At 52.5% G+C, this 70,122-nt stretch overlaps 1 protein-coding gene and 1 long non-coding RNA gene across 2 annotated transcripts; one reads left to right on the top strand and one right to left on the bottom strand.

Moving 5' to 3' along the window:
* Positions 1-32,085: 32,085 nt before the first annotated feature.
* On the bottom strand, positions 32,086-38,055 carry LOC124246960 (uncharacterized). The gene is made up of 3 exons (XR_006890639.1): positions 37,919-38,055; positions 35,051-35,227; positions 32,086-34,533 (listed from the first exon to the last, which is right to left on the bottom strand). It is a non-coding gene; the product is annotated as an uncharacterized LOC124246960 (long non-coding RNA).
* Positions 38,056-38,341: 286 nt separating this feature from the next.
* ITGA3 (integrin subunit alpha 3) lies at positions 38,342-66,659 on the top strand. The gene is made up of 26 exons (XM_046675802.1): positions 38,342-38,974; positions 46,091-46,218; positions 46,544-46,623; positions 48,445-48,694; positions 50,416-50,502; positions 50,880-51,087; positions 51,552-51,748; positions 53,455-53,543; positions 53,658-53,794; positions 53,956-54,042; positions 55,001-55,068; positions 55,139-55,275; positions 55,872-56,021; positions 56,113-56,210; positions 56,542-56,689; positions 56,951-57,019; positions 57,606-57,685; positions 57,796-57,873; positions 58,409-58,511; positions 58,669-58,851; positions 59,050-59,172; positions 59,911-60,024; positions 60,870-60,968; positions 63,892-64,017; positions 64,381-64,523; positions 65,276-66,659. Exons 1-25 carry the CDS (start codon positions 38,769-38,771, stop codon positions 64,489-64,491), a joined length of 3,156 nt encoding a protein of 1,051 aa, XP_046531758.1. The 5' UTR covers positions 38,342-38,768; the 3' UTR covers positions 64,492-64,523; positions 65,276-66,659.
* The last annotated feature ends 3,463 nt before the right edge of the window (positions 66,660-70,122 follow it).

The raw sequence follows: 70,122 nt of genomic DNA, 5'->3' as shown, positions 1-70,122 counted from the left end.
GCCTCAGAGGGGCCCGTCAGGCCAGCAGGACTGGAGCCACCAGCTGCTGGGCGGGCACCTGCTGGCTCAGGGTAGTGGGGTTGCCGGAGGATGCAATGGGACCAGTGCCACCCACTGCACCTTGCCTGGGCCAACAAGATGAGCAGGTGTCAGCCTGGCCAGATCCTGCCCCGGGGTGGAGGGGTGATGCAGGCCAGAATGTCAAGAGCCTCTGGGAGGCTGGCAGTGCTGGCCGATGACCAGGTCACAGTCCATTGCTCACCCTCTCCTGGCAGGAGAAAAGGCACCCTGTTGAAGCAAGCTGTTCCCTGGAGCCCGAGTATCATGCCAGCTGAGCACGGCCACAGCCACTGGGCTCACAGAGCGCTGGGTCTGAGGGGAGGAACTGGGAAGGAGGCTGGAACCACAGGGTGAGCCGGGAGCATTTGCTTTCCCCGTTGCCTGGGGAACTGACGCCATCTAGTGGTCAATGTAAGGAGGCCAGAGTCCAGCTCCACTGGGGAGACCTGGGAAGTGGGCCAAGTGCAGGGGCGGGGCCATCATACCCAGAAGGAATATTATCTGTATTATTTTAGGAGCCCTATCAGCACTAAATATTCACTTTTCATCATCACTTACTCTGCAGCTACCATCTCTTCCTCCTCCCACCCATCCTTGTCCAGCCAGTGGCTCCTTCCCTTAGGTTTCTCATTTGTAAATCAGAAAGTGGATTATTAGCTGGCCTCTGAGGTCCCTTCAAGCTCTGATGTTCTGTGATTCTAAATTCTAGGACTCTGGTCCCTCGAGGGGGACTCCCCTCTACCTTCTTGCCAGCTCTCTTGGAGACAAATCCCGGGTGTCCAGCACTTTGCAGCCTGGACAGCTTCTGCAGTCCTTCATCCATCCAAAAAATCTTTCCTGAGCCTCTCCTATACTAGGTGCTTGGGATGGAGTGATGAACAAGACAGGCAGCATGCCTTCCACCATGGAGCCCGGGGTCCAGTGGGGAAGTGGACACCTAAGCAGCCTGTTTCACTATGGTGTGATGTGTATTAGGATGGGGCAGCACATGCTGCTGTGACAGCCCAAGGAGGCCTGGACCCATCACAGAAGCAGGAGGATATCTGAGCCGAGGCCTGAAGGATGTGTGGGTCTTGGCCAGGAAAGGCAGGGATGAGGGGAAGGAGGGGGTTCCCAGCTGTGGCTCATAGGACTGCCTGGGGCAAAGCACTGGGGGAGGGGTGGCTAAGGGTAAAGAAGGAGTGGAGTCTGGGTGGGACCCAGAACACAGAGCCCCTGGAACCCCAAAGCAGGAGAATGAACTTTATCTAGAGGCTATAGGGAACCCCTGAAAGATTTTAATCAGGGGAGAGATGTGAGTGGATTTTCATTCTAGAAGGGTCCCTCTGGCTGCTGTGTGGGGATGAATCAGAGTGGACAAGATTGGAGGCTGGGAGGCTACTGAAGAAGTCCAAGCAAGAGAGGAATTGGGTCTGGGTTGAGAAGAGTCAGCGAGGGTGGAGAGAAGTGAGTGGACTTGAGAGATAGTAAGGAGGTCGGAGTGATAGCATTTGGGAATAGATTGGATGTGAGTGATAAGGAAAGGAGCCCAGTGGGGAAATACCCCCAAGCTTCTGACTTGGGCAACTGAGTGGGAAGTTGAGACTATTCTCTGAGAGAGAAAGAACACCAGGGAGAGGGGGCACTTGATGGGGAAGAGGATGCGTCCTGTTTTGTTTTGTTTTAATTTTTCATTGGAGTATAACATATGGGCAGAAAAGTGCGTAAATCATAATCAATGAATTTGCACAAGCCAAACACAGCTGTGTAACTAGCACCCAGGTGAGAAGCAGGTTGAGAAACAACATCACCAGCACTGAGAAGCCCCCTCATCCTCCCTTCCAGTTACTACTCCCCAAGGGTGAGCACTGTCTTAACTCCTCGCACCACTGTGCAGTTTTGGATATTGTTGACTTTTAAATACGTGGAAGTATACGGGGTGTGCATATGTTCAGCTTTAGAAGATGCCACCGAATAGTTCTCCAAAGTGGTTGTGCCATTGGCTCCATTTTGATCATGTCAAATTTGAGTGTCTTTGAGACATCTAGGAGGAGCTGTCCAGCAGGCAATTGCTACATGGATCTGAAAAGTCAATAAAGAAGCTGGAATTGGAGACGTAAATTGGGGATATTGGCATCTTGTGTTAAGTGAAGCCACAGGTGTGGGTAAGATGGTTCAAGAAGAGAGGGAGAGAAGAGAGGGCCAACGAGGGCCCCAGGGCAACACCTGTGAGACCCGGGTCAGAGAGGTGTGAGGCAATGCAGAGGGAGGTGGCCCTGAGGTGAGGGGGGCTGGGAGAGCATTTCAAGGAGGAGGGAGCGGTCAACGAGGTCAAATCCTGCTGTGGACGTGTGGTCCGCAAAGGATGAGAACTGAGATATGCCCCCTGGATGACGTCTCAGTGCTATCAGGAAGAGCAGGTTTGGTGGAGGGGAAGCTGAAAGGCTGTTTACAGCCACTGAGGGGTGAGTGGGAGGGGAGGAAATGGAAGGACAAGTGCAGGCAATTCTGTCCTGAAGTTTGGCTATGAAAGGCAGTAGGGAGCAGAGAGGGCGGTAGCTGGAGGGTATCTGGCATATTGAGAGGGGTGTGTGTGTTTTAAAAGAGAGCAAGGCTGTTTGATGTCAATTCTAGCAGCCAGTAGAGAGGTGTTAATCAGGAGTGCCATTCCTGAGTAGGTGGGAGGGGAAGAATCTGGAACTCTGCCCAAGGGGTTAACCTTACAGCAGATTCTCTCATCCGCTGAGTCAAGAGGGAAGATGAACCGATAAGAGCTGGCTTTCACTGAGCACTCACTATGTGCCCTGCACAGTGGGAAACATTCTGCACATATGTTCCTTCACTCCCCGGCCCCCACCCTATGGGGTGGGCATCTCATTTCCAGCTTTTGACAGCAGGGGAAACTGAAGCACAGAGAGGATAAGTAAGTGGTGGATTCAAGATTTAATCCCAGGCAGTCTGACCCTTAACTTCTATGGGGTGGGCAGGTATGTTTGCAGGTTTGGGGTCAGAAGGTAATTTGACACCATTAGGTACAGGACACGTGGGTGTTTGCTCTTCCAGTGTCTGTACTTTTCTGGATGTTTGAAACATTTCAGAGTAAAAAGAATTTTTCAGGTATTTGGGGGTTAGTATGAGTGTGTATGGGAAGTAGATGTGAAGTGAATAGCTGGGGGGAGAGGAAGTAATGGGACCAGAGGTTTAAGGAGAGTGGAGAAAGGTGAGCAAGTCTAAAGGGTAGCTGTTGCCGTGGGAACCAGGAAGAACACTGACCAGGGGACATGGAAGAATTTCTGTGGTGGGAGCCCATGAGGTTCTAGGGACCCCAAGAGGCGTGGTGGGGGCCTCCTTGGTGGTGGGCTGCCCTCCAGCCGGGCTCAGCAGCAGGCTTCGGGCAGAGAGTTGGGTTGACCAGGTTGGAGTTTGGCTTGGCAAGCAAGAGAGGAGCAGACACTAGCGAGAGTTGCTCAAGTGGCTTCTAGAGGAATCTAAGTTGAGCAAGGAAAGACTTGAAGAGTGGAGTGATTGGCAGAGAAGTAGAGAAGAAGGCCAGGCTGGAGGTCCCCATAAGGCCAGAGGGAAGGATAAGGGGATCCTGGAGGGAGTGCTTTTGGGGTCAGAGAGTGGGAATTTGAAATTTATTCAAACTGCAGGAAACCAAATAAAAAGAGAAAGTCTTGAATGAAGCTAGAGAGGGGAAAAATACCTTCTTTACAGAGGAACAAATATAAGAATTACATGAAGCTTCTCAGAAACCATGCAAGCAAGAACAGAGTGGAGAGAAATCTTTAACAGTTTGAAAGGAAAAACAAACCCAACACAGAATTCTGTATTCAGTGAAATTATCCTTCAAAAGTGAATATAAATAAGTAAAGACTTTGTCAGAAAAACAAAAACTGAGACAAGTTGTTGCCAGTAGACCTGGCTTGGAGGAAATGTTAAAATAAACTCTTCAGACAGAAGGAAAATGATAAAGATCAAAATCTCAGTTCTATATGAAAAGAGAAGCATCAGAGAAGGAATAAATGAAAGGAAATAAGATATTTTCTTTTTCTTATTCTTAATTGATCTAATAGAAAACTGTTCATATAATAATAGCCATAATGTATTGGGTGATTATAGCTTATGGACCAGTGAAATGAATTACAGCAAAGTTATAAGGGATGGAAGGAAGGAACAGAGAATGCTCTGTTATGAGGTACTTGTCCGAGCTGTGAAGCAGAATAGTGTTATTTAAAAACGGACTTAGACCAGTTTAAATGTATATCATAGACTAGGGCAACCACTAAAAGCATTTTTAAAGAAGTATAATTGATATGCTAAGAGAGAAGAGAGAACAGAATCATAAAATGTTCAACTAAAGCCAGAGAAGGTAGAAAAAGAGGGATGGGTTTTAAAAAAAAAGAAAAAAGAATAAAGACAAGTAAAATAAATAGAAAACAGCCACAGATATGGTAGATGTCAATTCAGCTGTATCAATAATCATTTAAATGTTAATGGTATAAATACACCAATTAAAAGACAGAGACTGACAGAGTGGATAAAAAACAAATCAAAACTCAACTGTATGTTGTCTACAAGAAACCCACTTTAAGTATAAAGATACAATAGATTAAAAGTAAAGGAATGGGGGCCAGCCCAGTGGCATAGCGGTTAAGTGCACACATTCCACTTTAGCAGCCCGGGGTTTGCTGGTTTGGATTCTGGGTGCGGACACAGCACCTCTTGGCAAGCCATCCTGTGGTAGGCATCCCACATATAAAGTAGAGGAAGATGGGCATGGATGTTAGCTCAGGGCCAGCCTTCCTCAGCAAAACGAAGGAGGAAGATTGGCAGCAGATGTTAGCTCAGGGCTAATCTTCCTTGAAAAAAAAAAGAGGTAAAGCAATGGAGAAAGATATACTATACTAACACTAATCAAAAGAAAGCTGGAATCACTATATTAATTTCAGACAAAACAGACTTCAGAACAAGGAAAATTATCAGGGATAAAGAAGGACAGTATATAATGATAAAGGGGTTAATTCTCCAGGAAGACACAACAATCCTTGATGTGTGTGCACCTAACAAGAGTGTCAAAATATGTGAAGCAAAAAATAATTGAACTACAAGGAGAAATAGACAAATCTACTATTATAGTTGGAGACACACCTCCCATTAGTAATTGAGTTTGAATTAGTAATAGGTTTGAATTACTAATGGGTTTGAAGAGCAGGAAGGAGGCCATTGTGGCTGGAGAGAGAGTGAGGGAGAATGTCAGAGATGAAGTCAGAAAGGTGATGTGGCAGGGGTTAGGGGACTATCTGGGCCTTACAGGGTATCACAAGGACTTTGCATTTTACTCTAAGTGGGATGAGGAGGGATTGCAGAATTTTGAGCAGAGGAGTGACATAGTCTAACTTGTTTTTCATTAGAATGTGCCTCAGTTTGGATTTTTCCAAGTTTACCCTGCTTGGAGTTCTTTGAGCTTCTTGGATGTGTGGATTCGTGTCTTTCATCAAATTTGGGACATTTTTGGCTGTTGTTTGTTCAAATATTCTTTCTGTCCCCTTCTCCTCCTGGGACTTCCATAATGCCTATGTTGGTATTTTTGATGGTGTCCCACAGGTCTCTTAGGCTCTGTTCATTTTTCTTTGTTTTTTTCTTTCTGTCCTTCAAGCTGGATAATTTCAACTGACGTTCATTCATGGACTCTTCTGCTTGCTTAAATCTACTGTTGAACCCCTCTAGTGAATTTTTCATTTCAGGTATTGTCCTCAGCTCCAGAATTTCTATTTGGTTCTGTTGTATAATTTCTATCTCTATTGATATTTTCTATTTGTTCAGACATCATTCTCTTGGTTTCCTTTAGTTCTTTGTCCGTTCTTTAGCTCTTTGGGCATATTTTTAAAACAGTTCATTTAAAGTCTTTTTCTGCTAAGTCCAATGTCTATACTTCCTTAGGGATGGTATCTGTCAATTTCTTTTCCTGTGAATGGTGGCCATATTTTTGGTTTCTTTATATGCCTTGTAATTTTTGGGTTGAAAACTAGACATTTTGAATTTTATAATGTGGTGACTCTGGAAATCAGATTTTTCCTCTTCCCCAGGGTTTGCTGTTGTTGCTTGCTGAGGGATGTGGTTATCCATTTTTTTACTGACTTTTCCAAAGTGTTTTTGCCAAGACCATACTCCTTGTCCTGTGTGGTCACTGAGGCTTCTGCTCTAATATCTCAGTGACCAGTCAGTGGCCTGATCTTAAATGTCAAAATTCAGCAGCTCCTTTCTTCATTATGCATTCCTCTGGTAGCTGTAACTTTTTAATTAGATTTCAGAGTTCAAAAAAAGTTGATTCTGTCAATTGCCAGCTTAATGATTGTTCAGTGAAAAAGCTGAATTTTTTTTTTTGAGGAAGATTAGCCCTGAGGTAGCTACTGCCGATCCTCCTCTTTTTGCTGAGGAAGCCTGGCCCTGAGCTAACATCTGTGCCCATCTTCCTCTACTTTATATGGGGGATGCCTACCACAGCATGGTGTGCCAAGCAGTGCCATGTCTGCACCTGGCATCTGAACCAGCAAACCCTGGGCCACCAAGAAGCGGAATGTGCAAACTTAACTGCTGCACCACCGGGCCGGCCCATGAAAAAGCTGATTCTTGGAGCATCCAATTCAACCATTTGCCATGATGTCATCCCTGACTTTTTTTGAAGCTCACTCTCTTCAAGATATATTAAGTAAAAAAATCAAGATGGAGAGAAATGTGTATGGTATGTTACCAGTCATCTAAAAAGGGGGATATATTTGCTTATAAACAGTGAAAGGGTAAGCCACAGAATTTAAAAAGAATAGTTACCCAGTACACATCAATTCCTAATGAATATAGATACAAAAATCTTTATCAAAATATTAGCAAATAGAATTCAGCATTACATAAAAACAATTATATACCATGACCAGGTGGGATGTATTCCAAGGATATAAGGATGATTAAATATTTGAAAATCAATGTAGTCCACCATATTAATAGGCTAAAGGATGAAAATCACATGATCATATCAATTGATGCAGAAAAAGGCATCTGACAAAATTCAATAGATTCATGATAAAAATTCTCAGCAAACTAGGAGTAGAGGAATTTCCTCAACTCGATAAAGAGCTTCTACCAAAAATCTGCGGCTGACATCATACTTAATGGTGAAAGACTGCATATCTTATCCTTAAGATCAGGAACAAAGCAAGGAGGTGCCCTCCATCACTGCCACTCGATGTAATGCTGGAAGTCCTAGCCAGCTCAGCAAGGCAAGAAAAGGAATTGAAAATAAGCACAGATCAGAAGGGAAGAAATCAAGCTGTTCTTATACTTCTAGATGCTAGCAATGAGCACATGGAAACTGAAATTTAAAAGTACCGTTTATAATTGCTCAAGAAAAAAAGAAATACTTAACCTGTAAATCTAACAAACATGTACAGGGCCGCTGACGTTGTCAGCTGTGATACGGGGTACACACTCATGGAGCATCATCATGGCGGCACCTGAGCGACAGCACCTAAGTGTGCAACATAAGTGACTTGTAATTTGAGTGTTACCAGCCCTTGACATGGCCTGTGGATCGGGAGGGAAATAGTCTAATCTTTTAACATTGTGAATATTGTGACCATGTTTTCTACGAGTTCAGATCATGAAAAGGAGAATGATTATAATACAATACCAATGGCATCACAGGGGGGAAAAGGCTAAATGACTGTGTTATTTGAATGACAGATGGAAGGATATATAACGACTGGATTGGGGAGGTCAATAACCAAAACAGCGGACTGCATGATGTGCAGAAAAGAATGTGGGCACCTTGAAGAAGGGGCTCTGAAGAATAGGTAGAATCTCACAAATTCAGGATAAGCTAGGCAAGCACTTCTAAATCAATCAAAAGTTTTTCATCATCCAAAAAGACACCAATCCTCAGTTAAAAATAGTGCCTGCTGGATTAGCCAGGGCCTACCGCACGAATGAGCACACATTCTCATTATTCCCTCAATTGCTTTATGAACCTGAGGGAAGATACAGTCCCTGATTCAGACTTACAACTAAAATGTCCTATGGTCGAACAAAAGGGGAAGTTTTGATAACACCTGTCTTGGCCCCTGATAGGGCTGATTTGGTCAATCTTAGCAACGATTGTACTTTCTACAATATATCACATTTGAATCCAGGCAACAAAAAGATTTTCCCCGGGCTGGCCTGGTGGCATAGCAGTTAAGTTCGCACGTTCCACTTCTCGGCGGCCCGGGGTTCGCTGGTTTGGACCCCAGGTGTGGACATGGCACTGCCTGGCATGCCATGCTGTGGCAGGCGTCCCACATATAGAGTGGAGGAAGATGGGCATGGATGTGAGCTCAGGGCCAGTCTTCCTCAGCAAAGAGGAGGATTTGTGGCAGAAGTTAGCTCAGGGCTAATCTTCCTCAAAAAAAAAAAAAAAGAAAGAAAGACAGAAAAGAAAAGATCTTACCTGCTAAATGGCCTGCACATCCTGTGCACACTGCTGCTGAAAGGAGTACGACTTACTTATCAGTGGTACTGAAGCTTTTGTAATGAATGTTTTTAGTCACTTTCAGTTTCCTCAAAGTGTGCAGAAGCACTTAATGAGATTATGGACTTGACAGAAATGGAAGGAGATCCTCCTTAGACAGGTGCCTACAAGACGGCTATCAGTGTTGCTGTCCATGGCAGAGATGTAAGAACGCTGACCTGCTGTGAAATCATATTTAAAGGGTGAGATAAAAAGAACATCCTTCTCTAATTTGGAAGTACGTTAGAGATGAGAATGGAGAAGGGGATTACAGTAAAACAGAAACTTACACGTTATTTCTCCGAAACTGTTTGATGATCTTTGGAGAGGCCATAAGGAACCTAGAAAAGGATGGAGTGCCTGCATCTAAGTTGTTCAATGTCATGTGTAGGCTGTGAAAAAAACTCATACAGCAAAAAAAAAGGCGTATTTTGGAAATAAGACTGCTTCAGAACTCAAGGAAAAAAATATCATCAGAAAAGCACAGCCAAGTTAAACAAGACTTCCTTAATTTCCTTACTAAAACTATAATTTATTTGACATCTGCATTGGTCTGGGTTCCCCAGAGAAACAGAATCAATGGGAGATTAGCTAGATAGACAGATATAGATAGATATGGATATCTATAAATTTCTACCTGTATGTATTTATTACAAGGAATTGGCTTACGTGGTTACAGAGGTTGAAAAATCCCAATATCTGTAGCCAGCAAGCTGAAGGAAGACCCAAGAGAGCTGATGGTATAGTTCCAGTCTGATATTCAGGCCTCCAAAGGATTGGATGAGGCCCGCCCCCCGCACTGGGGAGGGCGATCGCTTTGCTCAGTCTACAGCTCCAGATGTTAATCTCCTTCAGAAACAGCCTCACAGACACATCCAGAATAATGTTTAACTGAATATCTGGGCACCTCATGACCCAATCCAGCTGATACATAAAATTAACCATCACAGAATCCAACTTCAATTTCACACGTTCAAATCACCTCTGTGCTTGAAAACCATTTCTCTGAGAACGTCAAACTTCTGATGACATCCGAGTATTTAAAACTGATGAACGTTTTAGACATGGATAGTCTGTGTGATGAATGTATAGATGCAAAGGACCCGACGGATAGACAGCTGGTCTACCAAAGCAAGCTGGTAGGTACAACATAGATGGACATTTTTGAAGAGCTGTAAACTAATGTCCACAAGTCTGAAAACCTGCTGTTGCCAGTAAGTAAAATCCTAAGTATTCCATGCTCAAATATTTCCGCGGAGAGGACATTTGGTTCAATGTCACTGCATTGGGCATGAAGAATCAGTGGGCTTGATAAGGGCAGACGCTAGGTGAAAGTGAATTTTACCTTTGACTGGCTGCAGTTTCACAGCGACGTAAAAGGAGAGAAAGCTGTCTGAAATAAAGGCCACAGGCACTTCAGAGGGTGGCACTGGAACAGAAAACAGAACGAGCCCAATTATCCTACCACGTCACAGGACAGAAAGGAACACGTCATTGCTCTTTTTAAAAATTAAATATGGGTAGTACCTGTTTAATTTGTCCTATTATATTTATGTTCTTTTAAAAAGTCTTACATTTATGTATCTAAGAATACACAATAATACAGTCCACAAATTTAAATATCAATAAAGAGTTTTAAAGAGTTAAAATAAATTTATAAAATTATATCAGAGGACAAAAAGAGATGTTATCAAAATGTTATGATTTTTATCACGCATTATTTGTTTAATTGGTCCTACCATCAATTAGTACTAATTGCCTCTTTTAACTAATCCTATTGTTTTCTTTGTTTAGATAACAGCATTTATGGACCAGAAAAGTAAATAATAAAGAATAACATATACTTTCAAATAAATACCTATTTTCATATTTTTATGTTAGTCATAAAACGTATATATATATATATATATTTTTTTTTTTTAGGAAGATCAGCCCTGAGCTAACCACTGCCAATCCTCCTCTTTTTGCTGAGGAAGACTGGCCCTGAGCTCACATCCGTGCCCATCTTCCTCTGCTTTGTACGGAGGACGCCCATCACAGCATGGCTTTTCGCCAAGCGGTGCTATGTCCGCACCCGGGATCCGAACTGGTGAACCCCAGGCCACTGAGAAGCGGAACGTGCGGACTTAACCGCTGCTCCACTGGGCCGGCCCCTAAAATGTGTATATATTATCTATGATATTATTGTTTTTATTTCTTGTCCAATATGGCTGTTTCCCAGGTTGGCCCTCCCAAAAGTGGGTCCCGGCAGGTGAGGGGATTTGCTGCCTTCTGAAAGCCAGGGCCTGGGCAGAGCTCACCTCACAGATCTCAAAAGATGTCACCCGGTCCTCTCTGTCTGCTTTCCATGGTCCCCCCTCCCCAGACTGCACTTCCGTTGTGCTCACTCAGCAATCCCAGCCAGGAAGGCGCTTCCTGGACACATTCCTGGATTGACTCTCAGCAGGTGCCCTTGGGTCTCTAGCCCATCCCTGAACCACTTGCTGTGTCCAAAAGGAGTGGGTCCTAGGTCCTGCGCTCACCCCAGAGTGGGAAGGAGGCTGAAGGGAGCCAGCTCCCTCTCACACAAGCTGAGAGGGTGGAGAAGTGGTTCCCTAAAGGGAAACCGAGGGGTTCTTACCAGAAGAGGGAATAGATGCTGTGCAGGCAGAAGCATCCTCAGCTGCCCATTACTCTGTCGGCAGGGAGCCAAAGTGCTTTCCGCTACATTGTTTTGGGCCAGATCCCTGGAGCCAAACAAACACGCATCCATTTCATCACTTACCATATGATATTGAGATGGTCTATCCATGTGGCTCTCTCACTGACTGGACGGCGAGTTTCACAAGGACAAAGACCACGTCTGACTCCTGCTGGGTCCCCAGCGCCTCGCACTCAGCCAGGTGCATAATAGGTGCCTTGGGTCCTGCCCTGGGTCCTGCTCTGGCTTCTGTTCTCAGCTCACAGTTCACACATTCCTTGCACCATCTCTTCCACTCCTACAGCCTTCAAATCTCGGGCTCCGGCATGGACCCTTCCCCCGAGTCCAGAGCTGGGCATCCTCCTGTCTTCTGGACGCTCTCACTTGGATGCCCCACAGGCGGCTCCAACTCCCTCTGTTGGAAACTGAACTTGCCATCTTCATCCCTAAGCATTCTCCTCCACTGCTCCCCTTCTAGCAATGGCACCATCAGTTACTCCATTTACTATGCTCTCTGCCGCAATCAGTCGATCCCCAAGTGTTATTGATCCCACCTCCCAAATACCTTCAATCCCCCACCCTCCCCATCCCACTGCCCCACCCTGCCCAGGCCTCAGTGTCCCTCCCCAGGCCTCAGCATCCCTCCCAGGCCTCAGCATCCCTCCCCTGATGCTGATGATGCAACAGGTGCCCCGCACCAGGCCTCCCTCGGCTTGCCCCTCCTCAGTGCTCCAGCTCTCAGCCCTTCGGTGCTTCTCTCTCACCGTCAAGCCCGCAGCAACAGCACTTCGGCCCTGCAGGCTCTGGTCCTGCTGCTCTGCCCATGCTCCGGGGCTCCAGCCCTGCCAGGAGCCGTGCGTTCCTCGGGGGCCTGCCTTGGAGAACACCACTCTCCTAGTGTCTACCCTCCATCTTCAAGTGCTAAATCCTTCTTATCCTTGAAGACCAAGCTTACCTCCAAGAAGCCCTCCATGATACACAGCCCAGTCACCCAGCTGAGAGCCCCGCCTCTGGGCTCCTGTGGCTCTGTGCTTTTGTCTTCCCTCCCTTGCAGCACCTTGTACTCATTCATTCCTCTTCTCAGTGGTGCCCTTGATTGCGTGTCTACTATCGTACTTGATGGCAATTTGGCATCCTGGGGTAAAGCCTCTGTGCTTAGACAGATGGTCTCTCTACTTGCCAGTCTCTCCCTCTGGACTGGGAGTGTCAAGAGGGTGGGCATGCTGTCCCTGATCTCCGTGACTTTAGCCACAGGGCTGGCCCTTCATAGGTGCTCCTCAATTGTGAAACGAATGACTCAGCAGACCAGCCACAGCAGAGGTGGGCAAACTTTGTAAAGGGCCAGATAGAAAATATTTAGCCTTTGCAGGCCGTGTGGTCTCTGATACAACAAGAAAGCAGCTGTGGATAACATGTAAAATAATTTACTTACAAAATCAGGTGGTTGGCTGGCTGTAGCTGTGGACTGTAGTTTACCAGCTCCTGAACTACAGGAACGAACTTCCCCCAGCACTCAGGGACAACTGCCACCCTCGCTTTCATCCCCAGAGAGACCTGCTCCTGCTTTCGGTTCTGACCAGTCTCCCTTCTCAGCCCAGGCCCCATGGCCCTTCCTCCGCCCTCCAGTCTCACGCTCCCACCCCATTCCCAGGACGCTCTCCATGCCTCGACTCCCCCTTTAGGCTCACAGCTACCATGGATCAGAATCCAGCCTCTTTCATCCCAGCCACGGGGACTCCTCATCACTTCCCAGCCCTTTGGGCCAAGAAACAATAAGAACTTACTAGGAATAGCACTTCCTTAGCAGATCAGAAGCACTTTAGTTTGCAAAACACACTTACCCACATTATTCTACCCGTGTCTGCCCTGCCTCTCTGTAGCTGGGCTCCCTGAGGCCTTTTCCCTAGAGGCTCGGCCCTCCTGGTCCCTGCCCTGGCAGATCCGCCAGGTGTCAATCAGCAGCTTTGGTGCCCTGGAAGATGGACACTTGGAGGAGGTTAATTGCCTCCCCAGAAAACCGGAGAGTGGTGGGTAGAACAAGCATGGGGGGTTTTGTTTCATGATAGGAAGTGGGGAAGAGAGAAGATGATAGCCAAGGTGTTTGCCGCTGCCCAGCCCCAAGGCCAGGGTTTGCGCTCCTGTGGTTAGGCAGGTGGTAGAGCCACTCAGGTGAGAGATTTTGAGCCTCTGAGCCAGGCACAGCTGCTGTGGGGCCCACGTGTCTGAACTGAGCACTGCTCTGGCACCCCGGGCACTGGTGGGGATCACTGGGAGACAGCACCGTGTGAAGGACACTGGCGTACGATGGCCCTTGGCTGGGGGAGAGAGCGGCCTGGGTGCAGCCTGGCACCTGCTGCTAAGGGACAGGCTTGTGGTCGTTCATGAACTTCCCCTTTGAGGGCTCTAGAGACCCCTGCTGCTCCTAATTAAGGTGGGGAGGAATGGGAGAATGGATGTCAGGGGTAGGCAACCAATGATTTTGCCACACCTGGGATGCTCTTTACAGGGACCAAAAGAAGGAGACATCTGAGAAGTCACCATTTGTTCTGTGGCTGGCCCTGGAGGGTGAAGAGGAGGACAGAGGAGTGGAAAGCGTTGAGGCAACTGTGGAAACTGGGCCTATGGGTGGAGGAAAGAAATGCTGTAGACGTCAGCCAGGCATGGAGAGGCAGAACCACAGGCACCCCCAATTATACAGCTGGGGAACCTGAGGCCAAGAGAGGGGCCATGACCTGCCCAACATCACACAGCAAAGACTCCTGCCTCCAGGCCAGACATTTCCCCATATTAGACCTGCTGAGTTCACTGCAGGCCCTGGTGGGTCCCCACAGCATCCTGCTCTGTGGGGTGAATGGCAGAGTGTGGCTCTGGGCCCTGGCGCCCACTGGGGCGGCCCAGGCCCCTGAAAGCAGCCTGGAATCAGCCCTCCTTCCTCTGAAGAGAAAGAGGCCAAGTCTCCTCGTGTGAATTGAGACGCAGGAGCGAACGACCCATCCTGGCACAAAGCAACCAAGTTAGTATATTTAGAAGTAGGGGAAGAGACAGACAGACAGACAGACAGAATTCCTGCCAGTCCAGGGCCTGGTCCCTCCTCAGGCTGACCTTCCTGTCGGGGTGAGGGGAGGGGTGTCCTCTCATCCTCTCTCCGTCTTGAGGACAAGAGGGCGTAGGAAGAAAACAGGAAGGTCAGACCACAGGTAGGATTTTCCAAGGAGCAAAGGTGAGGGAGGACTTTCTTTCCTCAGAGGTTTTTAAAAATAAGAGAAAACTTGCTGAGGGTGCTGGTGTGGCCGCGAGGCAGGAGGAGGGACAAGGTGGCCCCTGGATCAATCTTTTTTTTTTCTTTTTTTAGGAAGATTAGCCCTGAGGTAACATCCGCTGCCAATCCTCCTCTTTTTGCTGAGGAAGACTGGCCCTGAGCTAACATCCGTGCCCATCTTCCTCTAGTTTATATGTGGGATGCCTACCACAGCATGGCTTGCCAAGCAGTGCCATGTCTGCACCTGGGATCCAAACCGGTGAACCCCAGGCCACGGAAGCGGAACGTGCGCACTTAACCGCTGCGCCACCGGGCCGGCCCCTGGATCAGTCTTAACGGTTACATCCAGGGTTCAATCCAGGTCCGTTGTACCAGTGGGTACAATGCAGGCCTTTTGGAGAAGGGCGGTGCTGGGCCCTGACCCTGGGCTGCAGTTACCTCAATTGCCACCAGGTGGCAGGCCCGCCCATTTCTAACAAGGAGGACTCTGGCTGCTGGGAGCTCAGATTGGTTGACAGACTTGTTTATTCATCCATCATTTATCCATTCATGGTTTTTATTCCCCAAGCACTTGGACTCCTCATATGTGCCAGCAGGCACTGTGCTTGGTGTGCAGAGGAAACAAGTGGGCAAGACAAGGTCTGTGTCCTAGGCACCTAGCACAACGCCTGTCTACTCAGATGGAAAGTCCACATTGGCAGCCACGTGTCTGTGGGGCAGGCTGCTGCCTGGGTGGGTTCCCACTGCAGCCACATGGGATGGTGCCCCTTGCCCTCTGTTCTGCAGCACGAGCCAACGGGCAGTGGGCCCTGAGCGAGGTTTGGACCGCCTCCCGCCTCGGTCTCAGGTCACCCGCAGCGGGTCTCAGGTGCAGCCGCACAGTGGCCCTTGGGGCTGAGGTTTTCTCCCTCTCTGTTCCTCCTCCAACCAGGCCCAACCTCAAACCACCAGTCTCTCCCCCTCCCCCTCTTCCTCCCTTCCCTCTGCTCTGTTCTGGCAGCTTTTCTCAGAAATGTCCACCCAGAGAGCACAAAGTAGGTGCCTGGACAGGCCCAGGTCCTGGGGGCCTTGGGGTTGCTGTACCCCTCTGCCTTCCTCAAGCCTTGCTCCTGCCCCTACCCTGGGCTCCCCGTGCCAGTGTTCACCTCCGGAGCACTGGGCTCCCATGTGCTGGAAGCATCGATGTCTTGGCTGCTTACTCTGTCCCCACCTGAGGTACAGCCTCAGAAGGGCAGGGACATTGGCTTGCTCACTGTTGAAGCCCCAGGACCTTGCACAGTGCCTGACACACAGTGGGTCTCAACAAGTGTGGGTGAGTCACTCAGTGCAGGTGAGTGAATACAGCTATGCAAAGACTTTAAGGTCTCTGGAGGGAGGCCCCACAGATCCACGGGAAAGCAGGGCGGTCAGGGGAAAGCTTGGATGCTAAGAACACATCTGAGAGGGGCCATGTGCCCAAGTAACCGCCCTGAATTCGATCAGAGTACCCCCTGGACCCACCTCAAAGAGGACCACAGGAGCCTGTCTGCTCCTTGTGCACTGGGATACCAGACCCAGCCGGGGTGGGTGGGGTAGCATCCACTTTGGTCACTCTTTGTACAGGGCCCCCAGATGGCTTCCTCAGCCATCAGCCATGGAGCACTAGCTGCTGGAGGCATGCCAGCCACTGTTCTGCCTTGCTTCCATCTCCCTTCTCCTCCTCCCCGGCTTCCCTGGCAACTGGGAACCCCCTCCCTCAACCCAGGCCCCGTGCCTTCTGACTCACGGTGCAGCTCAGCTGGAAAGCATCTGGCCATGCTCATGGCCCTGGCATCCGGCCCGTTGGCCCTGCGTGAGGGGCACCCCTCCCTCAGACCTTCCACGCAGTTCCTCCATTAGGATTATGTCCGTTGAAAACTTCCCCAGCCCCAAGAAAACCCCCTCTGATAAGTAACCCCACCACCAGTACTCCATGCCAGGTGGAGTGGGAGTCCCGATCTTAGCAGCTCATCACATTCCAAACATTCTCGGGGGCGGGGGGAGGGGGGTGCGAGGGGAGCAGAAGAGGAGAATGCTGCTTGACTTCAATATCCTGTGTCTCATTTGCTCCAGATCCTCTCCCCGCCCCCACCCCTGACCCAGGCTCAGGTCCCCTGTGGACCTCCCAGGCCCTCACACCTTGGACCTCGTGTCTAGTTCCTTATCCTTTCTGGTCTCTTCTGTCCTTATTTTCCCTCCAATTTCCCTTCTCTCTCTCAGCCTCTTCTTTCTGCCATTCCTGGAGTTTGTGGTAGGAGGTGGGGGGACCAGGCCGGGGTTTTCTGCAGGGCCTTTGTTCCTGTTCTCCTAGGCATCCAAGATCTCTGGGTTTGGTCTGGCCCTGGCTCTGCACCATCTCCCTGTGTATTTTGAGTCCAGGACTTGCCCTCTCTGGCCATGGGCGCCTCCCACCCCTCAGAGCACTGGGATCCTGGGGTTCGAGTCCTTGGGCTCTAAAGCACTCCCAGGCTGATGGTCCAGGCCTGCCCTGGCAGGGAGCTCCCCAAAGCCTCCTTCTGACCGCACAGGACTGGAAGCACGGGCCAGCTCCTCCACTGCCTCCTGCCTCCCCCAGCCCTGGGTCCCCTTCCTGTCTTGCTGGAGGAGGGGCTCTTTGCCCACCTTCTTTAGACGGCATCTGTGGGTGTTGGGCCCAGTACTTGGACAAAGTTGTCCTGTTCCTAAAACACTTACATGCATATCCCTCTGTCCTCTGGCCACCTCCCAAATCCTCACCATACAGCAGCAGCTGGAAGGGGGCTAGAATCCAGGAAACTCGAGTTCTAATTCTGGCTCTGCCACTAACTTGCTGTGTGACCTGAGGCTAGTCAGTAACCTACTCTGAGCTTCAGTTTTCCCGAGGAATGACAGGAATAGACAGGTGGTTCCAGTGACCTTCTAGACTAGACTAAAGTTTTGACCAGGTTTTGCTGGAAGACATGGAGGAGAGTCATCACGGACTTGTTCCCCCTTGGGAGACAAGTCTGTTTTGTTTTTTGAGAGAGGAGCAGACCACAACCAGGTCTTCCCACAGTGTTCCCCACCCCAGGCCCTCAACCATTCTCTTATTAGAAAAATGTGTCCAAAAAAGTAGTACTATAAAGAGAATCTCCAAACACACACACACACACATAAACAGAGCCAACATCAAACTTACTGGTGAAATACTGAAAGCTTTTCTCCTGAGATCAGGAACCAGAAAAGGTTCTCACTATCACCACTTCCATCCAGTAGTACACCAGAGGTCCTGGACAGAGCAATAAGACAAGAAAAAAAAAAAAAAAGAATTGTAAAGGAAGAAATAAAACTGACAATATTTATATGACATAATAGTACACAGAGAAAATCCAAAAAATATACAAACTATTAGAATAAATGAGTGAATTTAGCCAGGTCACTGCATCCAAGATCTGTATAAGAAATCAGATGTTCTTCAATATACTACCAATGCACAATTAGGGAAAGGAATTAAAAAGACAATACCATTTATATGCCATAAAAATATCAACTACCTACCTAGAAATAAATCTAACCAAAAAAGTACAAGATCACTCAATACATAGAAAACTACAAAACATTTTTGAGAGAAACTTCTTTTTTTTTGGTGAGAAAGATTCACTGTGAGTTAACATCTGCTGCCAATCCTCCTCTCCTTTTGTTTTGCTTGAGGAAGTTTAGCCCTGATCCAACATCTGTACCAATCTTCCTCCATTTTGTATTGTGGGATGCCTCCACAGCATGGCTGATGAGTGGGGTAGGTCTGCACCCAGGATCTGAACCACGAACCCAGGTAACAAAAGTGGAGCACGTGGAACTTTAACCACTTGGCCACGGGGCCAGTCGTAAGAGAAACTTCAAAATATCTAAATTAATGGAGAGATATACCATGTTCATGGATTGGAAGATTCACTATCGTGAAGGTGTTCATTCTCCCCAATCAATCTATACAGTCAACACAATCCCAATAAAAATCCTAGCAGGAATGTGGTATGTGTGTGTGTGTGTGTGTGTGTGTGTGTGTGTGTGTGTATGTGTGTGTTTGGAGATTCTCTATATAGCACTACTTTTTTGCTGTTAAAATTTCTATGGAGATGTAAAAGACCAAGAATGGCCAACACACTCTTGAAGAAGAGCAAACTGGAGAACTTCTAGCATCAGCTATTAAGACAGTGTGGTATTAGCGCAAGGATAGACCAGTAGAACAAAACAGAGAGCCCTGAAACAGAACCACACATAAATGGCTACTTGATTTTTGACACAGATGATACTGCTGTGTTATACTGGGAAAAGGATGGTCCTTTCAACAAGTGGTGCTGGGTCAACTGGACATGCATGTGGAAGAAAAAGTATCTTGATTCCTACTTCACACCATACCAAAAAACAAATTCCAGGAAAATGTAGATCTAAATATAAAAGGTAAAACAACCAGAAAAAAACATAGAATATCCTCATGACTTTGGAGTAGGCAAAGATTTCTTAAACAGGACACAAAAGTACTAGTCATAAAGGAAAAAACTTGATAAATTATTCTCCACTAAAATGAAGAACTTCTGTTTATCAAAAGTCACCATTAAGAAAGTAAAAGGCTACAGAGTTGGAGAAGATATTTGCAATACAAAAGACTTGTATCCATAATATATAAAGAGCTCTTACAAATCAATAGGAATAAGATGGACAACTCAGTAGAAAATAGGCAAGAGACTTGAACAGGCATTTCACAAATAAGGCTTTCCAAATGGCCTACAAACATATGCGAAGGTGTTCAAAACCATCAGTCACCAGGGAAATGCAAAAACCTCGATGAACTGAAATGAAAAAGACTGATGATACTAAATATTGGCAGGGATGTGACACACGTAGCACTTTCGTACCCAGCCAGTGGGAGTGTAAGCTGGAATGGCCACTTTGGAAAACTTTATGGCAGCATCAACTAAAGCTGAACATATTCAGCCCCCTTGGCCCAGCAATGCCACCTCAGGGCATGATCCAACAGAAAAGCAGACATTATGCTCCAAAAGACACGTATGAGAATGTTCACCGCAGCACGGCTGTCAGCAGCCCCAAACCAGAAAAAACAGAGGTCCATCAGCAGAACGGATAAATAAAGCGTGGCACATTCAGAGGATGGTATACTCGGCAGCAACGTGAAGGAAAAAACTATGACCGCAAGAAACCGCACAGATGAGTCTCACAAGCTTAACGTCCAGCGAAAAAAAGGCAGACGCAAAGAACACCTATCATATGATTTTGTTGATAGGAAGTTCAAAAACAGGCAAAACTAATCTATGGTGGTAGAGGTCAGGATGGCAGTTACCTTCAGCGCAAGAGACTGGGTGGAGGCACAAGGGGGTTTGGGGGATGGGGGAAATATCCTATTTCTCCATCTGGGTTCTGGCTACACAGGTGTGTTGATTTTGTGAGAACCCACACACTTTTCTGTCTGTTACACTTCCATAAAACATTCACATTACAATCAATCACACACCTCTTAGACCGGCAGTTAAAAGTCCTAGGTTGTTTTTCTTGCTTTGTTCCTCACTCTGTAAGGCCCTGGGCAAGTCACTTTCTCTCCTGGGGCTCAGCTTCCCCATCTGTATGGAATGAGAAGAAAAAAAAATCACATTTGTTATTGTAAGAGCCAGCAGCAGAATTCCTCCAAGGGAGAGAGCTCTGCCAGGGGGAACACTTTGCTGGGCTCTCTTTGGACACGAAAGGAGGAGAAGTGTGGCTCCAGCTAATGACCTGGAGCACTCTGGATTTCAGGAGAGAATTCTTGAAGAGAGATGTCGGGGCAGGGGGGCAGAGAGAGAGACAGAGACTGGGAACCAACAAGATAAGTCGATGTGGGGCAGAGCCTGGGTGAGGTGAGAACACGGCCGTGAGAGGGGAGGGCGGCTGCGGCGCTTGACGGCCAGCGTGTCTGATGTTCGGGGATGGGTGGCAAAGTTGACCTCCTCCCTCCTCCGTCACCCCCACCCCTCAGGAATGACCCCCACCTTCACTGCCTTGGGGAATAGTATTTAGGGACAAATGAAAGGGAGAGAGAGACTGCATTCCGCACCTGGGCTGACAAAGTCCAGAGCCGACAGCTCACAGGTGACAGACAGAGAGGATGTGGAGAATTCCACAAAAGCCAAAAGTCAGAGGGAGAGGGGAGCATCCAGGACCCTCGGGGTGGGGGCTCATCCTTCAAACCCCAGGATGGTTTTTAATGCAAGAGGCGAAGGGTGGGCCTGGAAGTTTCGAGAACCCAAGGTCCTGGGTGACTGACACTTGGGTTGCATGTAAAGCGAGCGGGGAGATTGGATGTGGTGCAGGCCCATGCTGCCCAGCGAGCTTCCCCTCAGCCCCTTCATGCTCTGGTGCAGGGCTGCAGAAGGGCAGTCCTTCTCAGCCAGCACGACACAGCCACGTGGAGAAGAGCAGTGGCCAAAGGCCGAGATGGCTGGGGGAGGCCTTGGGGATTCACCTCACTGACGTTTGGAAGCTTGAAGGAGAGACCCCCCCTTCCGAACTCCCCATCTGGGCCTGTCCTTGGGTGGAAGGACTCTGACCCCAAAAAACAAGGAGTTAAATGCAGGCCCCAGGGAGAGAGTCAGCCAGTCCTGAGGAGCTGGAAACAAATGACCCGCTCCCTTGCAAATCAGGGGGCAGCTCTGGGGAGGGTGGGCAGTGGCGGGGGAGGACAGTAGCCCCAATATCTCATTTGCCCTCTCAATTTGGACACGCCAATCCTCTGCACTCTTTGCTCTTGCTGCTTCCCCGTGGGGCTGGCGTTTATGGAGGCCCATGGTACAGGACATCACTTATCCCGGAGCTGTCACCAGCATGACCTCAGCCCATCAGCAGGAAACCGCAGCGTTTTACTATCTCTGTTGCACAGATGAGGCTCGGTCACATACCAGGTACGCTCCTGGGAAGCTATGGGGGTGGGGTGTTTGGAAGGTGGTGGCCGCAGAGAAGAGGCAGCACCCTGGTGAGCTGTCAGTTGGGCAAGGAGCATGCCTTGCTTCTGTGGTTAACGGGGCTCCAGGTTGGTGTGGAGGGAGAGGGGAGCAGGGGCGGCCGTAGCCCCCAAGAGATAGGACCCTCCTCATCAAGGCCCATCTCCAAATGCCACCTCCTCCAGCAAGCCTTCCCGGAAGGCTTCATCAGAGAGGCTGTCCCCACCTTCACCCCCGTCCCCCCAACTTCCCAGAACACAGACCACACCAGCCCCCAAACTTGCGTGGGGGGCCTGCTCTGCCTGTCTCCTCACCTAACGCTGACTGACATCTGAGCCGCAGGGGTGGGGGCTCCTCTGGGTCTCCCCCAAGGTGCCAAATGTGGGCTCTGCGTGGGGTAGGTGCTCACCAGCACTGTCTGAGTCAACCAGAGAAGGGTGAGCTCCACCTGGAAGATCACTTGAGGGAGGGAGCCCTGGAGCTCTGGAGAGGCAGGAGGACCTTCCAGAGGTTGGGGGAGAAGACAGGGGAGGAGCGGAGAGCTGGGAAGGGGAGTTCAGATCTCCTATGAGAGCCACACTTCCCACCACACACCTGAATATAGGGCGGGCCCGCCCTTGCTGTCCTGTCTGGGAACCCCTAAAAGGTGTGGAAGGACCAGCTGGCTCCCCTGACCGGTCCCAGCCAGGGAAGCCAGGTCTGGGGGATGAGGGGCCGTGACTGGGCCAAGGGCCCCTCCTGCACTGGAGCCCTTTGCCCAGGGGGCCCGGAACCTCTCAGGCCCACAGCCCCTCCCACACTGGCCATGAGGCAGAATGGGGCCTCCCCAGGGGTGGGTGGGGCAGCTGGGAAAGGGGGGCCCTGGAGGAAAGGGGAGCAGGTGTTTACCTGGTCCAGAGACGCTTGGCTGAAGTTCAAGTTTGGCTACTTAAACCACACCAAGAGGGAGAGAGATGCTGTTTGTTCCTAGGTTGCCACCTCAAACCTCCTAGGGCACGGGTGGGGACTGGAAGGGACAGGGAAAGCTGAGGGTCTGGGCCCTCAACACTCAGGGAGGATCCACAACCACTTCTGGCATAGCCCCCCTCCTCCCACCAAACCTCTCTTAGGTGGGCAGCACCTGGATTCCTGTCCCAGCCTGTCTGTGCGGAGAAGAGAGAGGAGGAAAGAGGGGCTGGAGAGACAGAGGGAGACAGAACGAGGGGCCGGAAGTGGGGTGATGGAGGCAAAGGAGGGGGCAAGGGAGAAGGCTCCAGAAAGGACTTGGGCAGCGCCCCTGGGAGTGGAGCAGGGCTGCCCCCGTGTCCTGGCCCAGAGGGAGTTTGCTGCCCAGGGCTGGCCCTGTACTCTGCCTAGAAACAGTATGTGAACTTTCTGGGGGCCCGCCCCAGCCTCTCTGCACCATGGGTAGTTCTGGGTGTGTGTCTAAGGGCTGCTGTATGTGATGTGACAGTGCGCTCTGGGAGGTGGCTGCTTGTCGTCGACAGGCCCAGGGCAGCACCCCCACCCCTGTCAAGCTCTTTGATTATTTTTTCCTGCCGACTCTGTCTCCAGGGACTGCCTCCCGCCCAGGATGTAAGGCAGGCAGCAGCTTGTCTGACCCAGCCTGGCCCTGGGCGAGTCCCTGCTCTTAGGGGGCTGGATGGTCTGAGCCAGGGAGACAAGAGACACTGCTCCCATTCCCATCCTGGGAGCCGGCGAGGCCCCCTCCCTTCCTCCAGTTTCCCAACCTCTCTGCTGAGAGCAGACCCGGAGCCCTGGGGAAGCAGCCAGATTCCTGCCAGGCGGGTGGGCCGTGGGAGGGATCAGCAGGCAGCGCTACTGTTCTTCTGCAGCTCCCATCCCCCACGCAGGGTGAGCCAGCCTCCCGCCTCCTCCGGCTTCCCCTCGCAGTGTCCAGGGCCTGCTTGTCCGAGTGAGACAAGAGTAATGGACGCAGACACGGCCTGACCAAAGGGCCTTGGCTCTGGGCCCAGCGCTAGGAATACTGTCCATAAATATTTGGGGAGTGAATGGTGCCTGCCCCTCCCCACACAGCCGCCTCCTTCCTGTAGCCACAGAAGGCTTGCGGGAGAAGGAAGCCATGGTGTCCATCCTCTGCCTCCAAGCTGGGATCAGCATCAAAGATCTTGGGGTCCAGCCTACGGGGCCCTCGACCAGGTCTGGTCACAGACAGGAACCCGCCTTCATTACGCAGGGCAGCACCACTTCAGCCAGCCCCCTGTCTCTAGGCTGGCCAGGGTCAGCTGCAGCCCAGAGACACCAAGCCTTCTCTCTTGGGTCCAGAATCCCTTGCTGGTGGATGTTCCTTTTGAAATCTAGCTTCTGTCCTTCAGGGACCCCTGTACTTGGTAATGAGATGGAAATAAACCTTGTCTGGCCTTTGGAAAATTAACTGCAGTCGTCACCCTGCTCTCCTGTGCTCCCTCCTGGAGAGCTGTCTGCCTGCTGTCACGTTGTCTGGAAGGGCTCAGCCCAGGGTGGATGCTCTGAAACTCCTTGGGGGTCCCCTTCCCTGCCCTACCAGGAGCCTGGCGGGGGACACACAGTCCTCAACGCTCCCCCCTCCCATTGGCCTCAGATGGAGACAACAAGGACATCTTTTGAAGGAAGTCTCTGAGCAGTTCCCACAACGGGCAGCTGGGAACTGGAGGTGACCGCCGCCTGCCTGCTGCAGGGGGATGGCTGAAGCAGCCTCAGGGTGCTCCCTTCCCCCACTCCCAGGGCCTCAGGGAGGCTGTGACACAGAAAAGCTGGGGTCAGGGCGGGGAAGAAGGCAGCCGTGTGCGCTCTTCCTGCCTTGCTCCCTTGTCAACAACTTCATATCCAACCTCATTTCAGGAGACTCCCTTGGCCCACTGTCTTATTGAGCAATTTGGGGCAAGTTATTGCAATCCTCCAGGCTAGGTTTCCTCATCCGTAAAATGGGAGTAATAATAGTGCTTACTTCACAGGATCGTTTCAAGGATCAGATTAGATAATGCACGCAGGGCACTTAGCACGGAATAGAGTATACAGTAAATACTCAATAAATGTTAACCATCATGACTAAGACTTTTAAACTGAAAGGCCAGGTTCCCCAAGTCCTCTCAGCCCTGAGTTCTGGGGGTGCTTCTCACGGCCTGAGGGAAGGAAGGTTGTGTAGGCAATAATGTACTTGGGGCCGGACAGACCCCTGCTCCAACCTGCCTGGCGCTGGTCAGGCCAACCTGCTCCCACCTGCTGTTGCCCTCCCCGTTGGGTTCTCATGGGTTCCCGGATCTCGTGCCCTCCCCCGACCCCTTCCAGCCTTGCCAGGCTGGTGCCCATCCCACTTCCAGGAAGCGGGACACAAACACAGCTGGGATGGATAAGAGACCCCAGCATCCTCCCCGGAAGCCCCAAGGTTGTCTGGGCTCCTGTCTGGGTCAGGGAGGGTCTGGGAATCCCTAGGGCTTGGGTTAGGGAGCCCAGGGTATGGAGACGCACCCCTTCCTGGAACTACGGAGAGAGGGGCAGGGTGGTCTCCCAAAGGCCATGATCAGACTCCTGCCACCCCTGCCTGTATACCTAGTGGCTGTGAAGTGTTGTCTCATTGTGGTTTTGATTTGCATTTCCCTGATGACTAATGATATTGAGCATCTTTTTAAGTACTTCTTGGCCATTTGTATATCTTCTTTGGAGAAATGTCTATTCAAATGCTTTTTGAAGACCTCGCTGGCACCAAGCCACTAGGCTGTCCTCTCCTCTTCCATCCTCCCCACTGCAGCCTTTCCTCCCTCAGTGCAGCTCTAGCCAGGCTCTTCCCCCGCTTGAAACTTCCGTGGCTCCCCATTGCTGGCAGCCAAGCTTGCCAAACTGTGTTCTGTGGAAAGCGTTTTGGGAGAGGTTCCTCTGAAGAGTTCCACGGTCAGAGTTTGGGGCAATGCTGCATGCTCGAACCCACTCCAGGAGTTGCCAACACATGTCGGCCCAGAGACCTCCCAAAGCAAACCATCTCCTCCTTAACCCAGCATTTCCCAAGCGAATTTGATGATAGATTCACATCCCTCCTTGCGTTTTCTTTTTACAGCTTTATTGAGATGCAATTCGCGTATCACACAACTCAGTCATTTAAAGTGTAGAATTCAATGGTTTTTCGTATATTCACAGAAGTGTGCAACCATCACCACAGTCAATTTTGGAACATTTTCGTCATCCCCAAAAGAAACCCCATACCCTTTAGTTATTACTCCCAACCTGCCCCCCTCATTCCTCCTCCTCAACTCTAGGCGGCTACTAATCTAATTTCTGTTTCTATATTTGCCCATTCTGGGCATTTCACACAAACAGAATCAGACTATATGCAGCCTTTTGTGACTGGCCTCTTCCACTCAGCAAAATGTTTTTAAGGCTCTTCCATGTTGTAATGTGTGTCAGTACTCCATTCCTTTATCTGGCCAAATAATAGTCCTTCGTGTGCATAGACTACATTTTGTTCATCCATTCATCAGCCAGTGGACGTTTGGGTTGCTCTTACTTTGGGGCTGTTATGAATGATGCTGCTACGGACATTCATGTGCAAGTTTTTGTGTGGACATATGTTTTCATTTCTCTTGGGTATACACCTAGGAATGGAATCCTGGGTCAAGTGGGAACTCTATGTTTAACAATTTGAGGAAATTCTGGACTATATTTGGGAGCAATTGCATCATATTACGTTCCCAGTACACGAGGGCTCCAATTTTTCTACCTCTTTGCCAACACTTACTGACTTTTTAGTTCTATCCATCCTTGTGGGGGTGAATTGGTATCTCATTGTGGTTCTGATTTGCATTTCCCTAATGATTAATGATGTTGACTATTTTTCACGTGCTTGTTGGCCATTTGTACATTTTCTTTGGCAAAATGTCCATTCAAATCCTTTGTCCATTTTTAAACTGAATTATTTATCTTTTTATTTTTGAGTTGTAAGTGTTCTATATATATTCTAGATACAAATCCCTTATCAGATATACGATTTACAAATATTTTATTCCATTCTATGGGTTACCTTTTCGCTTTCTTGTAGGTGTCCTTTAAAGCACAAAAGTGTTAAATCTTGATGAAGTTAAATCCACTTGGGCTGCCATAAGAAAATACCACAGGCTGGGTGGCTTATAAACAACAGAAGTTTATGTCTCACAGTTCTGGAGGCTGGACCGCCAAGATGAGGGAGCCAGCCTGGTCCGTGAGGGCCCTCTTCTGGGTCGCAGACTTCCTGTTGTATCCTCACATGATGGACAGGGCTAGGGAGCATGTGGGGCTTCTTTTATAAGGACACTAATCCCCATCACGAGGGCTTTGCCCTCAGGGCCTAATAACCTCCCAAAGGCCTCACCTCCTAAAACCATTATCTTGGGGATTAGGATTTCAACATATGAATTGTGGGGGGATACAAACATTCAGACTGTAGCATTCCGTTTATCTACTTTTTCTTTTGTATCTTTTTAAAATTTAATTAATTAATTTATTTTTTGAGGAAGATTAGCCCTGAGCTAACGTCAGCTGCCAGTCCTCCTCTTTTTGCTGAGGAAGACTGGCCCTGAGCTCACATCCGTGCCCATCTTCCTCTACTTTATATGTGGGATGCCTACCACAGCATGGCATGCCAAGCGGTGCCGCCATGTCTGCACCAGGGATCCCAACCGGCGAACCCCGGGTCGCCGAGAAGCAGAATGTGCGAAGTTAACCGCTGCACCACCCCTTTTCTGTTTCTTGCGCTTTTGGTGTTATATCTGAGGATCCATTACCAAATCCAAGACCACAAAGATTTGCCCCTATGTTTTCTTCTAAAAGTTTTATAGGTTTAGCTTCTGTATTTAGGTCTTTGACCCATTTTGAGTTTATTTTTGTATATGATCTGAGGTAGGGATCCAACTTCTTTCTTGCATGTGGCTATCCAGTCCTCCTTCCCATCCTCCCCCCCCGCCCAACCTTGTATGTTTACAAAACATAGTAGCGTGCCATGGAACTCTCGTGTTCCAGGGAACATCAATTAGAAAATGCCAACCTACCAGATCAGGTCCAAGTTCCTTAGCCTGGCCCAGGGCTCTCACCATCTGCCTGCAACTCGCCTCTTCCCAATTTATCGGGACTAGCCTCTTGCTGTTCCTTAGACTTGCACCGGGTTTTCCGGCCTGCGTGTCTTGGAATATGCTCTCCTGATGCTTCCTCCCACCATATCCCCCCACACAGAGAGGCATGCACACACACCACACATCTCGCCTACTGAAATTCGCTTATCCTCTAAAAGATAATAACAGCACTATAACAGCACATTTACTGGGTGCTTGCTATGTACCAGACATTTTCTTAAGCACTTTATTTGTATAAACTCATTTAATTCTTACACTCGCTCTAGGAGGTATAGACTCCTATTACCCCCATTTTACAGGTGAGGAAACCAACATAGTTAGGTAACTTGCCCAAAGTTACACAGTTAGCAAGTGATGGAGGGAGAATTTGAACCCAGGCCATCCGACTCCAGAGTCACTGCTCTTCACAAATCACTACCCTCGCGTCACCTTTGCTTATCACCGCCACTCTGCCCACCTCTTCTTTGGTACCAAAATATATTTACTGAGCTCTACGATGCATTTCACTGAAATAACAAGTTAGCCAGTGAGTAAAAGAATTAATAGAACTGCATCGTCAGAGCTGGAAGGGACCAAGCGGCCGTGTCCATTCCAGGATGACATCTTAATCTGCTGGATGGGGAGGCTCTGCGACTTGGTCAGCATCACAAGTTGGGGCAGAGACGGTGTCAGGACCAGTTCCGACTCCCACCGGCAGCTTCGACAGCATGCCTCGCTGCGCCTCCATTCAGCACACGTTCATTCAGTCCTGCTCTGTGACTGGCCCCAACCTGAGGCAAACAGAACTAGACCCAGGGACCCTGCCCTGTCTCTTTCCCCAGAGACAGTGCCTGGCAGGGCTATTCCTGGGCTTCAAGACCCTCCTGGTCCCCCCCTGCCCCCCACACAGGGCCATCCCCTGGGCTCCGGTCCAGCTTTCTCTGTTCCCTTGGAGGGAGCGCCAGGAATGGGAGGCGGCAGGCGGCCAGGGGCACAGGGCGGGCCGGGAGGAAGGGCCCCAGGTCTGGTTCATTTCCTGGCATCCCTGTTTGCCGTGTGCCCCTGGCTTCTGGTGGCTGTTTCCGGCCCGCCCACAGCCTCCCTGGCTGAGTGGGTAGCTGGCCTGGGACTGGAATTCTCCCACTGTCCTCAGTTTCAGCTGTCTGTCAGCTGGGCCCTCCCCTCAGAGCCCAACAGGTCCAGAGGAGAATCCTGCTCCCCCACCGGCTGCATGACCTTGGGCATGTCACTTTGCCAGTCTGGTCCTTCATTTCTTCTTCTGGAAAGGGGATAATGGGACTGATCTCACAGGCTTGTCATGAAGAATAAAGGACATGGTATACATAAAGGGCCTGGCACAATGAGACGCCCAATAAAAACTATTATCCATTTTCTGAGCCAGCTCTCTCCATTTTCCTCCTCCAGGAAGTCTTCCAGGATGCCCACTTTCCCTTGCCTCCCCATCCCTGTGTTGGGCTCCCAGTCTGAACCCTGGGTAAGGCCAACTGGGCTCTTCTGTAATGGGGACGCTATCACAGGCTTCCCCAGGTGCTGACACCTCCACTAGCTCTTGGGTGTCCATTTCTCTGACATAGACACACCCACGTCCCACAGTGAATGGGGCCCAGGGGACCGTCAGGGAGCCTTGTGAGTTTTTCAATGGATGAGATTCAATTTGATGTACATCATTGACCTCCATTCCAAGCAGAGCAGTGTAGTAGGAGCTATTGGCAGGGTGGAGAGAGAGGGGGGTCTAAGCTTGTTTTTCCTGGAGGACAGGCCTGTTGGGGGAGCGAGAGCCACTGCCACCCCCACCCCCACCCCCACCCCCATCCGAATCAAAAATAACATGTATTGAGCTATTACTTCATGGCAGGCCGTGCAATTCTTATTTACTGCAATTCTTGTTACAGCAATTCAGACTGTGCAAATTCTTATTTACTGTCCACAATGACTGTATGATTAGGGTGCAATTTTTAATTCGATGTTACAGAGAGAGAAACTGAGGCACAGACAGCTTAAGCAGCTTTGCTCAAGCTAATAAGTGACATCTGACCAAACGTGACAAATGCTCTGTTGGAGAGAGAAACACAGTTATGCTGGGACAGAAAGCATCTGTTGAGACCCAGGGAGCCTGGGAAGGTGGTGGATTTCAGTTGGCCTTGAAGGAAGGGGAGCTGTCATTGGGCAGGAGGAAGCTGGAGCAATACTTGCAGGCAAAAGGCCTTGGAAAAAGGGTTGAGCAGGCATTTGGGGAATTAAGATCCGCCCAGCGGGCTGGGGCTGCGTGGCGAGGATGGGAGCTTGGAAGGCACAGGCAGAAGGTCATGGAGGACCTCAAGCCCCAGACCAAAGATCTGGGCTTTGGGTTTGGTTCTGGAAGGGATCCAAGGTTGTATTTGAGTGGGGTCAGATTGGAGGGAAATAGGAGGACCTCCTAGGCCAGGTGACAATTGTCTAGGGGAGGAGAAGGGAAGGGCACAGTGTGTGGCCCGATGCGAGGTGTTCCCCATGTACGATCTCAGTTAGCCTCCCAACCATCCCCAGCATTGGGCATGATCATGACCTCTTTGCAAATAAACTGAGGCTCAGAGCTGACCAGAGGTGAGTTAGAGGGTCATGTGCATTGGGTGGGGGGCCCCAGTGCTTGGGGTGGGGCCAGGGCCCAATCACGTCTGTACATCGGTGGCGAGGGTGGGTGTACAGTGCTCTGCGGTCTTCTCAGGGTACCTATGGGTGTAGAGAGGAGGGTAGGCCTGGAACGAATGAAGTGGGGCCCCTGAGGTTCAACTGGGGTCACCAAAAGAGCTAGAACAATAAAGGGGCTGGAAGGAAGAAAGGGCAGAGCTGAGGGGCTGGAGCCCAGGGGCAGGTGGTGAGAGGCCTGTGGAAGTTGGGTCCTGGGGGTCTATCTTGGGTGAGCTTGCTGTGGGCCCAGACTGACCACGTGCAGCCAGGCTAACATGGCCTGATGGTCATCAAAGCCATGGCTGGTTCTCCTGGGGAAAGGCCTCAAAGAATTTCCCTCTGCTGGTGGGTTTGAGGAACACCACCTCGGGGGCCTTCCTGCGCTCTGGCCTCCTTGTCTATCTCCATCCCTGTCCTGGGGCCTCGGGTAGATTGCCAGCCAGACCTGCACCTCCACCTCAGAGGCTATAGAGGTCCCACAGACTCACTGGCCATCCTTGCTGCTGACCTCTCCCATGTCTCCTGCATCCCGCAGCCACCAGCTCCTGCCCACATCCTTCGCCCAAATATCTCTCAAGTCCTGCTACATCTCTCCAGTTTAAGGCAGACCCTCACTCCTTCTCATTCCCATCCCCTCATCGGCCCCCAATGGGTCTCCTTGACTCCTAACCAGAGGAAGCTTTTAAATCCACAAAGGTGGTCAGCTCACTCCCAGAGTTGGGGTGGGGGGCACAGGGGAGGGTGGGCGTGAACCCATCAGTTCCCTTCAGTTTTCTGTCAGCAGACTGAAGCCCAAACTCCCGCCCCTGGTGCTTTCCTGAGCGTGTCCCTTCCAGCCAGCTGTGCTTGGGACCCCTGCTCCACTGCCCTGCCTACTGCATCTCACACCCCCTTGTGCCCTCTAATGCATCTGACTGGCCTCCCCCATCCCCACCCCAAGCTCCCTTCTCAAGAGTCAGACGGGCTATGCCATCACTCTGCTTGGGATCCACGCCTGTCAGGGTCTCTGCCCAGAGCAGTTCTGACACTGAGGGAATGGCCTTGACATCTCCCAAGCCCCATCAGACTCCTCCCCTCAGAGGAGTCCCTGACGCCCAGGACAAGGTGGGGAAGGGTACCTCCAGAGGGAAAAGGCCAAGACCCCGGAGGATCATTTCACAGGAAAGTGAAATCTCCTTCTTCGCTGCCCCCTCATGCTAACAGTTCCTGTCTGGAACCCCCTCCCCCCCCCCCCCCCCCCCCCTCTTCTTTTTCCCAGCTCTTTCCCCTCCAGCACCCTTTCCCTCCCTCCCCCAGCATTCATGGCTGCTTGAGTCATTTATACCCCAGGGCCCTGGTTTCTGTGGGCGATGCTGTAACATCCTGCCCCATCTCTGCCAAGGAGCGCATGAGCTACCCCGGCAGGTAGGGCTCCCTGCATTTTAAGAGGAACCTTCAGGAGACAAGGCCTTAAGTCATACGGCGGTTGCCCAACGGTGAGAACTTCTGTGATCTGGGCAGGGAAGGAGAGGGCCATTACGAGGAAGGGAACTTGTGCGGCCTCGCACATCAAACTCCACAAGGACACCCAGCCCTGCCTTCACAGCGGACTCGGGTCCTGACAGCAGGGCTTGTGCCTCCCCCAGTCTGCCCTGTAGTCTACTCCTCAGCTCTCGGAAACGTGCAAGCAGATTTCAGATTGGCAGTGACTGGCTCCACCGCTTTTCTCGCTGCTGGCTTCTCAGGGGTGAAGCCCGCAGTGAGAGGCTGGGCGGCTGGGACAGGGGCGAGAGCTGGGGAGAGGCTACAACCTGTGTTACTCAGGGCTCCGGCCCGTCCAAGGCGGGCGGGGAGGAGGAAGTGAGTCAGTGGGCACAGCGATTCATGCCTCAGAATTCTGACTTTCCTTTTCAAGCCACTGAGCCAACACGTTTGTCCCAACAGGATCCCGCGGTGGGGGAGGGGACGGGAGCAAGAGGATATTTACCAGACGGAGCTGGCCTCTCACTCCCCCCAACTAGGTTTCCTTTTTTAGGGCCACAAAGAGTATGTGGCCAACTGAATTCAGCTGGATACACAGTAGTTGAAGACCTACTGTGTGTGAGGGACTGTCACCCATGCTGGAAATACAGGTGTAATCAACATTGAGCACATCTACCACTTAGCAGGCAACTTCTGGGTCCCAGTTCTGCTATTTTTCACCAAACTTGTGAGTCTAGTATGTTAACGTCCAATTTATAGTGAGAAGCTGAGGCTAAGAGAGGTGAAAGGACTTGTCCAATGTCACAGCCCTGCCAGTCTATAATCACACTGCAAGTCCAGGCTACAAGTCAGCGCAAGGCCTGGAAGATTCAAGAGTGACTACGTGTGTGTGCACACGCAGGGGTGCAGGGGGCAAGGGTGAAGGAAGAAAATTCACGAAAGATTTCGAAGAACATGTGGATATTTTCCAAATGGACAAGGGGGTAAAGGGCATTCCGGGCAGAGGGACCAGCATGTGCAAAGGTCAAGTGGCATGGACCAGCCCCGGTGTGCCCGTGGAATCCTGCTGGGGTCGAGGCACTGAGACAGAGGCCATTACAGGGGAGCAGGCTATAGGGATGAGGGGGAGATGCTGAGCCCGTTCTGGACACTCGGACTCTGAGGGGCCTGTGGGCGGCCAGCTAGAGGTGGTTCGTGAGAGTTGGACCTCAAGCTTGGAGCCTGGAGGAGCTTGGGCCCGTGTTCCCAGCATGCAGGAGAATGCTAATGCACAGGGGGTGGTCTGGAGAGACAGAGGGATGAGGAATGTGAACGGAAGCCCAGGGTGGGCTGAGGAGTCTCACCAAGGGGGCAAGGGTGCTGGGAAGGGACAGTCAGGAAGAAGGACCAGGAGAGGGCGCAGAGGAGTTTACAGAGGGCAGTCCACAAGGTAACTGCTGTCACCCTAGAGAGGCCAGGGCCAAAGGACCAAAGACAGCTATTGGGTCTGCCCATCGGAGGAGGCTGGTGCCCACGGAGAGAAGGCTTCAGTGAGAGGGAGGGGGCTTCAGTCTGGTGGGGGAGCTGGAAGGGGCCAGGATGACCCAAGGATGGGATCCTCACTCCAGGGACAGCAGACAGGTGATCCCACTCAGAGGATGTGACTTGTAAGCTGTGGCATCCTGGAAGAACAGAGGCCAAGATGACTGGGGGCACAGGGTGGGTAGGGGGCACGTAGTGGAGGTTGGTCATCTCAGCATTTTCAGCTGTAAAGTGGGAGACAGCTCCACCTCCTTGGACTGTTAGAAGATAACATACACAAAGGGCCAGGCACACAGTAGGTGCTCAGTAAATACGGCTCCCTTTCCACATTCAGATGTACACAAAGCATTTGGAGACATGTCATCACATAGGCAAACATGTGTGAATGCATGCACAAACACACATTCCAACCCACGTATATGCAGGAGCTCTCCAGGGATAACCACACATGGCCCTCCACCCCCAGCAGAGTCTTTAGGGAGTTAGTATGGGTGGGCGGGGGAGGTAGAGGAAGCCCCCAATCTGCCCGGATTTCCCACCTGAGCACAGAACCCTGCCAGTAAGAAGGCATCTCCCTAGGAAATAGCAAGGCCCCTGAGGACTGGGGACTCAGCTCAGCTGGGGCTACCACATGGGCCCCCATAGCCTCTCAACCTTGAAGGGGCCACCTTGGCAAGAGATGGAGAACTCTGTAGAGCCCACCAGAGTCCTAATCTCCCAGCCAGGAGGTTAGGGCATGTGCAGCAAGGCCAGGCCACGGGCGGCAGCGAGGGCACTACAGAGACGGTTGGAGGAACTAGAAAGATGGGGGGTTGGGGGGAGGACTGGCTGGCAGGGAAGTTTCCTGATGTTTGAGGCCTGCCCCCTCTGCTCTTTCCCTCTCCCAGCCCTGGCACACCCCACCACACCTGTACTTGGAGTCCAAGTCAAGTCAGTGGCCTGGCTCCTTCTCACTCACCCTCTCCCTCCCTCCCTCTGCCCCTGTCTCTGCTCAGCCTACCTCACCCCTTGCCCAAATTATGGTAGCCAAAATATTCTTTCAAACACCCCCATCCCGTGACCACACAAGCACCAGCCCTAGATACAACGCAATGTGGGTTTAGGCTGTTTGAATTTGAGAGCTTTCAGAATGTGAGGCCAGGATGAAACTCCGGCTTCCTGAAGATGCTCTGGTTCATCTCTGACACCCCTGGCGGTTCTCAGCTCTGTGCTGGTACACAGCAGGTTGTCGATGAATGCTTGAGGCTGACAGATTCTGAGCCAGGGAAGTTGCCGGGACCAGGCGCCTGCCTCCGCTGGCCCCGTATCTGGGTCACAGAAGAAAGGAAATCTGATAAACACATTCACACTTCACTGCTTCCCCCCTCCTCCCTCCCTCCTCAGTCATCTGCATTTTCAATTCAAGTCAGAGATAGCGACCTGAGTCTCGCTGCAGTTAGCAGTGTTTTGGTCCATCTAGTTCAACAAATATTAGGAGCCCTGGGACACAGGGATGCCGGTAGAGGAGGAACGATGGATTTCCTCCAGCCATTTCATTTCACAGAAGGGGAAATTGAGGCCTGGAGGAGGAAAGTAACCTGCCCAAGGTGAGAGGGCAGAAGATAGCTTGCATTCAACTCCCCTGACACCACAATTCCACGCCATCGCTCTCTCTCCAGCAGCTGCCTGTGCACATCATGTTCACCCGCTGACCTTCCCGTGAGAAGTGAGTGAGCAAGTGGTGTGGTCTGGGGCTCTGGGAGAGCGAGATGCGGTGTGCACTGGGGGAGGCAGGCAGAGGAAGGCTGGTGCGTCCCCAGCCAGAAATGAATAAATGGAAGCTACCTTTATAGAATATTGATGTTGTCATTGTTGCGACCGGGAAAACTTCACCTCAAACCCGGCCCCAGTTCTTCCGCTTTCTTCTCTCCCAAAGCTTCCTCTTGCTAGCTGTTTAGCTCCTCTTCCTCCTCCTCCTTCTCCCTTGTCCAGCTACTCCTCCTCCAGGAAGCCTTCCTGATCCTACAGCAGAATCCATAGTTTGCATGTCATCATGGTCATCTGCGGTTTGGTTCAATATCAAGGCTGATGATGCCACACACACACCAAGAGGGTATGAAACGGTTTATTATTTAGATAATTGAGGTCTCTAGGGGAGCAGGGCTGTCCTCTCAAGTGGGTCCAAAATGGCTTGAGAGAGGAAGGAAAGGAGATTGGCCTGGGTTTTTATTGTAGTTAGGGAGTGAGGTCAGGGTGTACACTTGTGCAGGAAGGGGTTTACACGGTTTGAATCTCTCAGGGATGCCAAAGGAGGGTGCCCAGGCTGTCCTGTCAGCTTGTCCAGGTGTGAGGCACACGGGGAAGAGGGAGAGGTGACAGCTTCAAAGCTGTCAGCCATCAAACATCAAAAAACGGACTCAGACTCCTCATTACACATGTTAGTCACACGCCCTTGTTTCTCTGTGTCTACATTTCTAGGTGGGTCCCTTCTCCATGGGGAAGAGTTGACATGATAAAGTCAACTGAGGGATGAGATGAAGCTGCGGATGATAATGTCACTGAAACCAGAGGATTTTGAACCTTTGGCATGAACTTGAGATTTCTCTTTCGGCATCTCTCCAGCCCAGAGACCCTTCCAGTCTCCACGTCTCCCTCTACCCCCGTTCCAACTCCCCCAGATCTGAAACTCCCCCACATTCCTTAGCTTGGGTCCTCCCCCTACCAGGCGCCCCTGCTCCCGCTCCCACATTCCCTCTGGATACTCCCCTGGAGTGGAAAAACCATCCCCCATCCCTTTCCTGCTCCCAGCCCTGGGATCGGACATGCTGGTCATTCCTGTTTGGGATGGCCATAGAGATAGTGCCTGGCATGGAGCCCATCTGTCATCACAGGACTCTCAAAGCTATTTCAGGCAGGACCCCTGCCCACACTGAGTGTCCACCCCGGCCCCTGAGCTCCTAGCCCTGTCTGTCTTTCCTTCTTCTGGAACAAGGTGGAGGACCCAGCAGCCAGCTAGAAGGAGAGCAAGGTGACTTCCATCCAGGTCAGCATCCTGTTCCTTGACCTCAGACATCACCTAACCCCTGGAGGCTCTGGGCCACAAGGTGGACCACGGAGAGAGGCTAGGTGGCTCTGGGGCCACGGCTTGGGAACAAATGTTGTAAAGGCAGACAGGGATGAGTGTCCTCTCCACAAACACCACAGAAAACGCTGTTATCACAGCTGGTTTTGTTTAGGTACGTCTGACTGTCTGACCAACATCTGCCTGGAGTTTGTCCCTTAAAGACACTGCTGTGGTCAGCAGCTTCCAGTCCTAGCTCTGCCGCCTATGAGCTGCGTGACCTGGAACATCCAGGTTCCCTCATAAGTCAAATGAGGATGATAATCTGGACCTCAAAGGGAGGCCAGGAGGATGAAATGAGAGTCTGCACGTGAAATGATTCATCAGCTGTAAAATTTGGCTCAAGTCCCCTTCCAGGCTCTGAGTCTAATTTTGCATGCCTAGTTCTTTATTCTTTTCCTTAAAGAGGGCTCCAAATTGTACAAGCTTCAGGCCTCACCAAGCCTAGATCTGCCCTGAGAATTGTACAAATGTTAATTATTAGCCTAAGTGGTCAGGAAGGGCCCTGGGCATAGCGGTTAAGTTTGTGCACTCTGCTTTGGCGACCCGGGGTTCACCAGTTCGGATCCCAGGCAGGGACCTACGCGCTGCTTATCAAGCCATGCTGCGGCAGGCGTCCCACCCATAAAGTAGAGGAAGATGGGTATGGATGTTAGCTCAGGGCCAGTCTTCCTCAAAAAAAGAAGGTCGCTCAGATCAGATAACACAGGATTAAAATCTGAGCTGTGTGGCTTTCACCAAGTTGCTAAGTTGCTTAACCTCCCTGAGCTTCAGTTTTCTCATCTTAAAACAGAGATAACATCTCAAAGATTGTTCTGAGGATTTAATTTAACATATTTGTAAAGTGCTTAGCATAATTCCTGCTGCAGAAGCACTTACTAAACCGCAGTTTTCTTCTTCTTATAAGCTCTCAGAGTTAGGGGCTCTAAACGGAACTTCAAGGGAGTGAACGCTGAGGGCTGAATTCCTGGACCCAAATAAGAAAGCTCCTTTAGCCTAGAGAAAAGAATGCTCAGGGGAAATGGGTCTTCACGCTGCAATAAGGGAAACTTGAGTGAGACGCAAGTGAGTAAATAGTGACCTCTTGAAGTTCCATCCTTCTGCGGGTAACCAGAACCATGGGCCCTGCCCACCTGCCGCCACCTGGTGCCACCTATTACACACCTGTGGGGGCTGACGTCCCCGCCCAGTCTCCAAACACTCAGTGTGAGCCTGGGTGGGAGGAGTGGACCTTTGGAATTCTGCTGGGCTGGGCCCTGAAGGCAAGATCGGATAAGAAATGGGTACAGTCTGGGCCCAGCTCACTGGGGACGCAGTGCACTCTAAGGAGAAAGGACTCACTTTCACATCAAGGGATACCAGAAGGCGCAGCCCTTTGGGGAAAACAGTGTCGTGTTGCTAATTACAATTAGCGATACTTGGTTATCACCACTGTTAAATATGTGCCTGGCTTTGCTGAGGCACCATTACTAGCTTGGATCAGAGTGGGTAGGGGCGGGTGGGCAAGAGAAGCAAATCTCGACAGGGACAGCAAAGGGGCCAGATGCGAGGAAGAACGCCCAGAGACCGCCAGCCGCGTCTCAGGGACTCACAGCGTGGCAGAGGCGAGTCGGGCATTCCAGCCAGCGGTGCGCGAGTGTCGTTCCCAGCCACATGCGACAACGCCGGGGCTCTCGGGCCGGGCCGGCAGAAGTGGCCGCGCCTGTAATGGCCTTTCCAGCAGCAGTAGCAGCCGCAGCAAAGCGGCCCGACAAATCCCACCCACGGCCCCGCCCGTCCAATCCATCTTGCTCGATAGGCAACGCTTCTCCGGAGGAGCAAGGGGCGGGGAGAGGAAATACAAGCTTTTGGGGGCTCCCGACAGGTGTTTGGGGGAGAGGGCGGAGTCGGTTTAGGGAGGATGAGGAGGGAGGGGCGCTGCTGCCCCTTTAAGAGGCGGTGGCGGAGCCGGGACCTTTTCTCTTTCCCCGGAAGGAAAGCGGAGCTTGGGCTGGGCGCGCAAGGTGGGGAGGTGCGGGGCTGGGCGTGGGGAGGCGGGGCGCGCGCTGGGGGGGACCCCTCCCTGCTGTCCTCCTTGCGGTCGACCGGTCTGCCTGCTGAGATCCGCGGCTGAGGCCGGATCGAAGGCGACAGTGCGGCCAAGGGGGCGCGGCCGGGACTAGCTGGAGTGCAGGGTGTCCGGGGCGGTGGGGAGGTGACCCGGCAGCAGGGCAGGAGGTAGAATAGACCTGCAGACCTCCAAGGGGAATCTGAAAGCGCAGACCCGGAGCGGACGTGAAATTGACGGGGACTGGGAGCCAGAAACTGGTCAGCGCGGCAGGGCTCAGCGACGCGGCCGGCCCGAGTGTCCTCCGGCGGCGCGGGGAGCAGGTGAACAGGTCCTCACTCCCAGCTCCACGCCCTCACGTGCTCTCGCCCGGGCCCCCGCTCCCGCCTGCAGCCATGGGCCCCGGCCCCAGCCGCGCCGCCCGCGTCCCGCGCCCGATGCTCTGCGCGCTCGCCTTGATGGTGGCCGCCGGCGGCCGCGTCGCCTCCGCCTTCAACCTGGACACCCGATTCCTGGTGGTGAAGGAGGCCCAGAACCCGGGCAGCCTCTTCGGCTACTCGGTCGCCCTCCATCGGCAGACGGAGCTGCAGCATCGCTACCTGTAAGTGAGGCTGCCAGGGGTGGGGTGGGAGAGAGAGTGTGTGTGCAGGGTGCGGATCTGGAGCTGAGTCCCAGCCCCGGGCCCGCTGGCTTCCAGGTCCGCGGGCCGCCGGCTCTTGTGAACGAGGGTTAAGGGGGCGGGGACGTGGGCAACCCTCCTGCTGCTGAGGCTTGGCGGGAAATGGAGGTATTGGGTGTGGGATGGGGGACAGTAATCACTGGCGAGTGCTGACCTGGGCAGAACCTGTCTAGACGCAGGCCCTCAGCTCTTTAAACCTCTCTTGAGAACAGAAGTGGGGTCTGAGCCCCCTCCCATTCTGTGAACCTAATACCTACGGAACCCCTCTTCTCTCCAGGGCTGGGAGCTGGGGAAAGCTGCAAGATAAACACCTAGCGGGTCCCCCTTCCCCCTTTCCTGGGAAGAACCTATAGGCATATGTATTTAAGCCCATTCCAGCCTTTACACCTCGTATTTAGTCTGCAGCCGTGCCAGCCACACCCCATGCAGAGCCAGACTGGAGGGCCTTCTCAACTGCTTGGCAGTTGCTAGTGAAGTGATGGGTGAGTCTGGGCGTTTGGAGCTGTCCAGGCACTCCCACTGACCTCTTGAGGATGGGGGAGTAGAAGAGAGAGGAGGGACTGTCCCAACTCCTGCTTGGTCTCCTGCCCACCCCCAGCCCCCAGCAGTGCTGCCCTCCCACCAGACATCTTCCCTGCATTCCACAGATTCATGTTGAATCTTCAACCCTGAGTGTGTTTGTTTTGGTTTGAAGAGGGAAATGGTGTTTTTCTCTTTCTTCTGTTCTCCTTCCCCAACAGCTGCAAGGAGAAGGAGGGGGAAGAGTTAGGCATGGGGGGAGAGGAGAAGGAGATTGCATCCAGCTGCTGTGTCACAAACCCCACTCCCCCTACCCCCCACCCGTACACACTCATGCCCAGAGGGGCATGTGCAGGTTTCAGAGGCTTCTCTGCCATGGGCTCAGTGTGTTGAGGTCAGCAGGTAGGGGAAGAGAGCAGCTGGGGGAGGTGAGGCTGCCCCAGGAGGGACGGTGGTTAGGACAGGTTAGGCAGGCTCCATCTACCTCTCTGAGCTGAGTGACCTACCATACATGTGCCCCCACCTGGTGTCTACCCCTGCTGAGCAAGAGGACGTGGTCAGATTAATGGTGTGTTGAAACCTTTCCCAACTCTGGCTGGTGCCTGCAGAAACTTGAGGAAGCTTGGAATGTCCAAAGTCCAAACTCTGCCCCAGCCTTGGCCCCTGCCCCGCTGGCCCAGCCCTTGCCCAGTCTACCTACCTACTTGGCCTCAATTCCATCTAGCTTCTGCAGAGGCCAGGGCCACCACGCTCTTCCCAGCCTGACCCCATCAGCTGGGGTCTGGCCTCGGCCAACCCTCCCTCTTTTGGAGACCCTAAGTGGCCATCAGCACAAGTTTCTATATTGGTGCTCTTTCTGCCCCAGCTGAGAAAAAGATCTGCAGATTTTCAATGCTGAGTCTGCATGATATAAGGCAACATAGTGTAAAGAGATCAGAAAAGCAAGCATGCAATAGAAAGCTGGAGTAAATAATGGATTCTGTAACATCCGCCACCCCCTACCCCCTGCTTTGCTATGCGACCTTAAGCAAAATATACCCCTTCTCTGGACCAGTTTTCCCCAAAGGGTTGGGCCTGGATCTATATGCTCCTTCCTGCCTCTGTTGGCCTATAAAAGGCAACTTGGCATCATGGAGAGAGGAGAGGCTCCAGAGTCCCATTGCCAGTCTCCCATCTTGGATCTGTCACTAATACCTGCGTCTTAATCGCCTCATGTGTGAGGGGGAGGGCAACACACCCTCTTCATGGAGGGATAGTGGGGCTTTAATGAGATGATGTGTGTGCAATGCTTTGCGTAGGCCTGCTTCTCCAGGGAGCAGCTGAGGGCTCTCGTGCTGAAGCCAGGACCTGCATCCACCCTTACTACCCATGGCCTCACCCAAGATGGCTGAGCAGAGGGCTTCTACTTTCCTTCCTGGGCAGCTAGAGATGGCATTAGGCCTGCTAAGAGTCCAGAAGGTTCTAAAACTAATGAACCTCAGAGGAGCAGGTAATTCTAGATAGAGTTCTGGGTCCTTGTCTTGGGTATCCTCAGTCTTTCCCAGGGGTGGTTCTGTATCTTGGCTTATCTCCTCCTCTCACTGAATCCTGCCCCTTGGCCCTTTGGGAGAGCCAGCTGGGCCAGCTGGGCTTAGCTGCAGCCAGCTGTGTAGCCAGATGTGAACAGCTGCCTGAGTATACAGCTCAGGGGAACCAGCAAGTCAAGTTGTGGTCTTATATTGTCAGCCTCAAAGTCCCTCTGGAAAAGGGGGAGGGTTCATGGTCCTGAACAAACTCTTAGCCCGGGGTTCATAGAAGGTTGTCAGGAGATGCAGGGACCTCTGAAAGTATACGCAAAACCTTGCGTGTTTGTGCATTGTTCTGGGGGCAGGAGGAGGGGAGAGCAATGCTTTCATCTTATTCTCAAAGAAGGTCTTATTTCAGAAATGGTTAAAAACCCAGATGTGGACCCTCTTTGTTCCCCATCCCACACATCTCTGGACTGGAGTTCCCTGTCCACGACGTTGGAGGCTCACCCCAACCCAGGCCCCAGTGTCCAGTCTCTGGAAGTGAGGGGTGAAGAGCAGGGCAGAGGACCAAGGTGTTTTGGCCTTCTTGGTGAGATGCATGAGGAGCCTGGGGAAGCAGAGGGACAGTTCCTCTGGGAGATGGCTACTGACCTTCCGGCCCCCAGCACCTGCTCTGTCATTCCCTCCTGGGAATCCAGGTGTTCTGGTCTGGCCTGACCTTGTGGGCCATGGGAGACACCTTTGGGGCCCTCTCTCCCTTTCGCCCTTTCTTGGAAATAAGAGTGTCTGGAAGCCTGGGGCGGAGGTGGCTGCGGCTCCTGGAAGATGAGGTCATACCTGAGGTGGGCAGGAAGCAGGCCTCCCTGCCGTGCTCTCCTAAAACATGTTTCCCCGGGCAGGGCAGGCTCCTGGCAGCCTCCAAGGCTCACGCCAGAGGAAATGGGCATAGCAGCTGTGGATGCAGGCAGAGGACCTGCATGCCTAGTGTCCTTTTCCTCTGGCTCTCTCCAATGACCAGTCCAGGCCCAGGAGCTTTCAACTGGGCGGGAGGTAGGGGAAGCCTGATGTTGTAGAAAAAGAAGTGAAGGGGCTTGGTCAGAGCTAAACAAAGGAGGAAGAGGATGTCCATTGCAGCAAGAGGGACTGAAGTTAGATGACATGAAGAATGCCCTAAGGGATCAAATATGGAAAAAATACGAAGGAGCCAGGGAGAGGGAGAAGAAATGAGAAAAACCGCCTTGTTCCTTTTTATCAGAGGCATGGGCCGAGGCCTCTTTCTCTCATCCTCTCTCATTCTCTCGCTTCCTCCAGCTTGTTGCCCTGCTTCTAGGGCTGAGTCACCGAGGACAGAGGGGGCTGGGTGGGCAGCGTGAGGAGAAGTAGGGAGGATGGGGAGGGCTGCAGTGTCAGCTACCACCACAGCAGCCTCTGGGGAGATGGCTAGTTCGGGCAGCAGGATTGGCACAGAGCTGGGATTCAAGCAGCTGAGAGCTGCCCCCGCTCCACCTGGGGGCTCAGAGCTGGAACAGCCCCTCCCCAACCTGCTTCCCGGCCTGAGGTGGGGGAGTAAGTCATGGGGCCCCCCTGGCCCCCTCCAAGTTAACTGAAATCTTCCCATTGGAGCCCCCCCAGCACCTCCCTGAAGAGTCTGGGACATTGAATCTTACAGGCTATTTCTCTGAGCATTACCCCACCCCAGGGGGGCCTCTTCTCTTTAGGGTGAGCCAGCCTGATCCCCTGACAGCCCTGGGCCCCATTCCCCAGCCTCCTCCGACTCTACTGCTTTCTACTTGGCTGTTCCATTAGCTTTGAACTGCCCCCTGGGAAGAGGGATGGGGCAGGGGTGAGGAAGTGCTTTTCCAGAACTTGGAGCTCAGGGGTCTCCCCAGAGGCCAGGAGGAGCTGTTTGACTGGGGCCAAGAGTGAAGAGGCAGCTGTTTGAAAGCACTTGAGAGGTCATTTAACCCATCCTCTACCTTCCAGAGGGGTTCCCTGCCCCATCCACACCTCTCTGCAGCCCAGCTGCTAGGAGGGTGGGCTCAATGGCAGTCTGGGAGGGGTCAGCTTTTGGACTCTCTGATCTGGACCAGACCCAAAAGCAGGGAGCAGAGGTGCTCATTTGCATATTAATTTACATTTAAATTTGCATATTAACTTACATGTAAATTTGCGTATCATTGCGGTCTCTTCCACCCTCTGGATTCTCCCACACCTGGCCAGTGGCTGGAAGCTGGACCTAACCCTTTGCACACCGGCCTTCCCCCATCCACTCACAGTCCTCTGGCTGTAGACCCATTGGATCCTGGGCTGGGAGCCAGAGGTCCTTAAGGGGCCTCTGAGCAGGCCAAGTAAGAGCTAAAAATACTCCAGGGGGGTGGGGGGGGGGCTCCCTGTGGAATCTCTGGGGAGGGAGGGGCGTGGGACGTGGGGCTGGGATTAGGGCGCTGGCCCTGCCTCACCATCCATCAGTGGGCACGTGTGGGGCGAGGGCCTAGAGGGTATAGATGGGAAGGGTATTTATTGCAATCCAATTGCCATTTATACCCAGCTCTGCCATCTCAGTAGGTACCCCAGGAGGCTAAAAGGAAAGATCCATCAGCTCACTCCCTCTGAGATGAGGCCACCCCGCTCCTCAGCCACCTCTTGCCCTGACAACTCGGGCAGGGCAGCAGCTGGGCAGCCACACCTCCATTGCACTGCGTGCCCTGGAATGCAACCTGGGCTCCCCAGGGACCCCTCGCCCACTGAGGCCTGGACTCGCCCTTCAAGGTCATTGTAGCCAACCCCCAGCCTCCACCGCCAGCCAAATCTGAGCTCCCACCTTAGAATGCCTCTAGCTGCCAGAGCCAGAGGGGGGCCCCACCCTCACTTTAGTGATTGCTTGCTATCCTTAGGCCATGGAAATGCTACTTCTGTCCCATCCTGTGCTGCCTCTGAACACTGAACTAGCCTGCTATTTGCCCTCCGCTCCAGGTTCTCTAACCTCATAGGGCAGAAATTCCTGGAGGGAGGCCTGGCAGTGTGCTAGGGCCAGGCCCGCTGCCACGAGAAATCAGAACGACAGTGGTCAGGTGGGCCGTGGCTTCATAGTCAGAAAGGCCTTTTGAAGAAAAACCCATTTGTTCCCCTAACAACCCTGGAGGTTGGTGGGACAGCGGCTGTCCCCATTTTACAGATGAGGCACTCACGGCTCAGAGAGAGCAAGGAAATTGCCCCTTGAAGCAGAACAAACCCTAGACCCAGGCCCTTAGGCTCACCAGGCAGGCATGCCAGGGACAGGCGTCCACAGGTGGTCAGGCAGCGGACTCACCAAGCACCCTCCCCAGCCCAGACAGAGGGTGACTAACTAGGCCTGGCTGCCACACTGGCCCCCTGCCAGGTCCTGCGGGCACTCCTAGGACTGCTCCACATAGAGAAGCTGCACCCCTGCCCCCAGGAACACTTCCCCAGGGTGAGGTCTGAGCTGAGCTGTGAGGCGCAGGCGGAGGTCCCGCCCCACTCCCGGAACCCTCAGGCAGTGCATTCCTGACATCCAGTGGGCGGAGGCACCCCAAGCCCTGGCATGCCCAGGCTCTACCCTGCCCACTCCCTGCAGCCCTCATCACAGGTCCCAGGCAGGAGCTGCAGGTGGGGCCATTGCTCTACACTTTCAGACTCTGGCAGGAGGCCCAGAGCCCAGGTTCTGAGCTGGGAGCCTCAGGGTGAGAGTGTCGCTGGGACCAGATGGAGGGGTACCTAGGAGGTGCCTGCCACCCAGGAGGCCTGGTCCATCAGCATCCAGGAGGAGTTCTTGGCAGGGAGGCTACAGGGAGATGATGCCAGGAGAGCAAGGGGTGGTAGAGCTGGCTTCTCAAATCAGAATGCACGATATTTGGGGTGCATGTTAAATATTCAGATTCCAGGGCTCCATTCCCCAGATTTGATTCCAATGGTCTGTAATGAGCTGAGGAATTTGCCTTTTTAACAAATATCCTGGGGATTTCTGATGCTGGTGGTATAAGGACTGTCTTTTGAGATATTTCAAGGCTGACACCCTGCCTTCTGGTCCTCTAGTCACCTCTCTGGAATGGGATGGGTTGCCAGGGCACTAAGCACACTTGTAGGATCTTGCATTCCATGTCCCTAAAGATGGGCCGGCCGGAGGCAAGGCGATAATCCTTGCCCACCCCCAATCTGATCCAGAACTCTGCCCGAGGGCTGTATTGTCCAGTGTCAGGTACCCAGCCGTACCTCATTCCTTATGTACCTGTGGTGGCAGGGGGTAAACATCACCCAGGTCACTTAGAGGCCCAGGCCTCCCAGATCTAAGTCCTCAGATGGCTTAGAGAGGAAGGACTCAGGCCCTCAACAACAACTCCACCCCATCCATCCGATGTTCTCCCAGAGCCCCCAGAAGTTGGTCCCCGTGCCAGGATTCCTCCAGTCTTGCTCTCTTCCGGTCTACCTTCATCTCAGAGGCCAAAGCATTCCTTCCAAAACCCAGATCTGACCAAGTCACTCCCTTGCTTCAGATCCCTCCGTGGGTCCCCAAGGCCCTCCCCACCCTGCCCTCTTGTCCCTCCCCGCGTTCCTGGACACCAGCGGTACCGAGGGCTGGCTGATCCCTGAGTCACCCTGCTTGCTCATGCTTCCTGGCCCTTGTACATACCGTATTTTTCCCCAAAGTGCCCTTCCTTTCCTTCTTCACCTGGTGAGCCCTGGTCATCATCCTCAGACTCCGCCTGGGGCCCCCTCTTCTGTGGGCCTCCCTGACTGCCCTCCATGCTGAGTCTGGGCTGGTTTGCTCCCTGCTTTCTTCTCATGAGGCACTGACTACAGGGGTCCGCTTCCTCACCTGCCTTCCTCTGCACTGGGTACTCCTGGCAGGCAGGGGCTAGGATCCACTCATCATCTCCTGATCCCAGAGCCTGGCACAGAGCAGACGCTCAGTAAATGCATGTTGAACAGCAAGTTGTTTGAAGTGGGCTTTGGGGAGTCTGAGCCCAGGCCCCACTACCTCCTTGCCCCCCAGGCTCCTGGCTGGTGCCCCCCGGGACCTCGCCGTGCCTGATGGCTATACCAACCGGACCGGTGCCGTGTACCTGTGTCCACTCACTGCCCACAAGGACGACTGTGAGCGGATGGACATCAAGGAGAAAAGTGAGGGGAAGGTGCTGGGGCTCAGTGCTGGGTCAGGAGCCTGGTGAAGGGGGTAGCACAGAGAGGACCTGGAGGAGATACCAGGCTTGCCTGGGCAGTGTCTAGTCACTTTTTGTCCAGCTGAGAAGAGGGAGCTGTAGAGGAGAGTGGGACCATATGGGATTCAGGGAGCTCAGATGAACGGTGGGCTAGAGAAGGGGAGAAGGGAGGGCTGCCCTGCTGGAGTGGAGGGTCCAAGGGGGACCAACCCCTGCCCTCTGGAGTATCTGGGCACTGGGAAGATGGGGTGAGATGCCCTGGCTCATGATCCCTCCCATGCCCACAGGTGACCCTACCCATCACATTATTGAGGACATGTGGCTTGGAGTGACTGTGGCCAGCCAGGGCCCTGCAGGCAGAGTCCTGGTAAGTGGGCACTCACTGTTGGCTCCCCCGCCAGCCCTCTCCTTCGTCTCCCAGGAGCTGGGGAGGGAAGCAGAGCGCAGGAGAGGAGTCCTCAGTATGTGAGCTGGGACCTTGCAAATGGCCATTTCTGTGGCTGTCTCCACAGACATGTGTGTCCCTTGGTCCTGCCCTCGGGGGGCAGGGTGTTGTTGTCCTCCCAAGGCCCAGCATGGCCTGGGTCCTGTTGAATCATCCACTTCCTCCTGGCCCCATGCCCCCCTCCTCCTGGCTGCTCACCCTTCGTGGGAACAGCCGAGGGAACTGGAGGAGGAAAGGGCAGAGAGTGCCTCGGGCGGGCGTGCGGCCTGGGCTGCTCCTTCCTGGGAGGCTGGCTGGCGGAAGAGGCGCAGCCCTGCTGACCCCAGCTTACCCGGCTTGGGTTTGGGGGCCACTCCCTGCTGACAATTGTCACTTCCTTCCCACATTTTTCAGTTCTGGCCCCTGGTGTCTCAATTTCTGAGTCCCAGATGGACAATATTTTTAAAAATGTTTTGAATTGATGTAAAATTTACATACAGCAAAATGTACAGATTTTAAATTTCAACAAGTTTTGAGAAATTATACACCTGTGTAGCCAACACCCATTAAAGAAATAGCATATTTGCATCACTCCAGAAAGTGTGCCCCCTTCCAATCAATCGTCACCCCCATGGTCATCACCGTTGTGACTTCTGTTACCTTTGAACACTGTTTTAAGCTCTGGGTTTGCACCAGTTCACTGAAACATGTTTTCTAGAGCCCTGTTATGGATGGTACGGGTCTAGGATTCCATTGAAGGCGGTTCTAGATCCTTCCACAGTTGTCTGCTCTCTCATTGTTCATTCAAGTTTTTTGTGAGCACCTACTCTGTGCCATGTACCTACTGTGTGCCACACATTTTTTGTGAGCACCTACTATGTGCCACGTACTGTGGTAGCACTAGAAACTTAGCAGTGACTCAGGACAGGCTTGACCCAGGGCTAGTGGGGCTCACAGCTGGAAGGGACACAAAAAGCAATCCAACAAGAACTCAGCCTGGTTCTGGGTTTCACCTGGCCCCTGGCTGTTTTACAAACACCCTATTCTGATGGATTTGCCAACTAACTATTTATCGAGACCTCCCATGTGCTGGAGAAGCTACAAGAGGGAGCGCAGCCTAGTGCTAGAGAGTTCAGACTCTGGAGCCAACAGCCTTGGTTTGAATATTCTTTGCCTCTCTCTAGATGTGAGAGCTTACTCAAAGACAAGGGTCTCTGGGCCTCAGTTTCCTTATCTAAAATGGGGGAAATAATTGTCCCTGCTCCATAGGGTTGCTAAGAGGCTTAAAAGAGTTAGTATGTGAAGAGCTTAGAGCTGTGTCTGGCTAACGGCAAGCACTCAGTGTTAGCTGCTGCTACTGTTATTGCTGTTGTTATTTTAATAACCTCTTCATTATGAGGACAGGGCCTCTGTGAACAGCAGAGGAGCAAGTCCCTTAATCTGCTCTGTATCTAACTCTTTTTAGACTTGAGAGCCTGAACCCTACATCCCCTCCTTCTTTCCTCTTTTCCTTTTGCCAAGATCTCTAAGCCACTCTCGAATCCGGTACTTTCTGGCCTTCCAAAAAGTTCCCAACCTTCAGAGCAGATTTCTGAATTCTGGAAAGGAGAGGCAGGTCCAGCCATCGCTGTGGGAAGATGGAAAGCCGGGAGACCCCTTTCAAGTCCTCTCCCGCAAAGCCAGAGGTGCACAGGGCCAAGGAGACAGCTGGCCCTAAGTCCCTGCAGTGTGCTCAGGCTATGTGTGTTGGGGTGGGGTCCCCAGGTCTGTGCCCACCGCTACACCCAGGTCCTGTGGTCGGGGTCGGAGGACCAGCGGCGCATGGTGGGCAAGTGCTATGTGCGGGGCAACGACCTGAAGCTGGACCCCACTGATGACTGGCAGACCTACCACAACGAGATGTGCAACAGCAACACCGACTACCTGGAGACGGGCATGTGCCAGCTGGGCACCAGCGGCGGCTTCACCCAGAACACTGTGTACTTTGGCGCTCCTGGTGCCTACAACTGGAAAGGTGGGGACCATGGGGGAAGGGAGGAGGAGCAAGGACCACCACCCTGGTTAGCCACTGGGACACCCGGCCCAGACCCTCCACACCAGAGGGCAGAAGAGGCAGGACCTCTTTGCCAGAGCCAGCCCTGATGAGCTACCGGTTAAGAGTTGGTGCTCTCATTGCTGTAGCCCAGGTTTGTTTCTGGGTCAGGGAACTACATTACCTGTCTGTCGGTTGTCATACTGTGGCGGCTGCATGTTGCTGTGATGCTGGAAGCTCTGCCACCAGTATTTCAAATACCAGCAGGGTCACCCATGGTGGACAGGTTTCAGCGGAGTTCCAGACTCAGACAGACTAGGAAGAAAGACCTGGCTACCCACTTCCAGAAAAATTGTCCATGATACCCTATGAATAGCAGTGGAGCATTGTCTGATAAAGTGCAGGAAGGTGAGAGAATGGAGCAAAAAGACTGGGCAGGGTTCTGCTCAGCTGCACACAGTGTTGCTAGGAGTCGGAATCAACTTGATGGCAATAACAACAACAAACTATGTGCCGGAGGCTTTACACATATTATCTTAATTAACCTTAAAATACTCTATGAGGCAAGGATTATTATACCCATTTTACCGAAAACTGAGCCTCAGAGAAGTGAAATAAATCGCCCAAGGCCAACAGTAAGTTATGAAACCTGAATTGGTATGCAGGTCCATCTGACTCCAGCGTAACCATTTAAAAACTTACTTGAAAAAAATAAAACGTATTCCTGGTACAACTACAAAATGGCACAGTAGGATTTGGTACAATAAAGAGTAAAAGTGTCCCCCCCACCCATCTCCCTTGTCCCACTTCCCAGTGATTACTACTAAGCGTTTGGTGGATCCTCCTGACTTATTTTAGAATATATAGATATCTTTTTTAAAAATACACGCATGCAGGATCACACTAAACAGGCTGTTCTGCTACTTTCTCTTTTCACTTAGCAATAAATTGTGAGCGTTGTTTCATGTCCATACATATAGGGCAGGCTTTTGAGGGGGCTGCAGAGTATTTTCTTGTATCAAGACCCAAATTTGTAACTACCACGGCTCACACCTCCTCTCAGGGGTCTGATGGCTCACACTCCCTCCGTCTCCGCCTCTCTCCGCCACATAGGTTGTAGCAACAGTGACCTCTCGCCCCTTACCACACACTTACTGTTGCAGAATCAACAGGTGGAGGGAGCCCCAAATCTCCTTCTTTTGACTGACAGGTAGCTTGGGGCATAGTCACAGCTCTGGGCTCACGTGAGGCTGAGGCCTCTGTTCGCTCCTCTGGTCCTGCCTCCCACCCCCTGGTCCTTTAGAACCATGCCAGGGCCGCAGATATTCTCTAGCAGCAGCCCGGGGGAGCAGGGGACAGGTAGGCAGCCCGAGTCTGGGGCCAGGACCAGGAAGAGATGATGACGTGGAGTCTGCCCTCCGTGTCTAGAGTGGGGGAAACATCGTCTAGCATCCAGGAGCCTGGATGACCGATTCCAGCCATGTCTCTACAAGTGGCTTCCCATCCCTGAGCCTCGCTTTTCTCATCTGCAAAACAGAGGCCATCATACTAACTTACACACATGTTAAAGTAAAGAGAAAGTGGTCCACAAATGGCAAAGTGCTCACAAATAAAAAGGGTTATTATTATCCTCATCTGGGGGCCCTGGACATGGTGGAGAAAAGGAGTGGTGACTTATACTCCCTCCCCAAATCCTTGTCAAGGAAACAGCTATATGATTCAGCGGAAGGACTGGGATTTGTCTGAATACAGTTACAAGGAGCCCAAGGACCAAGGAAACCTCTACATTGGTGAGTGCAGTTGTGGTGGCTCATTGGGTGGTAGAGGAGGAAGGGGCTCAGTCCCTGGCACGCTGGCCTTCTCACTCCAGTGCCTGGTGGAAGAGTGAGGCCAGGGTGCAGGTGTGACTAGTGGCATTTAGTTCAACTAGCACACACCTGTTGAGCATCACCTGTATGCATCCAAGATGCAAAGTCTCTACCCTCATGGAGCTCACGGTCTAGTGTGCAGGCAGGACTGGGGGCTGGGCATCCAGGGTCCCCTTTCTTGCCTAACTTGGAATAGAGAAATAGATAATGGGGGGGGGGGGGCGTTGGAGGGATGAGTCCAGAGTAGAATGGGATAGAGTTTACTGGGGCCTCGATTGACCACCTTCCCTCCATCCCAGGGTACACGGTGCAGGTGGGCAGCGCGATCCTGCATCCCACGGACATCACCATTGTGACGGGTGCCCCGCGGCACCAACATATGGGTGCTGTCTTCTTGCTGAGCCAGGAGGCAGGCGGAGACCTGCGGAGGAGGCAGGTGCTGGAGGGCACGCAGGTGGGCGCCTATTTTGGCAGCGCCATTGCCCTGGCAGACCTGAACAATGATGGGTGAGAATCCAGGGACATTCTCTGGGGCCAGGAGAATGGTGAAGCGGGCGGGCTTGCCCAAGCCAGGGCAGAGAAATGGAAGTTTGCAACTGTGCATTTGTTTGCATGCTGTTTGCAGGGATTTGCAAGTCAATTTTGTGTATTGACTTGTAATCAGATTTATGGGATTCTGGGTATTTGCATGTCAATTGCATGACACCTGCATCTCCGTATCTATGCCTGTCATTATGGCTCTAGTGGATGCAGGCTGTTTGGGTGTGATCTGTGCGTGCATGGCTCCTCTATGATATGTGCTTTCTATTAAATGGGTCATGTTGACATTTCCATGTCTTTCCCATAACCTGTGCCCAGAGATACCATTTGTACAGCCGTGTACACTGGCACAATTATGCCTGCTAAACGAGAGCTATGCTGCATATTGGGGGCTGACGCCACACTCCATTTCCCTCTCCTCTCCTGTATAGGTGGCAGGACCTCCTGGTGGGTGCTCCCTACTACTTTGAGCGGAAGGAGGAGGTAGGGGGTGCCATCTATGTCTTCATGAACCAGGCAGGCACTTCCTTTCCTGCCCACCCCTCCCTTCTTCTTCACGGCCCCAGTCGCTCCGCCTTCGGCTTCTCCGTGGCCAGCATTGGTGACATCAACCAGGATGGATTCCAGGGTATGAGCCAGCACTCCTGCCCCAGCACACCCACTGACTGAGTGCCAACTGCATACCAGGCTTGACAGGGCCCGAAGGAGAGACGGGATGAGGCCCAGGCCTGGGGAGCTCACAGTGGGGACAGCACTACCTACCCCAGCCCTCTTGTGAGGGTTAAATGAGATAAGAGCTTGATAACTACCTGGTACTAGAGAGAGGACGTGCAGAGGGAACCACCAGAGGCAAGCTCAGTGGACCTCCTAGAGAAGCAGACGTACCCCTGGGCATTGAAGGCTGGGCTGAGTGTGCACAGTGGAGGGGAACAGAAGGGGTATAAAATAAGTGTGGGACACTCACGTGGCATGCCCAAATCTAGCAGGTGTGGGGTGTTCATGTCAGAGATGAGGCTGGACAGGTAGTGCGGGGGTGGGGGTGAATGCTTTGAAATCCAGGCAGAAGAACTGAGGCTTGTTATTTGGTTAATGGTAGAGGGATGTTCAGAAGTTTGGGGGCAGGGATATGACATGATAGCTTGGTACCTGGAAAGATGAGCTGGAGGGAGATGTGGGCTGGATGATGGGGAGAAAGGCTGGGGGTGTTAAGATCAAGAATGTCATATATTGGGTGTGGGATGTTAAGAGTTGGGATGAGATGGGAACCCCGGAATAGGGGATGTCACCAGTGCTCTGCAGGACTAGGGGACCAATCAGACCTGGGGTGTCAGGGAGAAGGACAGATCAAGGGGTTGAGCCCGGCTGCCCCGGGAGCACCTGGCTTATCTGGAAGCCACTGGAAGCCTCTGACATCCTCAATTTCCCAGAACACAGCTGAGGACCAAAAGGAAGGCAGAGGAGCCTCTAAAATGCCAAACGAGGTGCTAGAAAGTTCCATGAACGTGGCCCTAGCACTTCCTGATAGAAGAGTCGTCTGGTTTCCACTCAGGACCTTTACATACTTGTCCAACAAGCTTGACCTCCTGCTTACCTGGGCCTTATCAGATCCAAAGCAGCACACTAGAAGGAGTTCAGTAAAGTTTAAGAAGATTATAAAACATCTGGGGGTTATTTGTGGAAATAACGGTCAGAACTTTAAAAGTCTTGACATTTGAACAAGTAACGTTCGTTACAGTGTTGTCATTAACATTCCAGCCCCCCGTGTTAGACCTGAGCTCCAATGTCCTCATCTCTACCGGTTGGCTGTGTGTCTGGGGGTTTCCGAGTCTGCCTCCTCATCTATAAAGTGGGGACAGTACCTACCCCAGCACTCTGGTGAGGGTTAAATGAGACGAGAGCCTGATAACTACCTGGTAAAGTCACCAAAGGAGACACCTGCTTTTGTGACCCTGCTGGTCAATGTCATCAGAAGAACCAGGTGTCTCGAGGGGAAGTTGGTGGGGAGATGGAAGGCACTGTAAAAAGGGAAAACAAACACCAGCCTGTCATCAAGAATCTGGAGTTTAGGCCTGCCTGGGATATAAACTTGCTGTGTGACTCTGGATAAGTCACTTCCCTCTCCTGGACTTACTTTCCCACATATAAAAAGAGGCAGTTGGGCTTCCAACGGCCCCAGTTTTCATCCTAAGCTGCACAGCTCTGTTCCCTGATGTCTGAGCACTGCCTGGCAGGGTGAGGTCAATGCCATGCTGGGCTCTGTGGCCTGCAGCACAGGGTGGGAGAGACGTGGGGCCCACAGTACCCGGGGTGACCCCTCCTGCCTCTCTTCCCCAGACATTGCTGTAGGAGCCCCGTTCGAGGGCTTGGGCAAAGTGTACATCTACCACAGCAGCTCCAGGGGGCTCCTCAGACAGCCCCAGCAGGTATGGACGGACAGGGACTGAGGGGCCTTCCCTCCTGTCCCTCACCCACCCCCTCCCTATTCCCCCTGGGCCCCACGCCCAGAGCCTGTCCTCACCACTTCCCCTCACCCCCAGGTAATCCACGGAGAGAAGCTGGGACTGCCTGGCTTGGCCACCTTCGGCTATTCCTTGAGTGGGCAGATGGATGTGGATGACAACTTCTACCCAGACCTGCTAGTGGGGAGCCTGTCTGACCGCATCGTGCTGCTGCGGTGAGCCAGGGCCATGGTGAATAGGGGTCTTTCTCTCTCCCAGCCCTGTCTGCGTGGAGCCCCATGTCTGTCTACCTTTGGCACCAGGTCCACACAAACCTGAGCCCCAACCTGGCCTGGGACAAGCAGGAGGTACTGATAGCTGCATGTCTTCTATGCAGGGCCCGGCCTGTCATCAACATCCTCCACAGGACCTTGGTGGCCAGGCCATCTGTGCTGGACCCTGCACTCTGCACGGCCACCTCCTGGTGAGACTCAGACCCTGCTCTGTACACCCGCTCCTCCTTATGTATGGGCAGGCCAGGAGGGGCCCTGCCTCCCAAGCCCCTTCCCTGGCAACTCCTGATATCCCAGCATGAGAGGGCTGATCCTTGGCATAAGCATTGCCCTCCCTACCCAACCTCATTAAAAAGCAAAATTCCTTGCATGAGGTAGTGGATGAACTCGGGACCAGTACGGCATGGTGGTTTGGACCGGGAGCTCTGGATGGCCTGGTTCAAATCCCAGTTATGCCCACTGCAGTGGCAGGGGCGGGCTCTGGGGAGTGAGATCCTAGAGGAGGAGGAGGGAGGGAGACACTTAGGTGGACAGATGTGGGGAAGGAGAGAGAGCCACCTCAAGCAAATTATTAATCTGAGTCTCAAATTCCTTGCCTATAAAACAAAGTTAATAATAATAACCAATTCACAGGGTTGTTGTGAAAATTAAATGAGATAATGTACAAAAAGCCCTTAGCATGGTGCCCTGTACACTCTAAGTGCTCAAAAAATGTTAGTTGCTAGGATGGTGACGATAATGATGGTGATGACCCCAAGATCTCTGTTTGAATGAGGACACTGGATCAGAAGGCAAAGGGAGACAGAGCAGCGAAGCAGAGGAGTGGGTGGTGGAAGGAGAGCTGGACTGGGGATCCTGCATAACACTGGGCTGGGCCAATGACTAAGGACTTCAGGCAACACCTTCTGCTCTCAGGGCCTCAGTTTCCCCATTGGTGACCTCTAACCCTGTTTTCTATGGCTCTAATGGAAGTGGAGAAGGAAGGGGCCAGGGACACCCCAGACCAACTCTGTGGACTCCCCAGTTTTGCCCCTGCCTTTCTCCTAAGGGCCCTGTTTCCCCTTGCGCAGTAAAGGGGCGAGAGCTAGGGCTTGGATACCAGGGTCCCACCGTAACCAGGCCCTCCTGTATGTCCCTCGCCCCCAACAGTGTGCAGGTGGAGCTGTGCTTTGCTTACAACCAGAGTGCTGGGAACCCCAACTACAGGCGAAACATCAGTGAGTGCTGGGGTGCAGGGCGAGGGGGGCATGCTCACCTGGCCACTTGCTGACCCCCCTCCCCCTGCAGCCCTGGCCTACACTCTGGAGGCCGACCGGGACCGCCGTCCACCCCGGCTTCGCTTTGCGCGCAGCCAGTCAGCTGTCTTCCATGGCTTCTTCTCCATGCCCGAGATGCGCTGCCAGACGCTGGAGCTTCTCCTGATGGTGAGGGAGGGGCAAGGGGCGAGACATGGGCTCCACGATTGCTGGAGGAGGTTATCTCCCCAGTTCAAGGGTGAGGGACTGGAGTCTCCCCAGAGACAGAGAAGGGCAAGGTCGGCCTGGAAGGCCACAGGCCTGTAGGGGGTACAGTGCACAGCACCCAGCAGTGGTGGAGGAGAGAGAGAGACCCTCGGAGTGGGGATGGGGGCCAAAGAGCTTGTCATCTCTGAGAAAAGTGATGAGTGTGAGACTCTTGGCTCAGCTCAGCTCTGGGGCAAAGTGATCCATGAGTGGGGGGCATGCTCTGCCCCTCTCTGAGACATCAGGGTAGAAAGGGAGAGCTCAACTTGGGGTGCCCGGGGATGAAGGGAGGCTCACTCCCCCCTAGCCCCCCGCCCCAGGGATCTTTGGAGAGGAGGAGCCCCGGGTCCTAGCTTGTGAATCAAGGTGGTAGGAAGGGGGTCAATTTGGTGGTCGGACCAGAGCGGGTTCAGCCTTACTGCGGGGTTTTCAGGGTGGAGGGGGCTCAGCTCCCCCCGGGGGTTCAACTTGAGGAGGGGGGCAGTGCAGACCTGGGCTCAGCTCGCCCTCCTTCCCAGGACAACGTCCGCGACAAACTCCGTCCCATCATCATCTCCATGAACTACTCTTTACCTTTGCGGATGCCCGAGCGCCCCCGGCTGGGGCCGCGGTCCCTGGACGCCTATCCAGTCCTCAACCAGGCGCAGGCTCTGGAGAACCACACGGAGGTGGGAGGGGCCGGGGGCCGGGGGCCGGGAGGGCCGTGGGGCGGGAGGGCGCTGTCGGTGGTGGGCCCCTCACGCCTCTGGCCACCCCTAGGTCCAGTTCCAGAAGGAGTGCGGGCAGGACAACAAGTGCGACAGCAACTTGCAGATGCGAGCGGCCTTCGTGTCGGAGCAGGGACAGCGGCTGAGCAGGTGCGCTGTGGGCCGCGCCAATGGGCCCGGGGTGGGGCTGATTTCATTGGCTAATAGGATTGGAGGGGCGGAGCCTATTGTCAGGGAAATCAGAGAGACCCGGTAAGATCTGAGGGGAGGGGCCTCAGAGAGGCACATCTGAGAGGATGGACTTTAATCGTCTGGGGCGGGTAAAGGGGCTTTTTTCTCCAGGTGAGACTAGAGGGCGGGGCCTGGCTTCCTGAGATGGGGCTTTCTTCACTTAGTAATCCCAAGGGGTAGGGCCTAATTGATCTGGGGAGTGCCCAAGGGCGCGGCTTTGCGCTCAGTCTGGGGCTCCTCGCCCCCGCAGGCTCCAGTACAGCAGAGATGTCCGGAAACTGCTCCTGAGCATCAATGTGACCAACCCCCAGAGCCAGGAGCGGGCTGGGGAAGACGCCCATGAGGCGCTGCTCACCCTATTGGTGCCTCCCGCCCTGCTGCTGTCCTCCGTGCGCCCTGTGAGTGCCCTCCGCCCGACTGAGAGCCCAATCAGGGCTCCACTGCGTACTTGCATCCTTATATGCATGCCATTTACATGTGTTATTTGCCATGTGTTCCCCCTCCTCTGGGCTGGGCCTCCTCAGGTGCCTGCAGTGTCTTGAGACCCGTCTTGAGAACCCAGTTCTCAAGCCTTTAGGGCTTCTGACCGTGTACCGCACGGGAGGGGTGGGAGAAGCCCTACCCTAACCACCCAGACATGATTCGTCTTCTTTCCTCAGCCTGGGGCCTGCCAGGCCAACGAGACCATCATTTGCGAGCTGGGGAACCCCTTCAAACGGAACCAGAGGGTGAGCGCTGGCCACACTTTCCTGGCTCTGTGGATCCCAGGCTGCTCCTCTGATGAGCTCCTTATCCTTCTTGATTCTGCCTGCCTGCTTCCAGGGCCTCCTTGAAGCAGAGAGCCAGAGTAGGGGAGGAGGAGATACAGTAGAGGGTGGAGAGAGACCCAGAGACTGAGAAAAATGGGGCCACTAGGGAGCTATGCCCAAAGCTAGAGCAGGCAGAGGTGAGGAAACCAGCCAGCATTGACTCTGTGCCAGGCCCCAACCCCAACACTTTGCTTCGTTTATATGATACAATTCTGACAACCTTCTGAGGAGGTAGATGCTGATTTACAGAAAGGAAACACAGGTTTAGAAACTTCTAGTAACTTATTCAAGATCATGACACTCAAAAGTAGCAGAGGTGTCACTGATGGAGGAAAAGGGTAAAGGGAAGTGAAGATGAGGCTAGGAAGGTGAAGGAGTGGAAGTGGATGGGGAGAAAGAAGAGGAGCCAGAGACCCAGCTCTCTAGCCTAGTGTTCAGGGCCTCTGTCCCCCATGGCATCACTCCTCCCCAGCCCCACTCTCTGCCTCCCTGACCCTCTTGGCAGATGGAGCTGCTCATCGCCTTCGAGGTCATCGGGGTGACCCTGCACACAAGGGAGCTCCAGGCACAGCTGCAGCTCTCCACGTGAGTGACCTTGAGAAGCCGGTTGATGTCGGGGTTGAGGTGTCCTGGGGCCTCCCCCAGCCCCAGCCTCAGCTGACACATCTCCCCTACCTCCTGCATTCCCTCTCCAGGTCCAGTCACCAGGACGACCTGTGGCCCGTGACCCTGACTCTGCTAGTGGACTACACGCTCCAGGCCTCGCTCAGCATGTGGGTACCACTCCCCCACCAGCCTGCTGTGGCTGAGCTGGGCTCTCCCTGTCCCCAAGGTGTCTCCCAAGCTCCTCTGACACACCTCTCTTGGCCTGGGATCCTCAGGCCTCCACTTCCTCTGGGTCATCCTTTCCCTGAAAAACAGTAATCACTATCATTATTGTTATTATTATTCCCCCTGCAAACCAGGTGGCAGTGGCGGAATTGGCAACCCTGGGGCTAAGGCGTTGGTGTGGCCCTATCATTTCTTAAGAGCTCATTGTGATAAGGATTTTATATACATCATCTCATTGAGTTTTCACAACAGCCCCATGACAGAGCAACTGTTATGAGCTCCACTTTACAGAAGAGGAAACTGAGGCTCAGAGAGGATAAAAACTTGCTTGAGGCCACACAGCTAGAACATGGCAGAGCTGGGATTTGTCTCATCTGCCTGATGTCAGAGGAGCTGTAGTTAACCAAGTTCGGTGCCCACCCCCTCTGCCAGGGCCTCTCCTGTCCCCGATGACTCCAGCATTTTTCTTACTCCTAGGGTGAGTCACCGGCTACAAAGCTTCTTTGGGGGGACAGTAATGGGCGAGTCTGGCATGAAAACTGTGGAGGATGTGGGAAGCCCTCTCAAGTATGAGTTCCAGGTAAGGAGGCCTCTAGGATCCTGGGCTGGGGACTCTTGGGAAGGATGATGGGGGATTTCCTTCTGGGTCTGGGGTCCGAGGGTGTGAGGGTTAGGGGTTGGTGAGATGGAGGTGGTTTTGCAGGAGACAATGGCCATGACACCCCTTGTGCCCACAGGTGGGCTCAATGGGGGAAGGGCTGACAGCCCTGGGGACCTTGGTCCTAGGGCTGGAATGGCCCTATGAAGTCATCAATGGCAAATGGCTGCTGTACCCCACTGCGATCACCATCCACGGCAATGGGTCCTGGCCCTGCCAGCCACCTGGAGACCTCGTCAACCCTCTCAACCTCACTCTTTCTGTAAGGACACCATCAGGGATCTTTCTATTGCATCTCATTTGTGTTGCATCTCATTTGCATACCGCAGGGCGGAAAGGCTAGTGTCTTCCCCTCCCTCCCCTCGTGCCCTTTTGGGAGCTTGCCTCTCCCCCTGCCCTTTCTTCCTCTCTCCACCTCTGCTCCCTCTCCTTCCTCCCAGCAAATCTCTTCCTTCTTCAGGTCCTTGGGGACAGACCGCCATTTCCACAGCGCAGGCGGCGACAGCTGGACCCAGGGGGAGGCCAGGGCCCCCCGCCTGTCACTCTGGCTGCTGCCAAAAAAGCCAAGTCTGAGACCCTGCTGGTGAGTGGCCAAGGTGGACTTGGGGAGCATTGTGCCCAGACACCTGGAGGATGCAGGAAGCAAGGGAGATAGGTGCTACTCACCAGGAGACCCCAGTCTGATGAGGTGATGTGGCCCCTGCCCTCAGGAGCCCCGAGTAAGAGGGGGGAGACTCATCTCCTGCCCTCAGAGGACACCCCACTGCCCTTGCCCTTGGGGAGTAGCCAATAGCATGGACCAAAGGAAGACACTGGCTCTATTCCCAGAAGCCCCAACCTGTTGGGGGCGATATAGCTGCTCAGAACCTTAGAGAGGCAGGATGAAGGTGGAGCAGGGAGACGGCATGATGTAGGGTGCCCTCTGTCGGAGGGGAGAGAGACCAGGCCTGGAAAGCAAGTTGAGGCCTAGCTGGGTGGAGAGGCAGGAGGCGGTGTCCCAGGTGGAGGGAGGGGCATGAACAAAGGCTCAGTGTGGGAGGGGGTTGGGACAGGGGTCTGGGGATTGGGCCCCACTTCCATGAGCAGGGATCAGATTTCATGTTATCCACGTCCCTGTATGTGCTTGACCCAGAGAATGTGCCTTAAACATATGAGTGTGTGTGTGGGGGGGGAGTGTGCATGAGTGAAGGGATGAGGTCAGGTCCCTTTGTGTCCGCCATGGGTGGGACAAAGCCAGGGGAGGAGTCGAAGGTAGGGGGTGAAGCGTGGAGAATCTGGAGACCCAGACTGTCTCATGTCTTGTGTTCCATGTCCACCTCAGAGCTGTGGCAGTGACCTCACCCGCTGTGTGTGGCTGGAGTGCCCCATTCCTGAGGCTCCTGTCATCACCAACGTGACCGTGCAGGCACGAGTGTGGAACAGCACCTTCATCGAGGTCAGTGCCTGGGTCTGGAGGTCTCCACTGCCAGTGGCCCGGGCGGGGAGAGCGACAGGGAGAGGGTGAGGCGGGGGTGCATGTGTGTGCATGTGTGTGTGTCAGTGAAGCATCATGTTTTAGGCCTGACAAGTTGTACACCGGTGTCGGTGTTAATTTGTGTTTGTGTGTGGACATGATGTAATGTTTGTCTCCAGCCAAAGTGACCTCTCATGTGTCCGTTATTCTGTCATGGATCTATTACATTCCCACCTCCGTGCCTTGGCTCAGCCGTTCCTTCCCCCTGGAATGGCAGCTCCCCGTCTGTCATCCCTGCGTGGAAACTGCCATTCAGCCTTCTAGATCTCCCTCAGACGCTTCACCAGCAGTGAGGTCTCTCGTGTGCTGGCCTTCTCATGCCACCTAGACCTAACCTTTTCTGTAAAGGACGAGATGAAAAATCTTTTCAGCTTTGTGGGCCATGCAGTTTCTGTTGCAGCTGCTCGGTTCTGCCATTGTAGCACAAAGCTGCCATAGACAATATGTCAATGAATGGGGGTGGCCATGGGCCAGAAATGCTTGGTTTACAAAAGCAGGTGATGGGCCTGATTTAGCTCACAGATCTGACCTGGACCATGATCTTCATTGTCTCTGCTGTCCCCAGCAGCCAGCACAGGACCTGATGCACAAATGAATGAATGACGTGCATCTGTGTGTGGAGGAGAGGCCTGACTGTCAGATCCTCTGGGGTGCTGCTTAAGGATGCTGTGTTGGGGGAGACGGTGCCCTGGGGGGTGCTTAGGGTCAGGAGGGAGGCTCAGAGGGGCTTCTGCTGCTTCTTTTGACCCACCCCTTCCCCACTCTAGGACTACAGAGACTTTGACCGAGTCAGGGTGGCCAGCTGGGCTACCCTGTTCCTCCGAACCAGCGTCCCCACCATCAACATGGAGAACAAGACTGTGGGGGTGAGTGAGCGTGTTAAGGAGCAACAGTGCCTGGCCAGGGCGTGGGAGCGCAGGGCGTCTTTTCAGAGCACTTTCACACACTTTAGCTCTGTGGTTCTCAGTCTTGGCAGCACATGGGAATCCCCTGGAGGACTTCTGGTGCCGGAGTACACCCACGAGCAATGAAACCTGAGTCTGTGGAGGTGGGACCCTGGGGTTGGTGCGTTTAGAAGTCCCCCCACTGGTGATTTTAATGTGCAGCCAGAGTTGAGAATCTCTGCTTTAGCCTGTTTGATCTGCACAACATCTTGGCGAAGATGTTCCATCTCCGTGGAAACTGGAAAAGAAAGTTCCCAAACTTGATTGTGAGTTACATCTGGAAGAAGAAATATGACAAAATTGCTAATAATGTGTTGTGAGAAGGATATAAGTGGAGATATGTAGGAGACACACATAGGAGACGAATGGAGGGTTGGTTAAATATGTTATAGTACATTTTTGAGAATAAATTAAGGTAGCAGAGGAAGGGCCAGGAAGATCAATGGGACAGAATAGACGTTTATTTTATTATACAGATGCCATTTTTAATCCATGGAGAAAGGTAGTTTATTTAAGCAGTGTTGGGAGAACACATTTGGAAAGTAAAGACAAACCCCTACCTCACACCATAAACAAAAATACGTTTGAGTTACATTGAATATTTAAATATAGGAAATAAAACCTAATACACTGAAAGAAAATTCAGAAAGTAATTTCATAATAATCCTTAATTATGGGGAGAGGGAGTTATTTTACTAAACTCAGAAGTCACAAAGGAAAAATTTGACAAATTAGATTATATGAAATTTTAAATCTGTATCCAGCCAAAGAGATGGTGAAGAAACTAAAAGAGCAACTGATACACAGTCATGCATTGCATAACAACAGGAATATGTCTGAGAAAGGCGTCATTAGGCAATTTTGTTGTTGTGTGAATGTCATACCGTGTACCTCCACAAACCCAGATGGTGTAGCCTACTGCACAGCTAGGCTATATGGTACTAATCTTATGGGACTACTCTTGTATACGCAGTCCGTCATTGACCGAAACGTCGTTAGGGCAACACGTGACTATCACTTTTTAAAAAGTTTACAGCATATATGACAAAGTATTGATGTATATATTTGTAATATGTAAGGGTAAAGGGCAGCATAAAGATAAATAGATGGTGTACATAGGGTGAAATACAAATGTTCAACTCAACAGTAAAGAAATAAAAATTAGAGCAACAAGATTTTTTTTCCTATCAGATTGGAAAACATTGACAAGAATAATGCTGTCTGGTGCTGATGAGGTAGAAGGAAATGCTATTGATTGGAGTATAAATTGATGGATTCTTTTTCAAGATGAATTTGTCAATATCTATTAAAATTTTAAGTGCACATTTCCTTTAATCCAGCACATGATAATATATCTTAAGGAGCTAATAGGACAAGTATGCAAAGATAGATAGATCGTTTTAAAAAATAAAGCATTGTTTATAGTGACATAAAATTGGAAACAATCTAAATGTCTTTCAGCAGGAGATGGGCTCAAGAAATTGTGGCACATTTCCTACAATGCCTCTGCAGTCACCAAAAGAGACTGGTTGATCTTTATTGGTTGACATTGAAAGAGGCTGATATTAAGTGAGAAAGGACGCAGGTCTCAGAAGAGTGTGTGGGGTACATATATATCCCATTTACGTGGAAGAAAAGAATATAGATGTTTCATATATACACTAAAAAATGTGGAAAGAGAGTCACCAAAATGTTGAAGATGGTTATTTCTAGAGGGTAAAATTACTGGGAACCTTTAGTTTTCTTTATATCATCTGTATTTTTAAAAAATAATAATCAAAATAATTTTAAGGAAATAATCAAAGGCCGGCCCAGTGGTGCAGCGGTTAAGTTTGCACATTCCGCTTCGGCAGCCTGGGGTTCGCCAGTTCAGATCCCGGGTGCAGACATGGCACTGCTTGTCAAGCCATGCTGTGGTAGGCGTCCCACATGTAAAGTAGAGGAAGATGGGCACGGATGTTAGCTCAGCGCCAGTCTTCCTCAGCAAAAAAGAGGAGGATTGGTGGCAGATGTTAGCTCAGGGCTAATCTTCCTCAAAAAAAATAAAAGAAAGAATCATAGATAGTCAGAAAAAGTTTTTTCTATATATAAAAACATATAGTTTTATAATATAAAGATATATAATACATAAAATAATAATATACAAATATATGTATTAAAAATATATATGTATCCATTGTAGGGGAAGAAAAGGAATGGTACTATATGCTATGTATTCTTTGTCTTATTTGTAAATATTTATGGAGTGCTTGCTGTGAACTAGGAATGGCTCAAAGCAATTTAGTCATGTTAAACACATTTTATTCTCCCCAGTAACCTATGAGGTAGGTCTTATTATCATAATCCCCATTTTACAGATGAACAACAGAGAGGTTAAGTAACTTGCCCAAAGTCACACAGCTAGTGAATAGCACAGCTGGGACTTGAACCCAGGTAGTCTGACTCTAGAACCCATGCTTTTGGCCACTCTGCTATACTATGAGGTAGGCATTATGATCCCCTTATCAGAGAGCATGAAATGGAGAGGTGAAATTACTTGTCCAAGGTCACACAGCTCGTCAGAGATGGAGCTGCTTCCTAAGCCCGGATGTGTGGGTCACAAACCCAGACTCCAGGCTGCCTCCAGATCTGAGGCTGCTCCTTTGGAGCCAGATCTACACCAAGGAGAAATCAGAGGATGGGTGACTCTTCTGTCAGTGGCAGGCAGGGGCTTTTTCCGATCCCTGAGTGCCCCCTACTGGCAGTAGGTCAAACAGCAGGGTCCTGGGCCCAGCAGGGACAGGAAGAATGAGCATGGGGCCTATGGGTGCCCACACAAGGCTGAGCCCCTTCTCTCTCCCTCCAGTTCTCCGTGGACATCGACTCTGACCTGGTGGAGGAGCTGCCGGCTGAGATCGAGCTGTGGCTGGTGCTTGTGGCTGTGAGTGCCGGGCTGCTGCTCCTAGGGCTGATCATCCTCTTGCTGTGGAAGGTAGGACGCCCAGCTCGCCACCCACCGGCACTCCCTCTCCACGACCTCCTCCAGCAGACCCTCACCGACTCTCCCTTCATCCCATTCCTTACCTCCATCTCACCCCCACCCTTCTCCCTAGCTTCCAGTCTCACCCCCGCCCCATCCTCACCTCTCCCACCAGGATGCTTGGGCCTGGGTTAATGGGGGGACCTGCAAGCTGGAAAGGGGGACCCAGGAGCTCTGGCTTCTGGTCACACTGCCAGGCTGGGGCAGGGACCCAGGCATCCCGGCCCCCAGCCCTAAGCCCCAGTCCATGAGTGCTGCTGGCAAGGACCTCCCAGCTCCCCCTGATGGCCCCTCCCCACCTCCTCCCCTCCGCAGTGCGGCTTCTTCAAGCGAGCCCGCACTCGTGCCCTGTATGAAGCTAAGAGGCAGAAGGCGGAGATGAAGAGCCAGCCATCAGAGACAGAGAGGCTGACCGACGACTACTGAGGGGGGCAGCCCCCCACCCCCGGCCCACCCGGGTAACGCTGCCTCCGGGCCCTCTTCCCTGAGCCCCCCAGCTGGCTGGGGCCTCTGACTCTGTCCTGTCTGCTCCTCTTCCTTTATGGGCCCTCCGTGCCTCACTCTGTCTCCAGCATCACCCCAAAGAGCAGGCCACTCTGTCTGTGTCCCCTCCCTGCCCTGGGAGAGCTTGGGGTGTCTGTTCTCACCAGCCTCCCCACTGAGCCCCTCAAGGACTTGGGACCCCAAGAGGGAGCCCTAAAACCTTCCCCATGACTACTTTGCCTTCTGGGGATTGGAGAAAGGTCAAGACGAAGGTCAGGCCCCATCTCTGTAGGACAAAGACAAGTTTCCGGAGTGATTCTACACCCCATCCCCACCTCCAGGGAAGGAGGGGACTAGGAGAGTCCTTCTTCCAGGGAACCAGCACGTTTCCTCCTGGGAGCCCCCTCCGGGGGGGACACTGATACCTCCCAACATGACGCTCAGGGTGGACCGCCACCCTTCCTAGCCATTCCGTCAGCAATATCGGCGACTGCCCCTCTGTCTCCATCTGCCTCTCCCTCTCCGCTCTGCCTTCCTCAACTCCTCCTTCCTCTGGGGCCTGGGGTGGGGAACCCCATCCTGTCTCAGCACAGGGAGATGGTGCGTGTTTGGGTCAGGGGTCCTGGCTTTGAGGACCTCTTGGCGGGGGAGGAAGGCGCTGGGCACATCTTCCTGGTGGCTCATAAGCTGGATGCTGATGCCCTTCCTCTTCTGCCCCCAACTCCAGTGTGACTTCTTTAAGCGGACCCGCTATTACCGGATCATGCCCAAGTACCATGCAGTGCGGATCCGGGAGGAAGAGCGCTACCCGCCTCCAGGGAGCACCCCGCCCACCAAGAAGCACTGGGTGACCAGCTGGCAGACTCGGGACCGATACTACTGATGTCCTCCCTGATCTCACCCCTGCTCCCCCAGTGTCCCCTTCTATTTATCATAAGTTATGCCCCAACAGTCCACACGGGCCACTGCCTTTGGCTGGCACCAGCAGGCTCAGGCACACACACCTCTTCAAGCGCATGCACGTACTGCCACGGGCTGCTCCCCAGAGGAGGGCTGGGGCCATGGGCCTTGCAGTGCCGAGCACACCACAGCCATGTGTCCTGGACACATGTGGACACGTGGGTCCCACTGCTGGTGGACTGTGCTTGTGCACTACAGATGGTGCGTGGACACGTGTGTCCTGGCCTCTGCATGTGCCAAAACCAAGCCAAAGGGCTTCCACCAGAGCCATAAGGAAAAGGCCCCCAATGTGGTGACACATCCCTATTCACACTGGACCCATCTTGAGCCATAGTCACTGGATTGACTCCACTCTGGAGATTAAAACTACTGACAGGGAGCAGCCCACCGGGCCCCCAGCTGCAGCTCCGGGCACCCATGCCAGGGAGCAGGGGGCCTGCCTGAGGTTGTTCAAGGGGACGTTTGCTGGACCTGGGCATGCTCAGACCCAAGAGCAGAATGAACTAGAAAGACAGTCCCCGGGATGGCTTGCTTTCATGGATCTCTGCGAAGCCTCTCTCCTTGGCCACAGCCTGCACGAGCGGGAATGCAGCCTGAAGGGACGAAGAAGGACAAGCACTAGACAGCCTGGACACGCGGCACCGGGATTGCGCGGGGAGCACGGTGGAATCCTCAAGAGAGGAGGGGAGCGGTCCCGGGCCAAGGAGATGTTGGAAGGATACAGAGGAGATAGCACTTCTCATCACCACTACCGCCCTGGCCTCTGAAGGCCCAGAGAGACCCCCACAGGACCACAGAGGGAGCGACGCTTGAATGTAGAACAGGGAGGGAGTCCTGACCCTGCCCCATCGGCCAGACCCCACTCTGCCCCCACTGACCATGGGCTGCGGGCCCAGGAGTGGAGGTCTTGGCTGCCCTTGGCTTTCAGAGCCAACTCGGCTCTGCCTCTTCCCCCTTGGGCGGAGTCCTGAGGCCCATTCTAGAATCTGAGGCTGCTTCCAGAAGACCTCTCCTGAGCCCTGCCTGTTGGCAGTCCCCCTTCCCAGCCCCCACAAGTTCCACGGTACTGTAGCAGGGGAGCTCCCTCCCCCCTCGTGCCTTCTTTGTACATAGGCTTCTCACAGCAACCAATAAACAGCTCCCGGTTTGTACAGGCTGCATCTCCCTCAGTCCACCCCCAGCCCCTTACCAAGCCCGGTGCAGTCTGATGGATAATAGTATCATCTAGCTGACCCCTAGAAGGACAAAGCCAGGTGCAGGGGTCTTAGAGGCGGGGAAGGTGAAGACCTATGGAGGAGACACCAGCCCCCGCCCTTAGGATGCCCCAGTCTAAGGAATGGTCATAGACACATAACTGAGCTCCAGAACATAAAGTCAGGGAAGAGATCTGGGTAGACTGGATGGAATCCAAAATGGCTTCTTGGTGGACAGTGCGCTGGCCCTGGGGAGGGAGGATGTGGGTAGAGGTGGTGGTATGTAGGGCCCGGAAGAGGCAGGACCTACTTTGCTGTAGAAACAGGTAGTCCTGGATAATGGTGGAGGGAAGCTGGGTGAGAGGGTGGAGAGCTGAGAGCCCTCGTCAGGTGGCTTAATTCAGATAAGAACCTGCTTTTCTGCCTCAGTTTCCCCACCACTACCCTTAGGTACTGTGATGAGTAGATCAGAAGGTGAACCAGTGACCCAAGGCTGGAAAGACTAAAAATCACAGTATCCATTCCCCAGCCTCTGGGCAGGGGTACCTGGAACCCTCATCTCATGGCAGCCCCTCCGGGAGCGCTCCAGTACTGGGCCCACAGCATTGGACCAAGGCCTCCCCCTCCCCCTCCACGCTAAGGCTGTCCCCTCCACACAGGCCTGGGGGAATGAAGCAAGGCTGCTGTCCTCTTGGCTTCTTTGTCCTAAATTGTGACCTAGGTGCTTCTGTTAACTGTCCCCAAGTCTGTGACCTTTGGCAAGACTTCAATGAAGGCCGGAAATTACTATCCAGAGAAGCCTAGAGGCAAATCCTCCTGCTCTGAGAGCCCACAGGCCCAGGCTGTTCTCCCGGGATCTCCTCCTGATGTCTGCCTGGGCATCTCCAGGCTGCCTCACCGTGGCAGCTGACTGCCCTCCACTCCCTCCTCCGGAGCCCACCTCACATGGAGTCCTGGGCCCAGCACCTCCCCCACTCCTCCACCCGCCTTCACTTTCCATGCTGGGGTTTGCCCCTTCCCAGGTTGATTGACAGTGGAATGTCCAATTCCTCCAGGAAAACCCCAGCCCCGACCCAGACTCCCAGAACCAGTAATCAGAGACACCAGTTTATTTTCTAGAATCTGGGTTATTCACTCGGTCAGGAATAACAGCACATGTGGATTGGCGAAGCCCAGCTCAGGTTGAGCAGAGTTCAGTCCAGCTTAGCCCTGTGCTTTGCAGCCAATTCCTTCTTCAGAAAAAGGTGGGACCTACACATCCCTCTGGCCAGCTTCCCACACCCAGTCCCCCCTGCCCCGTCATGTGTGAGTGTGTGTGTGAGAGACTCTGTGCTTGGATGGGGACACACAGAAACACACACACACACACTCGAAAATAAGTGATTTTCAGGACTGGTGCAGCTACACTTTTATGAAAGAAACATACTGCCAGAGATGCAGCAATGCCCACTTATCAAAGGACCCTCTGCAGTGCCAAGCTTCTTGAGCTCCCTGGAGGGTCTTGGCTCTTGGATCGCTAACAGGACCCATCAAGGTGATTCTCCCCCTTCTGGGCACATGATTGATTGTACTTCCTGGGCCCTCCTGCTTGGGTGAGGTTGTGTGACTAATTCTGGCCAGGAGTCGTGAGCAGGAGGGAAGTGATCACTTCTGGCCTGAGGCGGTTCCTTGCTGGGCGAGACTCTCCCAGTTCTGCTTTCCCCACCTCTGTGTTAAGGTAAAGCTTCCCACAGTCTGAGTCCCTGAGAGCCCCTCACCAACTGTGATGTACACGCAGTGGGCAATTTGGGGACCTGGGGGTCCTGTTACCTCAACATCACCTAACCAAGCCTGACTGACAGACCACACCACGCCACTCCCACTACCGCCCAGCAGCAGTCTCTGCAGAAGGGATTTTGGTCAAGCACAGAGCCCACGTTATGAAGTCCAGCTCCAAGGGGAGAATCATGGGAAATCTCTTTCCCTCTCCTATCGCTAGCTTCAGAGCTTATGGCCTTTTCCTTGTTTAACTGCAACGATTATAGTAATAGCTGCCATTTATTGATTATTTACTATGTGCAGGCACAGGGCTAGGCTTTTTACATATAGTATACCATATACTCTTCCAGGCACTCACCAACATCATCAATCGCCTAACTGCTAGTCCGATGGATATTTAGTGATCCTCCCTGATACCTCTGTGGCCTGTCTCCCTGCCGACCCCACCCTCTTTTTCCCCCTCTTCTCCTTTCTATGTGCCTGGTGCTGGAGCTAGAGCAGTGAATCAGACTGACACAGCCCTGCCCTCTGGAGCTTAAAGTCTAGTGAGGGAGACAGAGGAGTGGGCAGGCGATCGCCCCTTAGTGTCATAAGAGCTAAAATGATGCTAAGATTAGGAGGTCTACGGACCCTTTGGAGGGAGCCCATAACCCAGCCTGGCAAGGTCAGGGACCTGAAGAACGGGTAGGTGAAGATGAGAAGAAAGAATGATCCAGACAGAAGAGACAGCATTTGCAACGGCTTGGAGATTGGAGGCTGGTTCAAGGCAGTAGATAAGTGGGGCTGGGAGCTGAGCAGAGAATGTGCAGAGACGAGGCTGGAGAGTTAACCCAGAGCAGATCGTGTGAGAACTGAAAAAGCTCCAGCCAGAAGTGGAGTCATTGAAAGGCTGTGAGCCAGGGAACTAATGAGTTCAAATTTGCAACTGAGAATGATCCCTGAGTCTCAGTTCCCTCATGTATAAAATGGGGATAATAATAGCACAATAGAGCTGTCTGGAGAAGTAAATGACATAATGCATGCAAACAGGGCTTGGCACATAGGTTAATATTCATTCAGCCAAGAGTCCCTTCCATCGTGAAGCCTTGCACAGGCTCTGTGTTGGCCATAATCACATTCTGTTAGAACTATTTATTTACTTATGTAGCTATCTCCCAAACTGATAAATGAAATGATCGAGGGGAAAGACCGTGTCTTAATCCTATATATATTCCCTGTTCCCAGCGCAAAACTTGGCACATATTAGGCACTTGTTAAGTGCCAGCCAAGGACCCAACAGCAAAGAGCCAAAACATCAAAGGGGCGAGTCAGAGGACCGGACGTACCTTGTTTGACCACAAGAGGGCGCGCTACGTTCCTACAGGAGAGCCGGGGCTGCTGGGGACCGGCGGGCTCGGCGCCCAGGACAAATCACCTTTTAGAACCTTTCTCTAAGGAAGCCCAGGGCGGAGAAGGTTGCTTTCTCAGGTCCAATGAGCTAGAGAATAATACAATAAAAGTGTTTTGAAAACTGCACTCGTAGGACGGATGGTAGCGGCGGCCTCCAGCGCCATAAGTCGTTAGTTAGGGTTTTGACTCAGTGTTTGTCAACTGGAAAAGCAAAGTGCCGCCTTTTCCTGAGCGGCTTGGATCCTCGTGAAAGTGGGTGGGCTGCACGTCTCTA

The sequence above is a fragment of the Equus quagga genome, chromosome 11, assembly GCF_021613505.1.
Source record: "Equus quagga isolate Etosha38 chromosome 11, UCLA_HA_Equagga_1.0, whole genome shotgun sequence".
In the NCBI taxonomy this organism is placed as follows: Eukaryota; Metazoa; Chordata; class Mammalia; order Perissodactyla; family Equidae; genus Equus; species Equus quagga.
Note: the sequence above shows the minus strand (reverse complement) of the source record. Positions and strands in the feature narration are given on the sequence as shown.

Bases quoted from the DNA above. Each gene is read 5' to 3' on its own strand.
- ITGA3 (XM_046675802.1), top strand. From the start codon at position 38,769: ATGGGCCCCGGCCCCAGCCGCGCCGCCCGCGTCCCGCGCCCGATGCTC. The intron at 58,512-58,668 runs GTAAGGAGGCCT...TTGTGCCCACAG, and splicing joins CTCTCAAGTATGAGTTCCAG to GTGGGCTCAATGGGGGAAGG. The intron at 64,018-64,380 runs GTAGGACGCCCA...TCCCCTCCGCAG, and splicing joins TCATCCTCTTGCTGTGGAAG to TGCGGCTTCTTCAAGCGAGC.